The sequence below is a fragment of the Carassius auratus genome, chromosome 20 (genome assembly GCF_003368295.1).
Source record: "Carassius auratus strain Wakin chromosome 20, ASM336829v1, whole genome shotgun sequence".
In the NCBI taxonomy this organism is placed as follows: Eukaryota; Metazoa; Chordata; class Actinopteri; order Cypriniformes; family Cyprinidae; genus Carassius; species Carassius auratus.
This window is the reverse complement of record NC_039262.1, coordinates 15,855,572-15,927,660: the sequence shown is the minus strand read 5'-3', so window position 1 is coordinate 15,927,660 and position 72,089 is coordinate 15,855,572. Positions and strand designations below refer to the sequence as shown.

At 36.0% G+C, this 72,089-nt stretch overlaps 2 protein-coding genes across 3 annotated transcripts; one reads left to right on the top strand and one right to left on the bottom strand.

Annotated features, from left to right (window-relative positions):
- Positions 1-27,623: 27,623 nt before the first annotated feature.
- On the bottom strand, positions 27,624-34,391 carry ppm1ab (protein phosphatase, Mg2+/Mn2+ dependent, 1Ab). The gene is made up of 3 exons (XM_026291239.1): positions 33,953-34,391; positions 32,630-33,502; positions 27,624-31,933 (listed from the first exon to the last, which is right to left on the bottom strand). Exons 2-3 carry the CDS (start codon positions 33,485-33,487, stop codon positions 31,790-31,792), a joined length of 1,002 nt encoding a protein of 333 aa, XP_026147024.1. The 5' UTR covers positions 33,488-33,502; positions 33,953-34,391; the 3' UTR covers positions 27,624-31,789.
- A 5,206-nt stretch (positions 34,392-39,597) lies between these two features.
- rtn1b (reticulon 1b) lies at positions 39,598-67,694 on the top strand. Of its 2 annotated transcripts, XM_026291237.1 has the most exons (9): positions 39,598-39,808; positions 49,923-50,648; positions 51,161-51,958; positions 65,347-65,554; positions 65,628-65,766; positions 66,491-66,560; positions 66,707-66,753; positions 66,854-66,912; positions 67,161-67,694. In XM_026291237.1, exons 1-9 carry the CDS (start codon positions 39,598-39,600, stop codon positions 67,201-67,203), a joined length of 2,301 nt encoding a protein of 766 aa, XP_026147022.1. In that variant the 3' UTR covers positions 67,204-67,694. The 2 variants fall into 2 exon arrangements, with proteins under 2 accessions (XP_026147022.1, XP_026147023.1); XM_026291238.1 differs by lacking the exons at positions 39,598-39,808; positions 49,923-50,648; positions 51,161-51,958 and adding an exon at positions 57,285-57,500 and having other exon boundaries at positions 67,161-67,293.
- Positions 67,695-72,089: the final 4,395 nt, after the last annotated feature.

The following is a 72,089-nucleotide window of genomic DNA, read 5'->3' as shown; positions in this document are numbered from 1 at the left end:
TGTTTAATTTATGATGATTATGATTGAGTATAATTTTGTCATAACCATAACGATTACTTTTTTTTAAAATATGTTACAATTGATCATTATTGTTATTTTTAAATTTTGCTCTGATTTTAAATCCCAAAAGTTTAATAAAAAAAAAGAGACAGACTCTTATTCTATCTCTTAAACCTTTTTCTTGTGAGACAGTTAAAGTCATCCATTGTGGACCACAGATTCCCACGGTGTGGGGTCACAGCATGCCCCACAGCAAAAAAAAAAAAAAAAAAAAAAAAAAAAAATGATTAGAGAGAAGGAGTTAGAGAGCAGGAATAGTGGGTGAGGGGCCATTAGATGCCCCAGATTCCTCTGGATGTGCTGAGCATGCTGCTGTCATCTCTCTCTCTCTCTCTCTCCACCTCTGTTTCCCTCTTCCTTAATCCATCCTAAGCAAACACTTACACCATCCTGGCTTTACACACCTCCAGCAAGTGTCACAGTATCATGCTTTTGTTGTTCATATGGCCTTGAGTATGTACAGTATGTCTGAATTTATTTAGCCAAACTAAGGATTATCATTCATCAAATATGTTGGATCAGTGACCATTAGATTGTGAATTTTGAAATATCCATAAGGGAGCAGATTAAGCAAATGCAGGCCTAATTTTGTCATGGCACCACCCGATTTTCAGAAAGCATGGCTACAATCTCAGAGGCCAGAGAGCAATTGTTCCGGCTGGATTATATTGTAATTAAGGTATCATGCCAGCAGTCAACCCCTCTGGTGGTCTAAATATGCAATGGTTAAGCCGTAAATGGGCATTTAGAGTGACAGGGATCCCAGGATCATTTGGACAGTTGAGGATAATGTAGTGGATAAATCTGCTGCTCTGGATCATTAGAAGAGCTGACTTCTGTCTTTTTATAAACCATAATCTACGAATATACAGTAACAGAGTATATCCATAGCACAGCAGATACATAATCAGATAAAAAAAACATACACAACCACACACAGGCTAAAAAATTTTTCAAGGTCATCCTGCATGCCCAGTAGCCTTCTTTTTATAGGCTACTTTTGTTTTGTACAAAAATATGTAAAAAATATGTTATTTTGATTCAGTTGTCAAAATCAATATGAAGAAATCAGCATGAAAATAAAAAAAGCCCTAATCGAAAATATTAGACCCTTTTGGCTGTTTATGACAAGACAAGGTTGTAAAATATCATGTGGTATAACTCATAAAGAAAATAAACATTTTTGAATTACTCATTGTTTGAATTAGTAAATGTTTGTGGGAATATATATATATACATATATTGTCCCTTTAAAACATAAATATAGCCTGTTTTTTTCTTTTCTTTTCTTTTTAAAATAACAATTAAGGTGACCCGGACTAAACATTTTGGGGTCATTAAATTAAAATGGTTTTTGGAAATATTATAAAATCAAAATAAATAAAGTGTTTTAAACTATTTTTTATATATATATATATATATATTTTATTTCAGTCTGGCATCCTGACGCAATGGTGAACGCAGTAGTAGGTTTATTTTATGATAATGATAATAAAATCGTTTAATTTGAGTTGTACATGACTAAATAAAAGCATAATAGAAGTGGGCTAATTCATTTACCTCATACTGAAGATAAGCGGGAAAAAAAAACAATATGTAAGCTACATAAACATGTCTATTCCAATAAAAAAAACTCTGTCAGTCACTAAATATATTTTTTAATAGTGTTAATGGTTTATTTGTAATACCTTGACATCCTATGTTGCGAGAGCAGTGGATTTACGAAGAGCCCGCCCACACGCTATTACGATTGGTTGTGATTTGATTGACATTGTTGTGTATCGTGTGGTCAGACAATTTACTCGTCTCTCGAATCTTATCGCTTTAGTTGGTATAAGTTTTGACGTCAATAATTTATAAACAGTATCAGCTGTCGGCTTAGAATCTATTTTAACTTGGAAATAGATACATTTCGGAATTAATTACAAAGAAGCGGCAAGTAGCCTACCACAATTGAATTAAATGTGAAATTTTGACGTAAAAAGAGTGAAATAGTAAACGTAGCTACTCCACCAATCTTTGTTTTGTTCGCATCTAATTTCTTTACAGAACTATAGATTAATAGCCACATAACCTATATATTTAACATGAAATACAACCATTTTAAGCATTCCATGTCCCATAAACTTGGAGTAGCTTTATGTAGAGAGGTGGTTGTGTTGTCTTGGTTTAAATGCTGCTGCTAAAATTACTGTAAGTTTTGGCATCATGCATAAATCTTTCCACATGAACACGCTGTTGTATATAACCTTTTCTGTATGCACACATACAAACAAACAGCCCAAGGTGAGAGTGAGTGCACTTTCAGTCTGTTGAGTAGCAGGCCTTATTAGGAGGAGCCCAGAGGGTGGGAGGAAGGTGGGTGAGGAAGACGGGAGTTCCCAGCAGTCTGTGCATGATGACTAAACCATGTTTAACGTTATGATACAAGACACAAGAGAGCGGAAAGCTTCCTCTGGCTAATCGGCTTATTGGGAACAAATGTAAATCGGCTCAGAAGGCGCAGTTGTAAATATGACTTGTTTGGCTGGGGGGGTCAAGCTGTCTTTCTGTGTGAGAGAGATTTTGCGTTTCTCCTGTAGAGGTTCTGAAGAAGTGATGATCGGATTAGTTGGGACCAGGAAGGATGTTCTTTCCCATAAGGCTGACTTATGGTTTGGTGTTATGTGAAATTCTTCTGGTTTTGCAATCTGTTCTTTCCTCTGCTTGTATTTATTGCTCTCTTTCTGATGATTCATTTTTGGATTGTCACACAAGAATTGCCCGTGTGTTAGTCAATTCAATGAAGTGGTTTTGATGTGCAAGGCTACTGCATGACCTGCTTTTTTTGTTGCCTTAGATACATGTGTATTACAGACCACTCAAATAGTGGAAAATTACATGTTGAACCTTTAAAACTGAAGTTGCCATGTCTTTGCATTATTTTGCTAATAATGCATATTAAGAGTAGAACATTTCTTAATTAGCAAATTGCAAATTGTTACTGTTCAATATTATGCACCACACACACACACACACACACACACACACACACACACATATATAGAACTTTCACCATTATTTATAGGACAGAGTGTAGATAGCAAAGTAAGGGTGACAGCGAGGGCATGAGATCAGGTCTGACTCAAACCTCTGTGCTTGGAGCCAACTGCAAGAGCAGTGCCACAGCTCTGGCATATTTTGCATTTATATTATGTTATTAGAATTTATGAATATTAAGTAAAAAGCCAATTTTTTAGAGTTTAGTAGTTGTACTGTCCAGAGCACCTCAAACTGTCCTAATCACACTGAAAAACGACGTGCTAAGCCACAATTTTTCTTTCATTACACCCCAGTGAATCCAACCTCATTGCTCACAGATCAGCACTTAAGTGATGTTGTAGTTGTAAAAGTCTAATACACTCAAGCTGTACAAGCCTGCCCTCAAGATTAATGACACACTCGCTTGACCTTGAGCCCAGGACCTTTACAGACCACTATTCACACCCACGCAAACAGCTCAGTGGCCGCACACAGCCCGCTCATCCAATTGGAGCCTTGAGTGTCCTGAGAGTCTGAAAGGTGTTCATCAAAGTAGATCATGCTCTATTTTAAACTCCTAAGGTGCATGCTCTAAAGATGGCCCAATCTGGCAACTAAAGAAGTGACATCTATTAAATGCAACAAGCAGACGAGATTAGGGTTATAAATATACATGGGGATTCCAAGAACGATGATAGGTGCTATAAATTATGCTTGGAAACAGTTTGTTGTGCTCGACCACAAATATCGCCACAATTTAAATTTAGAAAGGATTATTATAGCAGATAACATTTTCTATACACACTTATTCTTTTAATGTTCATTTAAAATTGATTTCAAACATTCAAATTGGATATTTAGCTTGTTTTGTTAATCTTTTGTTATTAAGCAAGCTTTTAAATGGCAGAACAGAATTATTTATCAGTGTTTTTGTATTGTAGGTGAACAGCATGAATTATAAATTAAACAGAAAATAGTAGAATAGCACTGCTTCTATAAACGGAACAGTCCAATTTCCAAGTATAGGTCAGGAATTAAGAGCCTCAACTAGTAGGATTAAAGTCATCTATTTTAGGACTTGCACGCTACAATTAATCATGGGACATTTTTGTACCACCACATAACACTTTAAAACAACAGAGGATATCCTCACACTGCATTAACATTGATTTGTGGCATTATAGAATAAATAGAAATGTAACTGGTGTCTTATTATGGACATTTCTATATGTTCAAATAAATCTTCACAACAGATATCAGATGTCCTTTTTCTCAGGATCATCTCATGCAGTGATCTGGTGTGCATGTTTAATAGTAAGGAGAAAGTGCAGTCACCGAGGTGCCTTGTGTGGATATGAAGCTGTTGAATAATGAAGAGGGGCAATGGCACCCATGCAACTTTCATGATGCCTGCTCTCCATGTCCGTGCACAGGGAGCTTCGAGAGCATCTCACGGGTGTCAGCTTGTCAGATCGAGAGGACAAGCGAACTTTCATTTCCACCTCAGTGAGCAAAACTCTCTGTCTCTTTCTGCCCCCACAGAATCTTTCTTTCTCCTACACACACACACCACTTGACTACACTCTCTACCTGTTTCCACATTATATATGTACTTGGTTGTCTTAATGAGCTCAGACTTATGAATTTAGAAGTAAGTGCATCACCTGGATCTTTAGGCAAAAATATGAAAACACAAGCTTGTGTTGCATTTGCGTAGACAGAGGATGCACATAATGACTGAGATATTAATATTGCTTTATCAGTGATAAGGATAGTAAAGATGCTAGAACAGCAAATATAGAGAAGACAAAAATTCTAGAAAGATCTATATATGTGTAATTTCCCCCAAAATGGCAATACATTTAAAAAATGTCATTTGTTACATTGCTCATTAATAGTTCAAGCTTTTTCATGCATTAATGTTAACAAGCAAAGCATTTTTACTACATTAAATGGATGCAGGCTATACATACATAGGCTCATTTTATATAATATAATTTTAGAAAATTGCTCATTTCAAATAATTGTTAATTTCAGACAATATTACATAATGTTACATTTGTGTTAGAATATTTTTTCCCCCATCAACATAAGTAAAATACATACGCACACAATCACAAATACAGACTACAACACATTAAAGAATACTGATCTTTTCCCAGTGTCCCCTTGTCAGGTTGTTTTAACTTTGTTTTACTTAGATGAGTAATCTGCTGTTGATCTGCGTAATCTGTACTGTACACCCAGTGTTTTAGGAGTAGGTGTAGTCTCTCAGGGAATAGATATATACAATATCTGTGTTCATGCAAATAGCCATCACATGTTTGACCTCTGACTGAACCTGCAACATTCTGGTGTGTCAGTATGTGAAAAGCTGAGACCATGAATGCTCCTAAGAGAAAAAAGTGGCATCACAAAGATGTTAAATGCATATGTGCATGACACCTGCATTCAGTCAAGAACTAGTAGTGGTATTATTACTATTATTATGTGCTTAAATTCCTTTTGTACATTTTCAATTTTTATTTTCTAAAACATTTTTGGGGGAATAGAATCTGCGATGGATAAAATAAAATAAAATCACCACTGCTGTTGCAGAGGCCTAGCAAGTGTTTAATCAGTTGTTTTGGGTGGCTGGCTGTCCTTCTGTTACCACTGCACAGATTGACCTCATGTGTGACACATGTCCAGGCGGCCTACAGTAATGCCATCTTAGTGCTGCTGAGCCTCTTATAAACTCATAAAGTTCAGGCCAGGGGGAGATGGGAATCAGAAAGGGACCTGTAATCCACACCAGCTAAAATGATCGTTTGTAAATATGGGGGAAACCCTGGATACGGTCATTCCTTCCTATATATAGTTCTATAAATAAATAGAAAATAAATGAATAACAAATAAAAAAATGTAACAAAATCTGCACATTAAAGGAAAAAAACAGTGATTTATATGGTGGGCTGTCATCTTTGAGCATTAGGATAGAAGCTTAAATGGCTTGAATCCACAAAATTAATTCCATTTCTCCAGCTTGAACTGGAAACTATCACTTTACTATGGTGTGTACATGGGAGCATGGCTTAAAGATGGATTGTAAGGAGGAAGTGTGGACTTTGCTTGCTAATATGATCAGTGGATCTTAAGCAGATGCACGAGTGGCTCGGGGCATAAGCCCATAAACGGGGCATTATTGCCTAATCACTTCTGCAGATACCTGGGTAAGGAGGCTATGAGTAAGCCATACACAACTTCAAGATAAAAGTGCTAGTAGTGTAAGAGGATTTTTATTTTTTACAAAAAAAACTGACTAACACATACACTATTTTCTTGTAAAACATTCCAATAATCTTTGGTTTATTTACAACTTTGATCATTTATCTATGCATTTATTATTATTATTATTATTTAACAGTGTACCTAGTTTACTCTTAATAATAAATGTTCTCTATTGGTATATACCATAATATATTGGCATATTGGCATAATTATGGGAAATTGTCAGTTCATAAAAGGTTCTTTAAAAAAATTATTCACACTAAGAAAGAATTGTTATTTTAACTGTTGACTGAAACAATCCCAAAAATCTGTGGCATAACACACTCTTTTGAAACCCTGGAGTTTAAATGCTATTTAATTAATTTATTTCAAATAAATGAATGTATTTTGTATTTTTTTTAATTTACTTTTAAATTTACTTTTTTTTATTTGTACTGTAAATTTCTTGAGACTGTTGAGATTAAACCAAAAAGCTATTGAACAACCTTTTATTTATTTAAATTAATTAATTAATATTTTATTTTCTTTTATTCAACTATTCACTGCATGCTGTCATTGTCAGATGTGCCAAGGAGGTCATGATGACGAACTGTGTAAGATTTCAAAAGATTAACAGCGAAAGAAAATGCTGAAATATGTGTTAAATGCCTCTAACGGTAGGCAGGGATTTTCTGGCCATGGCAAGGACAGATATCACTGCGGCCTGCATCATATCAGGTCACTTATAAGCACTGGTCCAGTTTTGTGTTGCTGGCTGGCACGTCAAGGTTGATTTAGCTGGTCAGATGCTTGCTGTCATCAGACCGAGCGGAGGAGCTTAGAGTCCCTCTGGAATCTGTCTCAACATGCCTGTGTAACAGAAAGTGGAGCCAGTGGCAAGCACTGCTGTCCACATGCAAATAAGGAGGCTCGTAGACAGTGATATGCAAGACCTAAGGGGGGGTAAAAAATCTTCCTGACCTCTGTGATCATCAGTAACCCCACACAAAATAATTTTCGTATCCCCAGGATGTTACATCATATTGAACATTATAGTGTGATCTGTCTGAAAGTGATGTCTGATTTATGCATTGTGTGGACTGGGCAGAACTGATGCTCTGTATATGACAGTGGTGCTCTGAGACCTCAAACAATGCAAGCCTTAAGATTGTGATATCATGCCATGAGCTCGGCGACAGCTCCACACTGAAGAACGTGATGTCATCCACCTAGCGACAACAGAAGCTGTTTATTTTTCTTTATTTTTTTTTTCAGGATAAGAAGAGATGACTTAGAATCAGATGTCAAAAATCACGTTCAACCAAATATGCTGGGAAATGAGAGCTGGCAATAGCTTTAAAGCATATGATCTTTAATCAAAACTCAATGACACATTTGCAATTAAAGCATGCAAAAGAAAAGCATTCATAATGAATGAATGTATAAACATTATGGAAACATGAACCCTGGTTTAATTTGACAGTAATAAACCTTGACAATTCTTAACAGTCTTTACAATTCTAAAGAATCATCGGATTCTTAAGATACACACTTATATGCAAAACCACATTTCTATAATACAGCTGAACTATTTTTAAAATGTAATGTAATGTAATGTAATCATAGTAAAATAATGATACAAATGAACAAGAAAATGACCTCTGAATCATGTGGTCAAAAGAAAGAAAGAAAGAAAGAAAATTTGGGACAAAAACAAACTACAATTTGTCAAAAATAGACAAAGCATTACAGAAATTTTTTATTTGTTTGATTGTTTGTTTATTCATTTTTTTGACCATGATTCATGCGTACATTTCACTCTCACTTTTGATAAACACCTGAATAACTGAATAAATAAATGAATGAATGTATATTATGTTAGAAAAACTAGTAAACGGACAAAACAATTTAATAAATATAACACAAAGTAAAATGCCTGATATTATTATATAAAAAAAAATCTGTTTATTTTACAGATAAACAGCAGATACACAGTATTGTGCAGCAGTCAGTGTTTCGGTTCATTTAACTGTGAAACTGTACTAAATGTTCCAAATGCAAACAAACATATTTAAAAAATTTAAAATGAAGAACATGAGTTTATAAAGTTAATATGGTGTGCAAAGTGATAGAATATAGCGAATATAAAAATGACAACCTTGGATAGCATTAAACGCACAGTTACGGCAAGCATTTGGTGCCTCATTGTGCTGAAATATTGTGTTCTATTAGTTAGCTGTATAGACAGAGTTTTCCTTCAATAGCCTTCCGAGAATCACTCTATAGGGCACAAATAGCGCAAGACAATTTTTTCCCTCTCTGGGAACTCTTTATTTCAGAGTAAGTGGACAGGATACGGTGAGGACAAGAAAAAAAAAATAGCAATGTGACTATCTGGGAGCAGAACGGAGAATTGAACAGCGCATAAAGGAGAAGAAAAAGACGGACACGCAGTGGTTGTTAGTCACCTAGCAACAAGTCTTCCATCAACACCCCCCTCGTTCCCTCAGTCTCTCATCCAAAGTCTTCCCACTGTGCTCCTTAATTCAGCAAATGTGCTACGGATGTACTCCACCTCCTCCCCTCGCCCCCTGCTTCCCCTTACCCCGACAAAGCACGTTCCGAGGTGCGCTGAAGGACGCGAGCCTCCACCTCACACACATCCACTCAGCCACCCCATTGACCGCTGAGGCCTTTCTCCCGGAGCACAAAGGGGCAAGGCACAAAGCCCTGAAAAGAGGGGCAGGCCCAACAGGGAAAACATTTGCTTCTAATTGTGATTGACTGCATAATTAAAATGATGTTCTTTTTTTGTGGGGGGGCTCTAAATGCCGAGGAGGGGCAGAAGGATGCTTGTTAAAGCCAGCACTTTGTCACCAAGTAATGAGGAGAAAGCATTCCTGCTGGGTAGAGTGGGCAAATATTGAGATTGCGCCTGGAACAACTCAGAGCGCCTCTTCAAGTGTCTGCACAATGAGGACAGAAAAGCACTGGGGTCTCACACATGTGCGCACTATTAGACCCTTATTTAAGCAGCCAGTGGCATAGAAATATGAATGTAGGCATAGAAAACTCAAGAGATAAACAATACATTAGCCCTGCTCTCTTAAAAGTATCTGTAAGCTGTGTTTCCGTGAAGAACCTTTAACTTCCATTATGCCTTTCCATTGCACAAAACGTTCTTTATAGTAGAAAAAGGTTCTTGTTCCTCACACTACAAAAACATGAATCTTCTAAGAATTGTTCAGTGAAAGGTTCTATGAGGAACCTGAGATTTGTCTTCTATAGCATCACACCCTTAAAGGGATAGTTCACCCAAAAAACTTTGGTTCAACTGTAATTTTATGGAGCTATGAAAATTTTTGCGCAAAGAAAACAAAAATAATTACTTTTGAACTATTTTTGGCTCCCAAAGGAACCTTTCAGTAAACAGATCCTAAAAGAACCATTTTAAAGAACTGTTTAAAAATCTAAGGAAAATGATTCAGCTACAGTATAAATAACTTTTCTGCCTTTGAAAGGTTCCATGGATGTTCAAGTTTCTTAATGGAACCACTGATGCCAATAAACAACCTTTATTTTAAGAGTGTTCTGTGGCACCATTGCGAAAACCTCCTTTGTGGACCTTTAGTTTTACGAAGAAGTAGCCGAAAGCATCACTCATTTGTGGATCCTGAATGTGTAGTATGTAGTACGTTGTTAACACATTGAATACAAGATGGTTTCTGTCATCAGAAAGGCCACATTTCTATTGCAGACAACTAAACAGGCAAATTGGAGGGCATTTGCCATCAGAGGTCCCACCCGGGGTGCCACAATAGACACATTCAAACACCCCCCCAAAGGTCAACTTGTTTCATTGCTTTTGAATTTCAGAATCACCTTGGTGACCATTCTCCCCTCACCTCCATCAGTGGATTGCCTGTGCTGTCTCTTCCCTTTGTCTCCTGCCTCAGCGGGTATATGCTGGGTCATGTGCTGTAAAAAGAAACAGACAGGAGAGTAGCAATCATGTGGGAGTCAAATAGGGAATCGTTCAGCAAATGCACAGTAAAGCATATAGATACTGTATGTATTGGGCTCCTGGGTTTTCTTTTGTATGTTTGTACAAAGAATGATATATTTAACAAGGTTGCAAATCTCTTTAGATTACACAGCTGTAGTTGTATGTCTATACTAATAAAATCTGAATGAAGAGAGCATTAAGGACTGTTTATTCGGTCTAGTTTTTCTCAAACCCTGTATGTCCTGATCATACAGAGATTGAAATAGTTGCTTCTTTTGGCAGTGCTTTTCAAGTACATATGAATGAATCCACATGTGAGCCACTGGTTATAACTAACAATACATAAAATACATATTTATATGTTACATATATTAATGGTTTCATCAAAGGTTCCATTTAGAAGTGTAATAGTAAATAAATTCCATGGCAGGTAGGACTCAGGAGTCAAGGAAGGGGTCAATATCGAAGTCATTCTCAGTAGTTGGTGGTGGCATATGTGTCTGAATAGTTTAATTTAAAAAGGTTAACACTGAACTGCAAATCATTTCCTCACTGAAAAAAAAAGAAGAAAAAAAGGTTGCACCAAACCTCATTTACATAAAAAATTAAGTGTGTTTTTTCTGCCAAGGACATTTTGAAAAATTACTTTTTTCCCCTAAAACCACATCATTCGACCAAGGAAATATTAGTGTAATCATAATAAAATACAAATAAGGACCATAAAAAATTTACCTTTGTTCTTCACTTAAATACAATTAAACATAATTTTAAAGGGACACAATGAAAAAAAAAAAGAAAAAAAAAAACATGAAATTGTTATTTCTATAAAGTAAAAAAATATTGTAATTTTGTAAATAATCTACTAACTTTAGAATTATAGAATTCCAATTGTATATATAATACATTAAAATGTAATCATAATACTAAACAACAAACATTTAAAAATACAAATCACATTTCTTTCTTTATTTCTTTTTGTATATATATGTATACATTGTGACGGATTCAGAGTAAAAATAAGAACCCGATCTCACCTTGATACCTTTTTTTGTTGAAACAAATGTTGATTTGTTGTCTTTTTTCCTTTTTATCCCTATTGTTGAAAAGCATCTAAATTATTTTATTATGATTTATAATTATTCAGAGTTAAACTAAATGAACAATAATTTATTATATTCTTTTACCCTTCAGCACTAAAGGGTAAATCTCTGAAATAAAGTCAATAAACTGCAGTGCCATGTTAATATGTATATAGTTGTAAGTCATGGAGATAAAGACGGTACACTGTTTCATCAGAATGTCTCTCCTACTGCAATATTAAAATCAGACTTTGTCTGAGGACCATTCTTACAGTAGCAAAAATCAGACAAAATAATTTAACAATATGTTATGCAGTTCATCATATCATATCATATCATACCATACCAAAAAGGAAAATTGTTTTTTATATCATTGCACAGACATTTTAGTACCTTTGAAGTGCTTCATGAGTTTATTTCAGGATTGTAGCCCATTTGTGTCTGTAAATGGTCTATCTTGAAATAATAAGCTTGAGTATGACTGTGTTTTCCAACACAGCATGGAGGTGAGTCCCAGACAACAATCTAGTTTGAGGCCCTCATGTCACCTTTAATTTTTCAATGATCTGAAGATGAACAGGGACTCATTATCCAAGGCAAATACAAGAAAGTAAGGCCCAGTCCCGTATGCCCTCTTTGCATAGCAAAAGTGGTTTGAAAAAAGGTCAAAAAGACTGGCTGTCCTCCCAGAGCTCCTCGATGTGTCTCTCGGCTGCAGAGACTCTAAGCTGACACCAATTAAAGAGATTACATCTCAGTTTACAAGGAAAGCTGAAGTCCTCCATGCTGGTGATCTTATCTGACAAGGTTACCAGATGCCAGGCAGGGAGGGCATGACCTCCAAGGCTTTCAAGTGGCCTCTTAAGAGTGTTTTCACCACTCAAAACGTCAGTACCCACAGGCCAGTGTCTGAATTACTGTACGTTTAAGACAGAAAACTTTGCATGTGTCAATGTCGCTTGTGGTGGTGTACATTTATTTACTGTCACATGAAACCAACATCAAAATAAGTTTGATGAAACGAACTAATATAATTACCAGAAATCTAGAAAAAATTCTAGACATCAAAGGGCTTTTGCAAAAGTATTCAGACCCTTAATCAATCCTTTCTTTGGAAAATGTGGCCATTTGAATTTGGTATAAGAAAAATTGCTGAAATATACTATTTACATTGGCATGATGTGAGTATGACCCTCCCATACATTGATTCACCTTTATTCTGAGCCAGTGAACTCTAGGCTCCTTCTGAGTGATCTTTCACCTAACTGAGGCCTTACTCGGGCCCCTTGAGAGAGTTTTGAGGGACCTGCTTCAGTAGGAAGTGTCAGGTGGTGTTCTGAAGCTAATACTTCATGTTTGCTGTTCAACATGTCGTTCCAATATTACATTTTCTTTAACGAAACAAAGAGAGAACATAAATTCTGTTGCCTTATAAATAGCCTTGTACAACATCAACATAACTTTCACACTGGATAACCCATAGTTCATCTCCAATTTCCATTTCCCCCCTCATTCATTCCTTTCAATGAAATACATCACAAGATTTCATGCAGAATGTTCAAACCTCAAAAACTCAGAATAATGTTAAATATTTTTGTGCTAAATTTTCATTAGTTCATGTTAAAGTTGTTTTAATGTTGTGCAAGGCCAATTGTGAGGCAACTGAATTTTTATTTGTATAGCAGTTGGTTTGAGTTTAAAGGACTGGGGCTAGCTGTCACACCTTTTAAAGAAATTATTGCTGCCAGTTTTTATCATCATTATTATTATTGCACGCTTTATAATTCAGTTCTGAGAGAAGTCGATTGCCACATATAAAAAAAATGGATAATTTTTGCTTTCAGATTTTTTTTATTGCTTTTTTGTTGTGGTTCATTTAATTTTAAATGATCATTATAACTAGTTTTTATAGTTTTTTTTATTATTCTGATAAAGGTCCATGTGTCTCTCTCTTTCTTCTAATATTCCATAGTTCTGTTAGATTCATAACTGATGTTATGTCACCAACTTAAAAACCACGGAAGAGACTAGTAACTGTTTTTACGGTAAGGGTTTTTGTCAGAGGACTGTATACACCTTTTTCATGATATAAAAAAAAGGAAGTCAGGAATTTCCTAACATCAGGAACCAATGTGAATAAAACGTTCTGTGAAAGCTTGATGCTTTAGTTGAAAAGGCAGAGAGACTTCCAGTCTGTATTGTTTTACATGAGAATTCAGAGGATGCTGTTGATTTGTTTGGCTGTTTGAGGCAGCTCAGCTCTTTGTCTGTCTTCCTGGCCTTCACTGAAGAGTAACTGACCAGCTGCAGACGTCAAGCCCACCCACCAACCCCTTTACCCCGATCATAGAGTGAAGAGTTTTTCTGCTTTACCACCGGAATCATCACGATGCCCAGATCACATGAGAAGCAGGTGCAGATAAGGTTTGTTTGTGTGGGTGTGTGTGTGTGTGTGTGTGTGTGCGTGTGTGCATGTGTGTGTGGAACAGGTGCAGAGGAACTCGTGGTGGGGGGGCTTTGCTTTCACAGAAGCCCACTGACTTTTGATGTCTCTGTCTATATGAAAAATTTCAAAAGTTACCTATTTTATAAAAGCTGAATTTGTGCAGGCTAAAAATATGGCTTTGTTTGTGTGAAAATTATTAAGTCTAATTTTTCAAAGGAAATTGGATTGCAAAACTAGCTCAAATGAAACTGGTGGAGATATGTGTGGGTATTCAATAGACCGTCATTTCTTTTGCCATTACAGGCTGAAGTAGGCCTTTTCCAATATCTGCAGTGTTTGAAAAATAAGCAACTGACAGTCATTGCTTTAAACAGACTCGGAGATTTCATTGCATTGACTTTTAAGACTAATTAAAATATAATAAACATAGCTAACAGATTTTTCATGGGGAATATTAAATACAGCAGTCAACGTGAGGAAAATACAGCACAGGCTGTGGAGGTCTTTACATTCAACCTAGCAAGAATTAGTGTCTATTAAATAAGATCATGGTAATTTTGTTCATGTATTCATCCAAGGTCAAAGAATGTGTTAGAATCACAGCTGGGATAAATATCTGAGTCTCTCCAGCATATGGTGCAGAAAAAAATAAGAATCATTGCTGACCTTGTTGTACCAACATGAAAGGAATCGCATCCCGTTAATTTGGTTACTTTTTAATAATCACCAATGAAAAGGGATCGGAAAAATGTTAATGTTCATATTTTATTTTTTTAAAGTCATCTCATTAATGCTTTTAGTAACCTTTGCCAAAATAGCAGTGCTTTTCCATAAAAACTGCAAGAGTCTGTCCAATCAGGCAGTCACTTTAACTCCCATTGTGGATTAAAATGGAACATTCACAGTGGCTTTGCTTCCAAACACTATGGTTTTTCAGAATAAAGCTGAATGGGAACACACTCTTGCACAGCTGTGTCCTGGTCTGTCAGTGTACGCGCCTGAGTCGGTGAGTTGGTGCGTGTCTTTATAAAAGGTTTAATCTAGTTCATTCAACCCTAAAGAAGAATCATTAAAAAAAATTATGAAAAAAAATCATAAACATCCACAAAAACAAAATACAGCACTTCATTTCAGTATATATCTTTGGCACATGTGTAGGCCGACCTTTGAAATATGGTCAATGATGCAACAGATATTCAAATAAATCACAAAATCAGATATCCCATAGCCCATTTTGTTGACTTATATGAGAAATATATCTGAAAATAGTAAAATCGATCTTTGTTCACTGATAAGGAGGATTAATTTAAAAACTCTGAAGCCACAGATTAGGACCTTGAGAGAAAAGGTACCTCTGTTGAACCAGAACTCAATACAACCACAAAACTAAGACTTTGTACTTACAGTACAGATATATATATATATATATATATATATATATATATATATATATATATATATATATATATATATATATATATGAGGGTTAGAGAAGGGGAAAAGTCAGCTTTTAAAAAACAAACACCAGTGGAATGGCAGGGACAAATCTAATTGTTGAAAAACATTGATTGCAAAGTAAAAGCCAGATTCCAGAAATCAATAGTGCTGTATGATACATAAAGAAAAGAGAGTATGAAATGGAGTGGCAGCAAATTTTCATTTCAGAGACAAGGACACCATTCAAATGCAACCAAAAGAATCCGGTGAGAGATGGCCCATTCAAGGACAATGTACATTTATCATGTATTTGTTGTTGATTGAAACAAAGCAGCAACATTCATTTGTAATACAATGATTGCATGACATGAGATTTATTTGAGGCAATAATGCAGGGATGTATTTTGCGAAAAACATTGTCTCAAATTTTCCCTCCTTATTACACAACTAAACATACATAAAAAACATAAATGAGGACATAATACATTTTATTTGGGTTTAAATAATTATTTTAAAGCTTTTGCTATGTAAAAATAGCCTTACAGTATAATTATACTGAAGTCGATACGTGAGAAGAAAGATGGGGCCAGTGACTCCACAGTGTGGTGCTCATGACAATGATGAATTTCTTGTGTGCCGCATTTGACACTCACAAAAAAAAGGGTTTTAGAAAGAAGTGTGATAATTAAAGAGTAAAGGTTTGTGTAACAATCGCAAGCAGATATTTTAAATAACACTTTGTTTCAATATATCCTTGTTACAGTGTAATTATACATTTAAGTACTGAGTAATATTAATTACCTACATGTGTATGGTTAGGGTAAGTATTAGGGTTTGGCTTAGGAAAGCTTGCATGTAATTGTGCATAATTTGTTGTTATTATAATAGTAAGTATATGTAACATGTAACAAGGACATCTTAAAATAAAGTGTTAGCTTATTTATTTTCCTAAATGATTCATTCAGAGACCACTTGGAATCATTAAAACATAAATTTGAGTTTGCTTATGTACACTGAGAGGTTAAGGAAATTTTTAAACAATATACCAAAATCTATATAATGTTGGCATAGTCTGAGGAGCACCAACAGTGTGAACTCAATGAATCAGTTAAATCTGTCTAGTGGAACTATGTGCAAATTCTACAGCGCTATGAATGAATCGGTCCGGTGTTCTTCATTTACTGTTTGGTACAGCTCTGCTACTCAGAGGGACACGTTTAGGCTTCAGAGGAGTGAGAATGACAGAACGCATTATTGACGGATCTTCCATCCCTTCAAGATCTGCACTCGTCACGGGTTAAGAAACAGGCTCAGAGGATTGTCCGTGATCCTTTACATCCTGCATTCAATCTTTTCAGACTTTTACCTTCTAGAAGACATTAAAGTTTGGTTTAAAATGAGAACTACCAGATTTCAGAATAGCTTTTTTCCCAGGAGCCTTAAATTCTACAATGTAATTGTGTAATATCTCTTTGTGTGTGTGTGTGGTGGTGGTGGTTGAGTGGGTGGGAGTGGAGCGTTGCCTCATACCGGCAATTTTTTTTTTTTATTATATGTTATGCATACCTGGCCAATAAATGTTGTTGTTGTTGTTTTTGTTGTGAAACTAGGGCTCTCTGCACTTTTAAATGAGTTTGCATTTTTTTAAAGTTAAAATATTTGTTCCATTTCAACTTTACATACGCATCTCTGTGGAAGTCACTTTCATTCAAACAGTTCTTCTACAGAGCAGAGCTGTACTTGTATAACAAAACATTATAAGTATTTTGCAAATATCAAGGCCACTATTCCTTGTTCAGATTTTCATTATTATTATTTTATTTATTTTTTTTTGAAAACTTTCTTTTTCCCCTTTTTTTTTGTTTGCGAGTGGTTAGCTTGGACAGACATGAATAGAGATTGTCTTTTTGTGTGGTGTGAGGACTATTCAGACTGTGCATTTAACTGGAATCAATCAGTATTGAGTTCATGCCTGAATGGTGGAAAGCAGGAGCAGGAAACACACCAGAGCAATGCTTAATGCAGCATTGCTGTAACATTGGGGGTCAATATTTTGCCCTCTGCAGGAGGAGCATGAAAAATTAATTCTGCACTTTTAACATAATATTAATGTTAGAGGTGACAGTGATATATAAATTCAGAGATATATAAAAGATGGTGAAAGAGAAGGCAGTGACTTCACTGAATGTGATTTGGCAACCTATCTCCCCTATTCTGTTTCATTTCTTAAATTAGTATTCATAAATTATTATTAATTTCTTCATATGTTAAATGTATATGTGATAAATTATCTGATATTTTAAGAGACATGTTCATGAGGGTCTTCACAGGTCTGTCCACATGACTTTTATTTTGCAGACAAAAGCTTTTTTAAATATTAATATTTTAACAAAACTGCTGCAGTGCTTGTCATTTGTTTAGTTTAGTTTTTTTAAGAAAAAAAATGGCAATTTACTTAAAAGGGTTTTCGTTTTAATAATTTAATCTTTCAATTAGGCTAGTTTCTTCATTATGATATCAATACAGCTAACATTTTTTTTTACTTTATGCCCCCAAACAATATCAAAACGAATTTTAATGCAGAAATTAAAAATATGCTCATAATACAAAAGATGTATTGAAGTCACTGAATTGCATTTTTCATTCACTTTGTAATAAATACATGGATTCAGACAAAAAAGATTGAGTCATAAACCTTTAAAGAATGTGAACGCTATTTTTTTCTCATATATGTTACTCAGCATGACCTGCAGCCAACAGTAATATTGTTGCTCATCTCCCGCTCATCAGCGTGCTCAATAAGGCGGCCTTTAACCCTTCTGTGGCCTGTCAGTCACATCCAGGCTCAAGCGGGCTCATGCGGGCAGAGCAGACAATGCCAGCCCAGTTCCAGATGGACCGCAGCTGTGGTTCAGTGGAGCGTGGACAAACTGCCCTCGTCAGCTGCCTGCATTGCAGCTCTGCCGCATGTTACGCAAGCCGCTCGTTCGCGCTCTCTCCCTCTGTCTCATGCATGAGGAGGAGGGCTCTTAATGGCACCCCAGTGACTCGGGGGGAAACATAGAGCAAGCTCTTTTACCCAGCAAGCACTGTAACAGATTCCTCCGTTACCATCAGAGCACGCGAGAGGCTCGAAAGCACCTCAATCTTTTCCTCTCTGACACAATGTGCAAAAGTCACGTCCCTGTCAGGATTATTTCATCACATTCGTTCACAGGAAAACTAGAAAGAGACATAGAATTGAAGTCAAAGTGGAAACAATGTGCTTGACTTCATTCAGACACGTGTAACATGGGCCATCATCCGGAACAATAGCTGTTGCTAGCCTACAGTCAAATAGTAAAGAGAGAAATAAAAGGCGGAGGAAGCCGAAGTGAATTTAAACGATCAGAGCGAAGACCCTTAGAAATGCAGCCTATGTTTCTGCTAAGCAAAATGAGGTCAACTGATATTAAATATGAACTGGGCAATTTAAACAGTCTGGGTGAAGCTGCAGGCGGGGATGTAGCAGTTGCATAAAAATGGCTATAAAAGAAAAAACATTAGCAGAACTAGATATAGAGGAAGCAATCCCCGCCAGCTACTGAAGGTGTTTCATGGATATATAGAGCAAGTTGAAAGTCAGTGGGTCACCACCATGTGAAAGGTCATATCTGGGTGCAATCATTTTCATTGTTGACCTTGAATTAGACATTGATAATGTTTGGCTTGGAGTCAGGGTGCCAGCTGACTGGCAATCAATAGGCATACAAGCACAATAAATACATAGGCAAAATACACTGTAAACGAGGCACTCACATACACATTCATCCCATTCTCCATTAAAATGATATAATGTATCCCAAGACTGGAAGTAAACTGCAGGAGAGAGGGCTGACATCAGATCCCTGGGCCTCAGGGTGGTGCAGGCTAACTGCTGCATGGCCGCGTTAGTCACACTTAATGGCCTCAGTGAGATAAACAGAGCATGATGACATGGGCTAAATAACACATGCAGCCCTAGCAAGGGCCAACACACTGCTGATACGGCTGGTTTTAAAGAGTGCGGTGCAGGGGAGGATCACCCCACCAAACTTTGACTTTTCCAAGCAGAAGTGCTGCCATGGCACAAGGGTTTGTTGATGTTTAATTGAAGAGAAAATGTATTCAGATTTCTTCTAATGGAATGAAATGAATGATGAGATCTAAAGAAGTCAGTGCCTGTTAATCTCTGCAGAATATGAAAAGAACTGCTCTGGAGCACCTTTAATATGTAAAGGTGCTTTATTTGTAAGTGAAGAGTTTTTTTTTTTTTGCCGGCATGCCAAAACAATAGTCATCTAAGAGTCAATGGATTCAAATTAATCCTTTATTGTGATTACTTACAAACAAAGCTTTTTTAAATATATAATGATAAATTCAGAATTTCTGTTGTTGTTTGTCATTTTATAAGTAATAAAATATTATAGGCCTATACCTCAGGCCTTACTGTCTGATGAAGTTACTAGGACTAAATTCACACTTCAATCAACACATTACAGTTGTCAGTTCTGTTTCAGACTCTTTAATGTGGTTAGGTTCACACACATTTCGGTTATAAACAAGAGTAACAATAAACCGAATTGATGCTGCAAACTCACAGCAGATAAATTCAATCATCTTAGTCAGCCTACCTTAAACCTGTGTTGCGTTTAGAAACTAATTTGAACATGGAACATCAAACTTTACTCTTATTCCTGTCAGTGTCGAGATAACTATTGTTTCAGAAGCATCAGTTTTAATGCATAAACAAAACATGGTGCCTCTGTCGAAAGCAGACTAAAGACTGACGGGTGAATACATCTCCTTTGTTGAGTCAAATTTTACATTTCCATGGAAGTCTGGCTTATTGGTATTGCAAATAACAAATAGAGCTGTGAAATGAGGCGTTCATAATAAAAATAAATTATAATAACCTACTTAAAAGTATGATTAAGTCAAATACAATAAAATCTGAAAAAATGCAAAATAAAATATAAATTAAAATGAAATGAAATGAAATGAAATAAACAATGCATTCAATGAAATGAAATGAAATAAACAATGGGCATTCAGTTTAAAAATTTGGTTACATTTAAATTAAAAAAAAAAACATTTAAAAGGAATAGGTATATTAATTGGAAAAAAAAATTGATTAAGACAAAGATTAAGGAATGAGCATGTTTAGTGATGAATCACAATTTCAGGAGAAATTTATATTTTAGTTCTAAATGTCTAAGGATTTGTATATATTATGAAGAGCTTTAAAAAAGAGTGTAATGTGGTTATATTTTTGTATACAGACATTTAAAAGGGTAAACCAATAGATATGAATGCAGTTAGTACAACCCATTGCAGTAGGGGAAAGTGAATCCAATGGTGAAGATATTCCAACTTCCATTTAACCAAAATGCACTGCAGCTAATGAAGGACCTATGTGGCCTGTATATAAAGGCAACAGTCTAGAGTAAACATCAATTATAATGTATTAGCCTCTCTCGCCCACTCTCTTAAACAGCAGTTCAGCATAATGAGAATGCTAGCCTTAATCTAATTTTTGTCTCCCCCTCTCACTCCCAATGTTACCTCCGCAGTAACGTAATATCTTGATATGCATTTTTTTTCAATCTATTCTTTACGTGAAATGTAAATTGAACATGCTTTTATTGACTTCACCTTGTCTCAGTGTAAAGCTTACAGTCAATCTAAATCTTGTGAAATATTTGTATAGAAGGCACTGAGGCGTTATAGTAACAGTCTTCAATAGTGCGCCTTTTAGGTTAAACAAGGCTGAACATATCTATACAAGCACATAAAACCCACCTATATTGAATCACACCAAGCCATGGAATTACTTAAAAGGAGGGCCATCTCATTTATGCAGAAAAGTAAATGAAAGAGAGAAGGGGAAAGCATGGTTTTGTTCTCAGTGGTAGGCTACTCCATAAAGAATCGTTAAATAAAACACTTTCACATGTCAAGGAGAAAGTAAAATAAATCGGAGTAGCGACACAAAAAGAGGCAAATATCCATTTAACAAGTCAGAGGAGAGGTGAAAAGATAAAGACAGCCCAAGGATGAGAAAAACTCTGGCGCCCTCTAGCCACAGGAGATGGTAGCGCTGTCTGACGGTTCCCGAGACATGTGGGAGGAGTAATATGGCTTTAATAAATGGAAAAATTAATACAATATGAACGGTTTCTGAATGGAATACATTCACTCTCAAATATTCAATTGATTTTATTCCATCAGTCATATTTTGCATTGCGGAAGTAAACTGTTTCCTTTGAATGTGCGAGACTTCCGCTTCATTAGTTAGGCTATGTAGGCTATATGAAGGTAAAAACTATTGGCGCTACGAACCTTTGTGTTTATGATTATGATACTGAATTAATTTTTTTTATAACAAATACCAATTTGCAATATTAAGCAGCATAAGGACTGTAGGCTACAGCTAACATATTTGGAGTCAAATCACAGTCAAAATGGTCGCACCTAGACTCCAGGTCAGAATAAGGTGGATACAAGTAATGTATAAAATAAAAAAAAAAATGTATTTCTGTTTTGATCCAAGTTTGTTTGCACTGTTATGCTCTCTCTCTCTCTCTCTCTCTCTCTCTCTCTCTCTCTCTCTCTCTCTCTCCGATCGCTCCAGGGGGAGTGTCAAGTCAAGCTAACCACCCCTCACTAGGCCGCCATATGGCTGCCTGGAGCTCCAGATAGCACAGCGTATCATGCATGAGTGATCGGTGAAGCTGCTAATGCTGTAATTAGACAGGCACGTCCAGGTCAGCTGATCCGCGAGGCTGAGACTCCTGATGATCTTATCCTCATTAGTGATACTGAAAACAAAGGGGTCCTCAGAGAACCGCAGCACCACACATATATTATCCCAGGGGCCCCATTTACATTCTCTAGAGAGCAAATTGTGAATAATGGAAGGTCATCAATGTCAATTTAACTAACAGTTACATTTTTGTTTGGTGTCCAGTTGGCTTTGTGCTGAAAGTAGGAAACCAAACAATGCATCAGCTCTGATATTCAATTAGTCAGGTGTTATTATTGCACATGAAATTACAGAAGAATAGCTGATATTGGTAAAAAAAAAAATATGGACAAACAAAATATGAAGTTAATAACAAACATTTTAGCATCAAAAAATAAAGTGATAAGTTCTAATGCTGATTAAATAAAATATACAATTTATTGCATTTTAAATAATGTTGTTTATATATAGAGAGAGAGAGAGAATTTGAAGATTCACTATTCACATAACAGAACTTGATTAGGCTCGATGAGTTCGGCACATACTGTTCAAAGGTTTGGGGTCAGTAAAATTTGAAAAGTTTTAAAGTTACACTTACCACAGCTGCATTTATTTAAATTAAAACAGTAATATTGTGAACTATCATTACAGGTTCAAATAACTTCTGTTTTAATACATTTAAAAAGCATTTTTTGTGTGAGTGTAATTTATTTGTATTTAATTTTCATATGTTATAACATAACATCCATTCAGGATAAAACAAGGAAAAAACAACAACAGACATCTAATCAAGTTACATATTCTAATAAGAGAAAGAAAAAAATATTATTTTATACAATCCAGTATAAAATAAATAAATAATAATAATTAATTAAAATAGTGCTGGGTTTGGCCCTGTTAATCCATGCCATTGTATTCATAGGCCACTACCCCAAGAATAATTTCTAATTCATTTATTTATTTTGATGGCAAAGAAATATCAGGATATCCTTTGAAGAAGAGGAGGGGTGTAACCCTGGCATCCCATTGGCCTTTGACCATCATGGCCTCCTAACCATCCCCAAATACAGATTAGTTTCATCACTCTTTCTCCTCTCCACTGGTGTATGGTGGGTGTTCTGGCAAACTATGGCTGTCGACGCATCATTCGGTTATTATTCAGTAATTATTATATGAATATGACAGAAAACCATCCACAATATGATTTACTCATAATTCCCTAAATTAATTGGTTAGTTTGTTTTTCAGCGGTGCTACCCCTTATGATAACTCTTTTGTTAAGTAAATAAATGAAAAAAATTAAATAAAAGAGATGTCAACATATGATGTTTCAAACTACTATTTCAATGAAAATCAATGAATTTTTTTTTTATATAACATGCAATATGTTATATATAAATATAACATGGCATTGCATGCGATATTGAAAATGTGTTTCTCAGATAAAACTATTTTTTTCAAGGACACAGCTGATAGACTAAACTTGCTCCCCAGTGTCAAGCCCTGTTCACAACGACAGTGACTTTTTCGCTGCTTGTAGAGGTCACTAGTTACCTCCGTAGCAGTCCACTACAGCAGATGAATCATGTGCTCTCCACTGACTTCACTCCCATTGGTTGTTGCTCGCGAAATTCGCCCCACATTCCTTCGCCAACGGTCAGTCGCTCATCAGTCGCCAGCTCTCCCTGAAAAGGAATGGGATTTAGTTGCTCTGTCGCTCAGGGTCACTGGCGGTGTGAATGGGGCTTCAGCTCTAAACCAGAGCCTTGCTGTGTGTCTGTGTGCTCTTCTGATGGATCCTAAAAAAAGGCCCTATGCATGCCAAAACAGTTTTTTTCAATTTACCTGTACAAGCTAATTCATAACAAATAACAGTTTTAACATAAATATTAATGATTTTCATGCATATATTACAAATGTTTATTAGAATTTATATCATTGCTTATATTATTAAAAATCATTTTAACCAACAGGTGCATACAGTATTAAGCCTCAAAACAGACATCACCAGCACACATTCAAAGCAAAGCTGTTTCTATTTTATGCTCTCTGTACCAGGGACCCTTCCTTTGATCCTCAAAGCAAAAGGGTCAGCAAACAGATGCAGGATGATTCCTATGACGCTCTGAACTGACCAGCACTCAATATATCTGAAGAGGCAGACAACAGTTACTGTTCAATGTTAACACAACAGAGAAAGCAAACAATAGGAAGAGTTTTGTTGAAGTAAAACAAACATTTTTGATTTTATAGAAATACCTTTTTATACTCTTGCATAGAGCATAAGTCATAGACCAATTGTAATATAATATAATATCATATCATATAATAACAATAATAAAAATAAAAAAATTCAGAATAGAATGCAAAGATAGAGATAAAAATAATAATAATAATAATGTCCTATGTATGTGACTGCTTGTAAATTCCCCATTACAAGCAAAAACAACAAAAACATTGCACACATGCACTATGGGTTTGGTTAAAACTCACCAGAACTTCACACAGTAAAACATTCATACACAGGTTTATAAAGACCATCCATTACTTCACACTGAGACTGGTAATGAATACCTGTGAAGTGGGAATGAATTAATGTGTCTTGGAATCAGAATTTTTACCTTAACATTCATGCAGCACACAAAAAACTTATTCAGAATGTCTGAGATACTATATTGATCCATCAGGAAGACTAAGACTCTGAGGATGTTGTGGCTATAGATTAATATCCCCATGTTTATATAAGAGGGTCAAAGTTTAAATGATTCAGCCGGTTACACAGTGCTTCATTATTAACCAACAAATGCTGCCAGAGGTTGCAGATCTCTGGTTATAAATCACTGCATAATTGGTCTTTGGAAGGTCAAACAAGAAGAGCAAGGCCAGGAGTCTGTCTTTGGATTTGTTTCTCTACTGCTTTTGTCTTTCTCTCAACACAAACAGCCCTGAATAGAGATCTTCTACTTTATTTATGAAAAAAGGGCATTTAACAGCTTTAAATTATTTACATTTTTATGCATCTCAAGGTGCTGAATTCAGGTTTGAGTAGTGAATACAATTTGATAATACAAAAAGAAAAAAAGGATCTACATTGCATTTGGCCAAATCACCAAGTGTCAGTACAGTTAGAGTAAAGGCATCTCTGGTTTGCTGGAGATTGTTACTAATGGTATGCAAGCTTGATGATTTGTTTTAGTTCCAAAGCCTTATGTAACCATGTGCCAGAAATAATGCTTGACCTCATGTCACATGGCAGTGAGCATGTCACATTGAAGTTGTGAAGTGGTTGTAAAGAGGTGGTTGTAAAGATTTTTTGCTTTATATTATTAATAAATATTTGCCTCAAGCTGATGCAAAAATCAATAGCTAAACAATCATTATGGCACAGTAATTTTTAAATACTGAAAATAACCTAACAACACTTTAATAAAAGAATCCTGGTTATACATAAGAATTGTTACAAGGAATATAAAACTCACCTCACTATGAAGACTCCTTGATCTTGACCTTTTCAGCAAATAGTGAGTTATGACTCATAGCAAGCTGAGCCATCCTCAATGTTAGCATTATTTCATGGCTGATTGGGAGAGAACATGAAAGAATATACACACTGCCATTTAAGGTTTATATTTAAAAATAAATAGATAAGTATCTTAGGGAAGATTGTTAAAAATTTCAATTATAAACAGTAATATTATGAAATATTAAAACTGAAATTAAAAACTATTTTAAAAAACTATTTTAAAACTATTTTTAAAAACTTGAAATGTAGGTAATTTATACCTGTTCCCAAATTTTGAGCAGCCATTCCTTCAGTCTTCAGTTTCATTTGATCCATTTGAAATCATGCTGATTTGATGACATTTATCAATATTTATAATACACATTAACAATAATATTAAAATTGTTATCAATGTCAAAATCAATTGTGGAAAACACAATAGATTTTCCAGGATTCTTTGATGAAAAGAAAGTTCAAAGGAACAGCATTTATTTGAAATCTTACCAACGTAAAAGACTTCACTTGATCGATTCAATGCAAATGGGTTAGGGCAAAAAGTCTTCGTTCATTTCACCAGAAATGAAAATGCCACCAGATATTTTCATGCCAACTCATAAATTCTTAGTTAATATTCGCCTTAACCTTGTAAGGACTATTGTTCTGTTAACATCATTTTTAGCTCCACTAAAACAAACCTTTATTTGTTTTAGCCTCTAAGATCACATTTACCCAACTAGTAGAACCTATTATTAAGTCCTGCAATATTTTTGGGTGGTATATTTTGTAAATAGGTCTGTTTACCTGGCCACAACCTTACACAACCTGCACACTTGCTTCTAGGGATATGGATAAACCAACATGCATATAAGCATGATGCCTATATATATATATATATATATATATATATATATATATATATATATATATATATAGATCATGCAGATATTAATGCACTTTATGTAACACATAAATAGTAAATTGTTTTTCAGTTTTTAATAATAATCATTAAAAAAAAATTGTCTGAAACAGGCATCTAGAAAAAAGGCATTATGGAAAATGTCAATCCCCTCAGTGAATTGTATAAACAGTGATAACAGAGCCTCCATCTCAAAATTTTAGTCAGGTCAGTATTTAAAGGGGAAAAGAGAAGTATGGAGAGGCAATGAAAAAGTAAGATAAAGAAATGCAGCAAGATTTTCTATTACAAGAGGAAAAAATCTAATGGCGGAGTTAGAGGCCACACACAAAAGAAGACCTGTAACCCAAACAGTCCTTCACCTGAGAGATTTCTGTGTTTAAAGCAGTTCACTCATTAATTGCAGTACTCTTATCACACTACAGGCATTATTTCAGCACTTACACTGGAACACATTTAACAAAACTAAGTAAGCTGGAAAAGATACTGACATGCTGAAGAGTGCCAAAATCAACAGCCGCCAATATGTGAGTCACTGCTTCTCCACTGCAGGAAGCCTATTAAACATCCACCATGACTCATTCTCTATGCCAAAAATAAAGCATATTTTCATTCAGATTTTGTTGGTCTTTAAAACTGACTTGAAAATGTAATTTTAATGGTAAAAGACTAAAAAAAAGACTTGTTAACTGGTTAACGGTAAGTTCCTTCAATATAGCTACATGTTGAAAATCTGATCGAATGACATTTAATGTAATTTTACTGAAAAATGTTGTTAAATGTAGTTTTTAGAAGTGAAAAATAAAAATGATTCAAAACATAATTGACAAACATTTGATGTCACCTATGTTGTATTCTGAATAAAATATTGAAATTCGAAACTTCTACATCATTGCATTCTATTTTTATTCACAATTTCATTGCATTCTATTTTTATTCACAATTTGTACAGAGTCCCAACTTTTTTGGAATTTTGTAAATTGGTAAATCTTAAAATGTTGTTATATTGTTGTTTAAGGTAAAAATCTGGCAACCACGGATTTTTAAATCTGTTTCCCATACATTCATTTTCAATTTAACTGAATATCTTTCTCTGAATAAAAAATAAATAAATAAATAAATAAAAAAACACCTCACAAATTCAGCTTTTCCATAAATAATTTTATTTGAATCATCTTTGACAGCCAATAATGACAAGATCACAGTTTGTCTACATTGCTAATACCTGGGTGCTAATGTACAAAAATAAAAACTAAAGAAAGAAAATATTGGGTGCTCACCCTCTAATACTGAAATACTTTTCTATGAAATTGTAGTTGAAAAAATCTTTCAAAATGAGCTTTATAAAACTGTTACCTTCTGAGAGGTAAAATTGAACAAACACAGACACAAACAGTCTGCTGGGTTAAGAAAGGACCGATCATAGATTGTAACCCCTTACACATCATCAACCTTGGACCGATCTACTCTGACAGAATAGTGAAAAGCGTGAACAGCATGTGAAGAAACTACTTTTTGTAGAGGAACCCAAGACATGATGCATTTGAGCTCACATAGCTATCAGTTTAAACAGACTATTTATGACACAGATCTACTGTATAACAAAAAATACAAGGAGAAAAGAACATACGATTTTCATTGCATTAGTAGTGCTTATTTGGCTAAAGAAAATGGAATGCATGGACAGTTTCAATCAAAAAAGATAAAATACTACAGTATAAAGACAATAAATAATTCAAATAAATAGTGTCCTCTGTTGCTTGTCAGTTTGGACCTGAGAGGTAAAGACAGAAGTGACACACAGGGACCAACAGCACAACACAGTGCAAGTATATGACAGTAAATGGGCTATGTTTGCCCTTTTGATTCATACTGCAGAAGATTTTTTTTTTCTTTTAAGTTATCCAATGTGTCACAAAGATGTGTTTTATTTGCAGTTGGTTGCTTTACTCGAAATCCAATGAACTTTGTAGAAGGACAGACTTGAGGTTGACATTTTCTTTCCCTGTACATCTCAGTTTGATGGTGCTACAGTGCTAGAAATCAAGGCAATCTCCTACAATACTATATGGCCCATTTAATGCCTGTTAAATTTTTCTGTAAGGCAATATTTCCACCCCATACTTGACTCATTAGGGGTTTGGGTTGTGCTTTGTGCAGCTATAGTCTCAAGTGAATGGTTTAAAATCACTTGCATGGCACTTGCTGTTAAGGGGTCAAATGTGCTACTGAATGCACAAGCTAAAATTATGCTTGAGTAGAATAATGTTACAAAACAAACAAAATCACTTTATGTGAATTTGAAAGTTAATTTGAATGCTACAACTGGCCATAGACTCACTGGCAGGCACAAATAAAGGCTCTCCCAGAAGAACCTTGTCACTCTTTGTAGGTATACAAACATGCCTCATCAAAACGAAAATAATTAAGGCTAATTTAATAAACAGTGGATTATCAAGCTATGTCAAACAGTGAGGAGCTACAATAACAAACCCAAGCAAAATGAAACCGATATGGCACAGGAATGACCTACAATCAAGTTCTCTCTTAGAGCAGGCACACTTTTTCATTCAGTTAAACACATCTTAAAGCTAAAATATATCTCTTGGTAATACAAAGACATGTGAAGAATGTGTGGGATCTTTGTGTTGTAAGGGACATTTTGCTAAACCGAGATCCCCATGGTTAACTAATGTAGGCAAAAAATAAGTTACTGTAACAAGGTGCAATTTTGTTGGTAATGTCATTTCTTTTTCTGTTGTGGTGCACTGGTAGACCTGTCCACAGCTCCACACTGAAAACTGACTAGATTTAAAGGGATAATACACCCAAGAATGTGTATTACCCAATGATTTACTCACCCTCAAGCCATCCTAGCTGTATTTGACTTTGTTCTTTCAGACAAATAAAGCCATTTATTAAAAATAGTTATATTAAAAACATATCCAACCTCTTCCCAAATTTAAAATGGAAGTGAATGGGGGTTGAGATTTTGAATTTTTGCATTCATCCATTATAAAAAAAGTGCTTCACATAGCTCCAGAGTGGGTTTATAAAGGCCCTGAAGCATATGCAAGAAAAATTTCCATATTTAAAACTCTAAACCATAATCTCTAGTTTGCACTAACTGTCATACGTGGTCATGGATACACGAGAGAGTGGCATTCCAGTGCAAGACTTAGGACATAGGCATAATGTGAGCTCCAGGGAGAACATGCTAGTCCTGCAAAAACCCCCAGGAGCCATGTGAAGCACTTTTTATGATGGATGGACACACATTATTGGACTTACATTGGCCCATTCTCTGCCATTATAAAGCTTGAAAGGGCTAGGATATTTTTTAATATAACTCTGATTTTGTCTGAAAGAAGAAAGTCACATACACTTAGAGTAGCATGACATGAGGCTGAGTAAATCAAGGGGTAATTTTCATTTTTTGGTGAGCTATCCCTTTAAGTACTGCTCAAGTATATCAACTTCATATCTACTAAACTTAAAACATGGACTAGGCAGAACAAATTCACATATTCTGAAACAGTGGGAGCTGATCTGATTAGCCAGGTTTTGTGATAGATTGCATGCCTCATTTAAAAGGGATAGTTCTCCCAAAAATTTTAACTGTCATTTACTCCAAACCTCAAAGTGATGTTTTAAATGTTCTTCTACATAAAAAAAAAAAAAAAAGTGCCAGGTGTTTTTGTCCACATTATGAAAGTTAATGAGATCCAAAGTTTTCAATTGGTTTCTATAAGTTTGGACCGTAATTGATTAAAATGATTGAAAAACATTAGACAAATTGCTTGTCGTTAAAATCCTGTTGAGTCACGCCATGTAAGGACAAGTCTAAAGGGTTAAAAAATTGAATGAAAGGCTTCCAAAATCTTAGGTACAGAAGGACAAAAAGCCAATTCCAGTTGGGTTTTACAGACACAAAAGCGGAGTACCTTTTACTATAAATGTTCAATCAATGTACCAACAAGGATCTATATCTCAAAAAGTGCAGGCAGGCTGAATACTACTCTCTGCACTAAGAATTTCCTAACTAAATTAGTTTTTCTTAATAGTTACAAACAAACCAAAAATTTTACAAAGTGTCTGTTTGAGGCAACACGTAGTAAACAACTTTTGTAATACATTGACACAACCTTTCAAATTCTGTGTTCAATTCACTTGAAAGCTGTTTTTAAGGGGTTACAAATGTATACTGTACAAAGTTTAAAACTTATGTCAGACCAACTTAATTTGAAATAAGATCTATCCCTGTTTTTTTCTTAATGTAGCGTACATGCAGGAGGTGTACACAACTTATCGTGCTATTGGTACAGTGCATGCTTTCAGTACCATGTGTCCAATGGATTTAATTTTACTCATCCAAGCGGTTGAGGTTGGATGCCAAGTGCTAACCTATCGATTCTAATCAAGGTAGTTACTGTAAATTAGGACTAAGGCAACAATGTTCCATATTACAGAACAGGAATCATGCAGATTAAAATGCTCACGGCCACTGCTGTAGGCAAAACTGCACCATCAGGCCACATACAGTAGAGTCAGCTACAATTTCAGGTAATCAGCAGTAGAGGCCTGACATTCACTCTCATTTAGATTGACTTTTCAGAAAGATGCAAACGAAACGGGTGCCAGACTTAAACACATGCTTGTACAAGTGGATGAAAACAACTATCTGAAGAACCCACAGTCACAAACAGAACGCAAAACTACACTCTGTATTAATTCTGTTCGAACCCCCCCCCCCCACATTGTATTCTAACTGAGATCTCAAATTTGGTTACTCTCTTATTAATAGAAGATGCCTTTAAGTTTAGCAGCGTTTAATGAAAAAGTGCAGAGCCAAATGTTGGGTTTTCATCATTCCTTTTTCCTAATCTACAATTGCACTTACTCACCATCACTCAGTAGCTAATAATAGACTAAGTTACATGTGCTGGAGTAGAGGATTCTCGGATGCACTACAATAAAACCTCTGGTAAAGCTACAGGTTACCTCTAAATTGTGTAAGTGCTTTTCAATACTGGCAATAAATAATTAAAGGCCTCTAGATATCAATATAAGCTCAAATAAATTCACAATGTGGTACTTCTCTCTGGTTAAATTTGTTCCCGAATAGGCCTAACTGTGCTAATACAGTACCAATGAGTCTTTCCTCTCCAATATGGGGATTCGTTAATTGGACATTTTTCGTTAACTGTAACGTATACTTCATTGGCAAGTGTAAACTGCCATCTAAGAAACTCTCCTAATTAAGTAAAATGCTCACCTTCTATAACTCTCTCTTAGCCTTAATAATATATTTTATTTACTTGTCTTTTTACATGCTCCGCCCTCTCTGTTCTGCAGGTACTTATCTAACTCCACCTCTCGCTTCACGGCTTCTGGGTTGATTTTTGGGGCACCAGGAAAACATATCAGCACCACACTCATGTTGTCTCGACTACCCTGTTGAGAAACAAATAAACACAGAAAGCATGCTCAAGTTAGATTAATAATAGATTACAATGTTGGAACCTCTAAAATGTCATAACCATCAAGTAAAAAGTACACATTTCTATAACATTTTATGATATTACAAATTAAACAATACTATTTACAAATGATCAATTACTTAATATCTCATCACATTTTTAGAGTCACACCACATGACATTTAACAATGTGAACAATGTTTGTCTTGACATAAACAGATCAATGTTTCTGAAATTTTTAAAGAAACACAATCATGAGAATCAACAGGGGTCTGATATGATTTCCTTTTTGTTGTTTTTTTTCCCCTCTATATGCTCCTGCATGTTAGCTGCACCACATGACTTTGTTTTGGTGGACAAAAGTCTTTCAAATATTAATAAGCAGTGAAGCAGGATTTTTTCCTTGAGAAATGATAATAAAAAATGACGCCCAACAACGTAAAATTTTCTTTTCAATTTTTTTTTTTTTTTAAATAAAGAGACTTTTCCCTCTCTATTTTAAAATCAGAGACCATTGTATTCAATTAATACCTCTTTTTCTAAAATTAATTTAAATTTAGAAATTAAAAACACTACCATAATAATGGTAATTTTATGTATGAATAGCATTTTAATGCATTTTTGATCGAATTAAATGCAAGTAAAAACGACCCATTAGCAATTGACCTTACCTTGTACAAACATGTATCCACGATCTCATTACACACTCTCTCCAGGTCCTCTGTCACTTCTAAGCGTGAACGCACAAAATCACACAGTTCTTCGTTGGCCATGACGTCCCAAATGCCATCACAGGCCAGCACCACAAATTCATCCTCAGCCTCAGAGCGTTCGATCTCATACACTTCTGGCTCCGGGGACACCAGCTGCTCAGTGGGGCCTTTCCCATGAACGCACTTGTAGTCGAAGTCGCCAAGAGCACGGGAGACAGCGAGGGAGCCATTGACCCTCTGGATCATAACAGAACCACCTGCGTTCTGGATTCTCTCCTTTTCTAGGGGGTTACTGGGCTTGTGGTCCTGTGTGAAGAAGTGAACGCGACCCTTGCGGCTCAGCAAGGCTCTGGAATCCCCACAATTGATGAAATAGAAATGATGAGGGGAAATCATCACACCCACCGCCGTGGATCCACTGCGGTCCGCCCCGTGCTTGCGCTCGGACATGGCCCGCATGTGCTCGTCGATCTGCAGGAAGCCTGTGCGGATTCCACATTTCACACTCTCCACGGAGGGCTCAGAATTAATTGAGTCCACACCCCCTGAGCAGCCTGCCCTGAAGTCCGGGTTGCTGGTGATGTGTTCCAGCAGATGCTCACAGCAGTAACGAGCAACCTGAGAACCTGCATGTCCATCGTAGACGGCAAAGAATGACCACAGGCTGAGGCTGTAAGGCAGCCCTATCACAGCTGTGTGTGCGTCCTCCATCTCCACACGCCAGCCCTGCATGCTGCTGAGTCCGTAGCGCAGGCCGTTTCCCTCCCCGTGAGCATTGTGCTTCTCCATCTTTGGCTTGTCTAAGAACGCACCCATTCTTCTTATTTTGCTCTGACACAAACACAACCACAAAACAAAGTGAGTAGAGGTGCTCCATCATGACATACGTGACTCTCATTCACTCAACACTGACAAAATGACAACATATTGACACATCTGTTGGATATGTTATGACGATTTATACTATAAGCCACAGGTGCAGCAGGCTTCCAGTAGCAAGTAAACTGTTTAGATAAATGTTTATGTTATTACGTCAACGAAGTAAACATGCTTGCCTACAAACCTACTTTTGTTTAGATTTTAGCTTCACTTAAAAAAAAATGACTTTTAGACGCTAATGCAGCAAAATGAACAAACCGATATGACGTTTAAGCAACAGCGATGTGTTTACTAATGAAGCCACTGCCCATATCAGCATATGCGAAATGCTGCACAGCCAGATAGCATTTAGAGGCTAGCTCCTACATTTAATGTACGTCAGACTGACATAATATCACTTACCCAGCTTCTTCGTGGTCTTTGCTGGAGGAAGAAACTCAGAGGCACCAAAGCCGCGGTTAAGAGTCTTAACTGGGCCAGATAGCAAATACTATAAACCAGCGTCCACAGTCAAAACACCCATCAATCGATGGCTAGTCAATTAGCAAGCAAACTAACATCAAAACTGCCAGAAATCGATTACGAAAAATATATATATAAACATATGAAATACATCACATGAGCCCGTTAAAGCAGTCCGCAGCTGAGCTGTGGAGCACTTCTGGCTCCGTTTTTTTGTTGTTTTCCCGAGGGGGGGCCGGGCTACCGGAGCCTCGCGCTCAAAACAACTCGCTCTCTCCGTGCGGATGGAGGTTTGGACCCGGATGCCGCAGCGAATAGTGCGCGTTACATCATCACTGCCACGCAACTGAGGGCTGGAAATAGATCCATTGATAAGAATGAGGGACCATTATGTTACAGACAGCAGAAACGCTAGCCGTTCATTCGACTGTGCTTATAAGTTTTTCTGCAGATGTTTAAATGGCGTATAATCTTCATATGTTTATGTATAAAATACATTTAAACATGATTTTTGAAAACGTGACGTATGATCTTCAAAACGCCCAGAGCACTGAATTAACATAGCAATCACCATAACCTCGATCATTAGTTAAGTGACTGACCAGTCGTTACCATAGACCTTAAAATAATAATAATATAATAAAATAAAATAAATAAATAAAAAGAAACAGTAAAGTGAATGTTTTAGGCAATGTTACCATGCCATTTGACCACCCATGAACACAGAATGTATAGTGTCTGTAAGTGTCACAATGCTTTTGTATCATGATATAGGCCTATACAAGGATGCACTTACTGTAATGCCAATAACCGGAGGTTAATCATTAATGTAAGTCCATATTAAAAGCTTCTTATACATTAAATATATGCTGTCTGCAGGGTGACTTAAGTGTGTTGCTCATAATGTGATGTGCACTTAGGGTAAGTAGTTTCTTGCTCTAAATGTCAAAAGCATTATAGACCTGAATGAGGTAACCTCCCATTAGATTGCTATTGTGATTTCCAAGATATACTGAAACAAATATTTCCCTAAAGCTATAACAGACTTTTTTTAATGCTGATTTTTTTTATGGCTAGAAATAATGCAGTGGTTCTTAACTGGTTTTGCTTCAGGACAGTATTTTACATTGGACATCAACACAGCAAAATTGTTTACAATACCAAAAATGAAACAAAATGCACTTTCATAGTATCATAGTAATCATAGTAGTTCCTTTGACCATAACTTGTGTAATCCCAACAATATTCAAAATTATTAATATGATATAGGCTAAACAGTAAAAGTGGGGAAAAATTTTTTTTCTAAACATCCATTGAATTCCTAAATGTTTCTTGCTCTTTGCAGCCAATAATTCACTGCACAAAAATATTTGTGTTGCTATCTTAATTAGCTGCATTTTATCAGAACAGACCTGCTGCAACACATTTTTCGGTTGCAGCCGACCAGTAAAGATCCACTGGAATATGCTATAAAAATGCCACTCTTCTTGATTCTCTGACCATGTGAAGCATGTCAGATATGAAACAATTATGAAAGTAGAATAATTTGGATGAATGACTCAGAAACAGATATGTGAACACCTACCACTGAATTGTCAGACTGCCTACCAAATTGCCAACCACAGGTGAAGTATCCAGAACAATGTGCCACAGCAATGATGACTCTTTCCAAATTCCAGACAGTGTATTTGGACTCTGTTGTCTAAAGCAATAACAACAACAGCTGCAGTGAAAGTGGCAATGTGTGAGGCTAAGCAAATGAGTCACAGTTTACTGTCATCACTCTTTAAATACATCTCCTGTCTCAGGAGATCATACAAACAGGGTAACACCTGAAGAAACTGATATACAAACATTGGCCTAGAAAAAAACAAATGGACACTACAATATAATATTAATACTGAAGTCCTTGGAGGTCATTTACAGTACAGTCAATATTTCTCTTTAGTTAATATACACATTTTATTTGTCTGTTGAGTCTTGTTCTTCCAAGCTCCCAAGCTTTTCATTGAGATCATGAAAACTGCACCTGTGTTGGGCTGTTGCCTTGTTCTTTGCCAAGCAGTAATTGAAATGTTGTTGCCAATCTCTCCCTTTCATATTTTCTCCTCTCCACCTTTTCTCAAGGACAAAGGAGCCACATTGCTATCCGTTTATGCCTTGAAAAGCTTTCAATAAAGAAAGAGTTATTTTTTGTGAGACAAAAATGACACACTTTCTATGTCTCATGACCATGTTTTTGCAGTGTCTTATTATTATTTATTATTAAAGTGTCTGTCTTTTTGCTCCTCATGAATTCACAATAAACAAATGTTCGGCCTGTATTTAGGCCCAGCATGTAATAAGATGATTTATTTTATTAAAGATACAAAAATCCATGATCGGTGATTTAAAAAACAAAACAAAAAACAATTATTTTTAAGTGTTTTGCCATTGCAAAACTACCATTAAGATTAGAGATTAATGTTCCATATTCAATCTTCACATGACCCCTCACTATTGCTCCACAATGCCTGCCGTTTAAACAACAAAAGGAGACACCTAAGCTCTTTTTGTTGTTGAACCCTGACGAGACCGACCAACTGGAAATCACCCAAATGAACAGCTACAATATTAGATCTAGTAGACTTAATGACATAAGATCATTTTTGGTCTTATTCCTGTGTAAAAGTCATTTCCAGTGTCCTTAATTCCAGCAAGGGATTACAATCTAAAGACACAGTGGATTATCGATACCAACTGAGCTCTGCTGTAATACAGGCCAAGAGAAATGGCACACACAAATCCATGGCCTAATTTTTACACTTGCTTATTTGCTGTAATTCTAATCTGTAACAAAGTTCAGATGGTTTGTGCATTGAGCAGTACAGCTGACCTTGCTGTTGACAGCAGCTGAATTTATTTCTATATGAAGATGATAACAACAAAACAATAAATTATTTGGATTAACTCCCTTTGTTCTTCTCTGACAATATCTTAAATTGGGTTTCTTTTTCTGGTGGACAGTACTATGTTTGCAAAAGTATCTGTCAGGTTTGCAAAAGTTTCTGTCATGAACCACTCACAAATTTTAATGTGTACATTTTAATGTAAAATTACATTTTACTTATAATTACATTTATTTACTATTTATGACAGGAATTCTCACTTTAACATCAAGAGCCGTGTGTATGTTTTGTTTTTGTTTTTCTCATAAAAAGATTTTTTTTTTTATGATTGTAAGTAGATCAGTGAGTAGATCAGAATTTTACCAAATAAATATTTTTGCTAATAACTACTAACACACCATATTGTAATCTTATTGCAAAGTTATAGTGGAAAACAAACACATTAAAATGTCCTCTATACTCTATCACAGCAATAAAGTCAATTAACAAACTGAACTAACTCAATTAGCTAACTTTCCTTTTTTAATGTTTCTTCTTTATACATAATATATGTAATGTACACAAATATTCCATTAAACTGAATAGCTCATTATTCATGCACAGGAGGGAAGTGAGAGAAAACTAACTATTTTAATTTATTTACTATTTTTAGTAATTATTATTTTGATTTCTCTGATCATGAGCGCCTTATAACGATCATTTTTCAAAAGGTAGCTGATGCCACCTAGTGACAATGTGGCGGTAACTACTAAGTGCAATAAACAGTATTATTTAACAATTGAAGTGATTATTAATTAATACATATAATAATTATCATTATAATAATTAATTATGTGGAATGCATGATATCTAAATGTAATAAATAATTATACAAACAAACAAAAAAATTAAACAGACAAAAAAATGTTTTTATATGAAATATAAATACACCTATAAAATAAATAAAAGTAAAATATGAATTAATTATTTTATGCTTTATATGAAATAAGTTTTTACATGTTATTTTTTTTTCTTTTTGGACTAATATTGAATTAAATAACTCTTCTAATAATAATGATTTAGAAACAGATTTTTTTTTTATAGTGAATAATTATGAATAAATATATAACAATACCACCCAATATGAAATGCCACATCATTAAATGCTCTAGTTTTAATAATAGTTTAGTCAGATACAAAGGATCGTCATTTCTTTTCTCCATAATTTTAATTTTATGTTGAGTGGTCAAATGAAACACAATGCAAAAATAAATAAATAATTGAATTCATCAGTGAAAGAGCAGTTATAATGAATAGTTTAGTTTAAATAGGGGCATTTAATGGCATGAAACAAGTGAAAAAAGCCATAATGGTCCAAGGGCAGAGTAATACACCATCCACTTATGATTTGCTCAGAAGCGATGGAGAGGAAGGTCACTGCATGCTAGCTAGACTAAGTGCAGATCATTCTATTGCTGCTGTCATTTCTTCTATCATGGTTTTCCATTCATTTGTGACCAAGCTACAGTAGCTTTCATTTCTTTTCTTCAGATTTCAGACATCTTTCATAAGTGAAATCTGCACTGTACTAATAATAGAAAAAACAAGAGCCATCAACTATGACTATAGCTGTCTGTAAAATTTAACAATGAAGAACTATATTTACATGATAACAAAAATTAAGAAAAATGTAAATTTCTCTGAAAAGCAATAGATAATTTCCAATGAGGAGAAATGACATCTGAGTATAACCACATATTTCACTACACAATCATTTGAGATTTGTCTCTATAGAAGACAGAGCGTTTTTCTAATTAAATAATATCTAATTAAGCTATAATATCATTTAAATTAGGCAGGGATTGGTTGTATTCCAACAGCACAGTAAATGAAATGCTTTCTGTATGTAATATATATAACAGAAAATGGATATGGATTATGGATTATGTATGGAAACAGTATGGATTATGGTGAACCCACTGTTTGTATTGTGGACTAAGCAACTAGATGGCAATGAAAGACACAAACTGAATAAAAGAAGAGTAAATAAAAATTATCCGAGTTTCTCTATTGTAAGTATCCATTTAAGTTATTTAGTTAAGACTATAAAACTCGGTTGCATATAATATAGGTATAGAGTGTTTTCTTTATAGCCTACCATACAAAGAGGATTTTTTAAACCACAAAATCTGAAAAGTAGTTACCTCTGAAACCACAAGGTGACACCATTTCCTAAAAAACTAATAATAAGACCCATGACCACGCACTAATAGCGAGTGAAACTTTCAGGATAAATGCTCAGATCCACCCAGTAAATTCAGTCGTGTTTGATTTAGCTACAGTAGGTAGCTAGGCTACTAAGAATATATATTTTTATTATTATTATTATTTAAGCTGAATCCAATCCATAGAGTAAGTTTATTCGCTCAAACGATTGTAACAATTCATTTATTATCCGAAAGCCTTATTTTATGGCCAGCTCCAGCTCTGTGCGTTTAAATGCTGCGTGCCACTGTGAGCTCGAGACACGGTGACGTCATCGTCGAAACGCTGAACTAAACAAGCCGTTTCCAGCAGCTCGAGTCTCCACCGGAACACCGGGCCTGCCCAAACTACTTCTGATAGTTCCCCAGCGTCTGAACGGTGCTTTGCCTGCTTGTCTTCAGTCAGTGACCGCGTCTCTCTGAAGAGCATCGCACACAGACAGAAGGAGCAAACATGTCAGAGAAGCCAGAGGCAGACTCGGAGAGCAGCTGGTATGGGGACGATTTTAAGAAGATCGACCGCTTCGAGAGCACCTCCGCCGCCCGGCGGGATGACTTGGGAGAGGAGCGGCAGATGAGAGACTGGGAGGACGGAACAAGTGAAGAGAAACAGTTTTCCAGCGACCGGCAGCCGCTCCCTGTTGTCATGGAGACTGCTTCCACCGGTAAAGTGATTCTAATGTACATCGTCTCATATGAAACACTTTGAAATCCCTCGATGCTTAACTTGTCTGTCGACCGGGGCCTGGTTATCAGCTTACCTTGGCTTGCTGGCTCGCTCTGTCTGTAGTGCAAGCTTTATTGAATTTCCGAATCTGATTCGGAAACGAATCTTATTCCGTTTCCGAATCTGACATGACTAAAGTAGGCTGATAATTTGTGGTTCACAAAGTAAGTCTATTAATTTAGAGACTGATCCAGCTGAATCAAAGGTGTTTTTGATTCTAAAAGTTGCTATGTGACAGTTAAGTGTGTTATTGAATCAATAATAATTCAGTCAAATTATTAATCGAAGTAAACACCACATGTATATTTTTAATATAATAATAATTTGTATTCTACTCATGAAATGTATTAATGTATTAACTGCTAAATATATTCATCCAATATCACAAAAATAAGCAATCTATTTGTTCTCCATAAATGTAGTTTTTAAATTTATGTCTGAGACCTATTGATGAAACTACTCTTTATAGTGTTATGCATACCAAAAAAAACTGCAAATGCAAAATACAGTGTTGTATAACTTGCTGTTTCCCCTTCAGTTGCTGGATATTTATCTTTGTCATTTTATCATTGTGCCTCAGCTGCTTTTCAAACCAGACACTTTACAGTAACCTTTACAGCATAGAGATCAATACTTGACATTGTCATTTGAACACTCATGGGCTTGGATCGAAAACCTGTTATATGGCATTATGCTACTAGAGAAACCTGAAGGACAGACAGAGCTGTTTAGACTAGTCTTTTTTCATGTGGTCTGTTTTTTTTCACTTAGTGAAATGACATTGTAGCTCCATTTCTATAAAACACCAGTCCAAAATTAGCCTTTACAACCAGACAGAAATCTAAGAGATAAGTAATGCTAATACTATATGAAATAGGAAACTTTTTCAGGTTTGCACGTCTCTTAAAATGATTTTGTTTTTCAGTTAGAAAAGCCTGCTTTTTTGTGTTTGATGCATCTTATTGCTGCAGACTGTTAAGTGAAAGTGCTATTATGTAATTGTCTTTCATATGGGTATCAGAAAGATGGAGAGGTTATCATTGGATAACAAAAAAATAACCTCATTATGAGCAATAAAACAGCAAGCCTATGTGGGAATGGTTTTAGGTGATAAGGGGGATTTAAAAAAAAGCAATAAAAGTGCTTCAAGAGCAGTCAAAGCTTTTGCTTTTAATTAACCAAACAAGGACATGTGGAACATTTTCTACAGTTTTCTTTCCTATGCATGTCAACACTAAAGCACTGATATAAATGAGCTCGAATTAGTATCTTTAACATATTTCTCATTATAGCGGCATCTTGAGTCACACAAGATTTGTAGAAGTTGTTTTGTGTGTATCTGAGTCACCAGACTGACATTGACAAGTGAATTCAATTAAGATTCCTGTAGTAAAACCCTCTAATCAGACTGGATCTCTCTCTGAATGACAGCCTATCCTATGATCTCTTAGAGGAAGTGCTACTTGGCCTTTTAGATCACATTGTTAAACACATTCTTGGTGTTGATATTAACATGAATTGAGCTTGATTCATTAGGTGAGACCACATAGTAACTATTACTCATTTGACTTATGATAATACAATTTTAGATTAAAGTTTAGCAATACCATTTGTACATGATTAATTTAATGGACAGACATAAAAAAACCTCTGACAGAATGCATTTAATGTGAATACATCATCTTTTTGATAACATATAAGTCAGAGCAAGAGCAAACATTACTGCAACTACTTGTTGCAATGTGCTCGCTTGCAATGTAGTTATTCTTATGTCTTTCACTATATAAAAACTTGATCATTTCCTCCTGATTTCATAAAACAAACAGTTCACCAGTATCTTTGCATGGTTTCTTTGGCTTACTGGCAATATTATTTGATTTAAGGCATATAATGATATATGATGTGTAGGTTGTGTACTGGAGAGACCCACTGTGTTGTCTTCAATCAGAAATCAGAAAGCCTTCTGAGTTGTATACAGACAGGCCGTTCATTATTTTAATATCTTCGCTTCAGTGAACCGTGATTCATTAGGAACACTGGAATGCAAGTTCACTTTCTTCTTTACACACATACAGAAAGTGTTGCTGGTTGCAGAATATCACATGGGCATCAGAAATTTCTAAGAACCATAACAAGATTAAAAGAATCTATTTCCCCTTGCGGGAACACATTCGCCTCATTAGCACTGATTCAGCACTTGCTGTCATGATTTTAAAATGCTTGTATAGTTCAGAAACTGCTTTTTATATACTGATGATCTACAATAAATTGATTAAACAACATTGTATAATTTTAGTTTAAAACTACTGCTCCAGACTGTTCACATTCATTTTATGTGAACATTTCTCTTGTTTTCTAGTACTTTGAGAAGCAAATGGCATCATATTATGCTTAAAACAAGAAAGAAAAACATTGCCAGTGGAGTTTTTCTTCTTCATATAAAAGTACTGACATGAGAAAATAAAAAAGGCAATTAAAAAGGTAAATTATACTTAATTGTATAAAATTATACTTAATACTTAATTGGGTCTAAGAAAAAAAGAGACCCCAACCTCCAAAATTTAATGTGTTTAAATATAAACCATTGCTTGTTTACATATTCTTTACTTTTGTTTCTATCCTTTACTAAGCATTGTGGAATATTTTCAACATGTATAGGAAACATACTAAAAACAAGCTTAAAGGGTTACTTCACCCAAAAATGAAAATTAGGCCATAAATTACTCACTCTCAGGCATCCTAGGTGTATATGACTTTGTTCTTTCAGACAAATCCATTCGGAGTTAAATAAAAAGTTGTCTGTGATCTTTCATAAAAGCGCCCATCCATTAAAAAAATAGTGTCTCACATGGCTCCAGGGGGTGAACAAAGGCCTCCTGTAGCGAATCGATGTGTTTTTGTAATAAAAATAACCATATTTAAAACATAAAAATCAGTTTAAGCTTGTGCTCACTGTTGTAAATGGAAACAATTCCGGGGTAGATGACGAACAAGGTCATGACGTATGATGAAAAAAAGAAAGAAAATGAAAATGAAAATGAAAATGGCTCTCCATCTGCATCTGTTCTCATGATGAAGTAAATCCAGTGAATTCATACACATACACAATAGAGTAACCATGTGAAAGAGTGCCTGTATTGATTTGAAGTTGGCATGGGCTCCTCCTTATGTGCCACAAACCTGTCAGTGGCATCTTGATCTTCCCTTCAACTTTATGTGTCAGTCAGACATACTGCTCTGCAGAGATATGAGCTGGTGGCACAGCAGAGATGAGTGTCTAAAAGGAAGCCCATCTCAGTGACTTAGAGGGCTTAAAAAAAAAGAAATTGTGGGATATAATTATGCTGCTTTGAAACATAACTCCTGTCATATTTTCCCTCCCAGTCCCTTTTTATCACTCTTGTTTGTTAAGGAAAGTGCAGTGTCGCTTCATCAGTGTCTTCCTGTGAAGATTGGCCTGGCGCTGACCAGAAATAACACAGACTAGAGGAAGGAAGTCCTTACAATGTACTGATCTTTCTAAGCTTAGTTAAAACAGTCAGAGCTACTCAGCTCAGGAAAGAGAAATTCACAGTTAGTCAGGATGGTAGCTCTGCCTACATTTTCACTGGCTTTAGCATAGTTTTTGAAGTGCTATGCTAACTGAAACTGAATACTCATCTAACCGTTATAGGATGCCCTTGTGAAAAAGAAAATCATTTTAAAAGGAGACTTTATTCTTATTATATAAATAATATTCTTAAATGCACTTACGAGTCCTTATTTGACCCACTTTAGCAAGATGTAATTACATATTTCTATGTAATTAGGGGCCAAGCACCGAAGGTGCGATGACACCTATTGTATCCGTTGGCGTTCTTTTTCTTCTTCCGTTTCTTCTTCCCTCTTGATTCTATGGCAGCCCATAGAACTGCTTGCGGGAAAGTTGGGAAATTTGGCAAACTGATAGAGCACCATTTCAACATTAACCACAGCAAGTTTGGAGTCTCTAACTCAAACTCTCTCTACTCAAACTCCACCACTTGTACAAAGTTTCACTCATGTTTATGCTAATAACTTTTGACTGTAAGGTACATACAACAAAAACTAGTTTTTCGCTATTTTTAATAGTTAATAAAACCTACTTTTTCAAACTTGTCCTAGACGGGTGTTCTTATTTTCTCCAAAATTGGCTCAAATCATCTTCAGACAATGCTGGGAAAAAGTTAAGGATTTTGTGGACAGACATTTTTTGTTAATAAAATGGATAGACGTTTTTGTAAAGCGCCACTACAAAATTGAGGCATAATGCCAAAATGACTCTGAGGCTGTATCTCTGCAAAGCCTTGACATATTGACACCAAATTTGTTGTTGTCATCTCACACAGAACACATCACATTTATTTGATAACAGTGCTACCTATTGGTCAAAAGTGATAGGCCAATAAATCATTGCTGCAGTTGGTCTGATGCTTGCTTCTGTAGTGCTTGGCCGCTTGCTGCTGTATTTTCATAATTACTTCTATTGTCTATGTGTATTGCCAGACGAGCTGATTATAGTCAATTGTAAATTGTATATAATGGTAAACTAAAATTCTTTTGAAACTTCTATTACAATATTATAACTTTCAACTTGTATAATAAGCTGAAATTTAGTATGTTCTAAAATGTGATGTTGAATGACACATTACAGTTAAAATTATAAAACTTCCGAGACGAGGGTGCATGCGCGTGTGTGTGTGTGAAGGGCTTCTTTTTTTAGGCTATACTCTCTTGCAATTGAACATGAATACGTTTACTACTTAAAGGGACACTGAGTAGGAATTACTCCCATCTAGTGGTGAAATTGTATTTTGCATTCAAACTAATTTTTCAAATGCGCGTTGCATCTACGGTAGGCGATATGTACCAAAAAGCTTTGACAGGATGTCTTCTAATAGCACTTCGTCGAGTTTTCCTTCAGGTGAACAGGTGTGTTATTTCAAACAAACTGCAACATGACAACTAACAAACGAATGTTACAGTATGAATTACTGACTGTGGAAAACATGAAATATTGTAATTAGTAGTTATGTCTAATTTATATGTTATATTTTCTGAATTATATGCATTGTTAGATTTAAAAAAAAATATTATAATATAGACTGTAACACTGACTTACCTGTCGAGAAGAAAACTGGCCACTTCAGCGTCTCTTTTGAAATCTTTATCAAGCATTAGCTCTTTCCACCTAGAAAAAGCTTCCCCGACATTAACTCTTGTTTTCTGTAATCTACGGTCACGTTTCCTTTTACGTTCTATTTTTGACTGTTTTGGCGACGATGTTTTCTTCTCCTGTGGCGCGGCATATGTATGGTCCATAATAAGAATGCAATCCAGACTTTTAAACTTGCCGGTGCAGTTTCAAGCGCCTCTCACTGCTCTGCACCTGCGTTTCTGGCTCTGACCGAAAACGCGCTGTGGAAACGCGTTGGCTTAGTACTTTTTGTCCCTCTCTGCTATTATAGTTTTGCAAGATGGCGGAACTACATGGAAGCCTCCGTCAACCTACCCGTCCCATGTATATAAAGATAATAAATTCTTCATTTACAAGGATTAGTTTAAACATTGGCATAGGTATTTGTACACCATTGAGGGCATATTTATGAATAAAAATATTGATTTTAGATAATAAAATACTTAAAAAGTTACTTATTGTCCCTTTAAAAACATCAAAGCTAAACATCATATCTAGTCAAACCGCATCACGACATCGTTACGAATACAGTATGGGACTAAAATCAGTGAACATCAATGTATAGGCTTAGGCTACATTACCTTGTTTCAGCGAAGCTTGGTGAAACAGCATGGAGTCGATATTTTCGGTTCAGATGCTGAATCATTGAAGTCGTACTGCTGTGGAATGTCAAGTCTATTTGCAGTAGATACATTGCACCTTGTTCTCGTCTTTTTTAAGAATGTAATGATTCCAAACTTTAGACATTCTCTGCCGTTTATGGACATCTTTACTCCCCGCCATTGCGCCAACTAAATTAAAATTGTATCACGTGCTATGGTGTGCTTCCTGAACATTGAACAACGATGTGAATCAGATCCCTGTGCGTAAAGTGCGCGTCATAGGAATTTAACAAGGCTTCGAGGCAGAGTTTTTGCCTGGAGGAATTTTTGTAATCGAGTTAATCGAGTAACTCAATTAATCATTTCAGCCCTAGTACTCTCTAAGTACTTAAGTGGTCTTATTTAATTAACCTTATAGTGTCTGCAAGTACAGTTTAATAAAAAAATACTTTGAAAATGTGAAGTACATTGCACATGCACATTCAACACAAAAGCACACTTCTTTTTCATTAGGTGGCCTAAAGTATCTAACTCTTGTAAATTAGCATTAGCTAACTTGATACACATATGTATTTTTCCCAAGAGTCTTTTACAACAAGATATTATGTCTCAATTCTGAGATATAGATCTGCCACCATATGTCAGTATCCCTGCATTTATTGACCTGTTAGCTGACTCTTCTTTCTTCCTTTTACTTAGTTAATCCATTAGCTACATGCAACACTAGGCATGTTATATTTGAGCAACCGTGACAAGTCTGAAGTTGTATAGTGTTGTAAGTCTCAGATCTAATGATTAACTGATACTGTGGATCCTGCTAATTCTCCTCTGAGTTCTTTAGGTTTAAGCAGAGGAGTGATTAGCTTTAATAAAAACTTCACCAAATAAATTAAAGTTAATTGAAAGTTTTTTATTTATAATAAAGTTTGCTTTTTTAGCAAAAGCTGATAATCTTTGTAATCTCCTCAGACGACTGTTGATGTAGACATGTCAACAAACAGCTTAGATGGCTACAGAAAATGAACAAGGACATTTAAAACATAACTCTGCAGTGACTGAATGATATGAGAAAGACAAATATCATATGAAGAGTTCATTTGCAAAAACCAATAAACACCTCCAATTAAAAAAAAAAAAAAAAAAAAAAAAAACTGACCGCTGTGCATTATTATCCACATATAGTGGTATACAGTGAAGCTGAAGACATGGTTTTCCACATCATCCATATTGTGTACTGGAATGCTTGCTTTGCTACTCAAATGTATGTCTTGCTGCCCTTGGCTTAGTAAATACCCAATTTCAATGGCTGGAATTCAGGCTTATTTTCTTTGTCGACATATTTCCTTTTGAAACTGAAAGTTGACTTTACAATGGCAACTTTATTTTTCATAATGTAAGTTTGTGGGTGAGTATGATTTTTTTATTAGATATTTTTATTCAGCAAGGTTGCTCTACATTTATGAAAAGTGACTGTGAAGGCTTGTACATTTTTACAAGTTATTTAAATTTTGAATAAATGCTGTTTTATTATACTTTGAATTCATCAAATAATTCTGAGAAGAAATGGTTTTCACAAAAAAATATTTAGCAGCACAATTGGTTTCAATATTGATAATAATAAGAAATGTTTTTACTAAAAACCTTTACTCAAAAACGTTTGAACAGTATTTTTAAAATTTTTAATCTTATAATTAACTTTTAGGAGTACACTATCATATAGACGTCCAAGCTATCAGAAAGGGCAAATGACACAAAACTTCAATTTTGATTTCATGGAGTCTTTAAAAGTATAAAATTATTGTCAGAGGATTACATTGAAAACACTGTAGTAGTTTAGAACATAAAGAAAACAACTGCTTCAGTTAAGCAGTTGGAGAATTTAGAGAATTACCAGTGTAATAGTGTTTGGCCGAAGCAACTAACTAAATGTGTCAGTTTTTGAAAAATCTAAGCACTCTGTCTTTGTGAAAGACATTTTTTTAGTAACAGGTACTCTAAATAAAGGTTCAGTACTTAAGGCCACCATGTATTCTCACTATTACTGTGTTATTGAGAGGATGAGTCATAGCTTGCACACTGCTTAAATGTTGAGGGTGAGAGGTGTGGGCTGGAGATTGTGTGGTGCGAACTCATGCAGGATTGTCCGTCACATACTGAGACATTCCAGTGACAGTCACGGAGATGATCTTATTGCTATGAGGTTGCAGGTACTTATGGTTACAATATCAGTTAACCTTAGCAATGTGATAAAGAAGGTTGTGAGTTGATGGGGTTTTTGTTTTTGAAGTATCAGTGGCTGTCTTCGCTCTTTGCACTTTTTTCATAGATCCTCACATTTTTTAGCTACTGATGGTTATAAATAGAGCCCCAGTGGAGTCGGTTTACCCAGTGAATGTAGGGCAGTACAGAGACAGAGGCACAGGCTCCCTGATGGAGTGGGGTCACGTATGGTGATTTACACGAGTCATGCAATTATCCACAGTTACACATTTGTAATACTGAAGTCAACAACAGAGAGAGCAAAAAACTAAGATTAGCCTAGTGAAACTCATTTTCAAAACGAACAAGTGCATTAAAATGAACTGAAATGAGACTGATATTGAAAACAAAATCATAAAACAAAATATTACACACTTACTCGCTCATCCATCCGTCTCCTAACCTCTCTCCTCCTCTCCATCTGTTCATTCACCCAGCATGATCAGAAGCAGTGAAGCTATGAAAAAACATTAAGCTACCTCTAGGTATAACATCAAATTATTTTTAACAAATTAAAAATTAAATTAACCTGTGAGCAAACTTTTAAAGTGATATATATGATATATAGTGATATATAGTTGTTGTTGTTTTTTTTACATTTAATGCTGCATTTTAATATGTACAAAATGACACTCCGCAATTAGGGAAAGATTAAGATCCTCCAGTTTTAACATTAATTATCACTGTATGTTTTCTTGTTTTGTAGACTGAGGCAGGGAGATACTCTGGTGTCACCGCCAATGCTCAGTTTCTGATCCCTGTTGTGTGTGTGTGTGTGTGTGTGTGTGTTTGTGATTCTCGAGCCCTTTTGTGACACCATTGCCGTCGACCTTCGGATAAACATTGAACTGGAAAACTGTCATCTGCCACAAATAGCCGCAGTAATATAGAGAAGGACAGAGAGACATATAGGAGTGGCCAATGTGATGGGAAGGACTTAGAGACAAGGAGAATTGATGTGGAGGGTGTGTGGTGGTGCCCTCACTAACTGCTGATGAGAGCTGTCACTGCCACACATCAATAAAGCCCTCTTTAATATTTCCACCTTAATTACACACACAAACTTATTCTCTTTTTAGCATCCGAATTTCACGAACAACACATGCCCAGAGTCGAATTCACCTCAAGGTCACTTGATCTAAGAAGCTTTGTGAGGCACAGCATGTCATTACAGATCAGGTCAAACTGCTGCTCTGGTGTGCAGCTCTCGTCTAGAATGCTGTATTTATTATATAACAAAATAATACAGCTGCAACAAAACAGTACAGTGATGTATAATCATATTAGTTGAAACAAAATATGGCTTATGAAAGTATGCAAACAAATAAAAATCTGAAAAAAAAAATCCATTGTATTTGAGACCAGTACTTTAGTGGTAAGTTTAACTAAAAAGACAATTAAATTTAATATTAACCGAGTTTAACAAATAAAGCTTCATGGTCATGGAAAAATATGAGATGGGAGGAAAAATTATATTTTATTGCTTTTGTGTTTCTTCTCAAAAGTTTGACATTTTCCATGAAAATCTTTGTGTTCCTTTTGCAAAACATTTTCTTTCTGAAAAATATTCCATTCCCAGAGAGGCTATGCATTTGTTTATATTTTTGTTTCCAGTTGTTCTCCAGTTTTGTGAGTGAATGCAAAAGTTTTTGTTAGTGAACCCAAAAGTATTGCATGTGAACATAAAATGTTTGCAAGAGAACACTAATCGCTTGCAAGAGAATGTGAAACACTTTATTTTTTTTGGTATAATGTAACAGTTTTTTGCTATAATCTACATTTTTCCCATCACCATGTCCCTTTATGGGCTCCATAGTGTCATATAAGAAAACGGTGTAAAGGGTGTATACGTTTTTTTTTTGTTTGTTTTGTTTTTGGCTAGATTTGAGCAAGAATAACAACACAATTTTTTTTTTATAATCATTGTTAATCATTATCACACTATGTTAAAATATGTTATATCTCCTCTCATGCAGATAAATCAGATTTAATCTTCCAGAAGAAGTCCACTGATGACAGGGATGACCCGTACACCTCCCTCTTGTCCAGTCAAAGCTATGCTTCACATGAAGACACCTCCTACTTTTCTGGCAGCATGGGCAGATCTGGTGACAAAAATACATCCAGCACAGAAGACTTCTCCTCTGGTTCCCATTTCCAGTTGACCTTGGACTCTGGCATCAAGAACCCCAGTGCAGGACAAACTGACAGCTCTCCCAAGATGCATGACTCTGAGAAAGCTTTTGACTCTTCTTACAACTATATGGACATCAGTCGTAAAGAGGACTCCTGCAGTTCACAACGCCCCCTTGAGGACTGGAGGATGAGCGGCCTCTCAGAGCCCACCCACTACACAAAACTAGAGAAGAGCCCATCACCGGTAGAAGTGGATGTGGAAGACATTGGCTCTGCAGCAATTCTGGACTCCCAGACCTTCCCATATGTGGAGGAACCATCTGATGAAGAGCTGTCTGACTACCAGCCCTATCGGTCACCAGGTACCGGCAGCAGTGCCAGCCCAGTAAAATTCACCCTGACAGAAATGCCACCTACATCTGTATCGCCCACCAATGTCCAACACAGCCCCACAGTTACAGTATCAGAGAAGGAGAGCATTCTGAGTCTGGGGCTGGAGGGAGTGCCAACTGTCACTCTCTCAGAGCCTGAGGATGAAAGCCCTGAGTCATCTACACCTCCTACAGGTGGGCATCACCATCCCACACAAGCACTTCACTGTAATGTATTCATTAAACCTCCTTTAATTCCTCTGCTAGCTGACCCTTTGCTTCTGTGTAGGTGTATTTGTCAGTCTGTAAACTTTCAGACATTTAAATGTCTTCATTTGATTTGCTTTTATCTAAAGAGAATGAAAAATGAGCAGGTCTATGATGTAGTCATGATTTTTTATAATTTTTCCAAAAATCTAATATTTCTGTACAGTAATGTTGCTCCAGCATCAACAAAAGATGGTGATCCAGGAATTTGTCTGACTTGGCAAGTTGATCTTCTAGAAATCCAAACGGTCAAAAATGCCCATAGATGAGGAAGCAACCAATTTTTAAGAGCAGTGGCTCATGACTATTATTGGCTGTACATACACAGTAATATAATAACACACACATGCGTACACTGTGGGATACCTTGGCAGACCAGATGGCCACTAGACACCTCACCTTACTACATGTCCTTTATCTCTCCTTCTCTTTCTTAATAGAAGAGTCTGATTCTCCTTTGGATCCAAAATTCCAGGCTGATGAAACTAAAATAATGAGTTCCACCCAAGACAAGACTCAAACATCTCCCATCTCACCCTCTCCACCTACTTCCAAGCAGGAGAGTTCACCAGTAGAGATGAAGTCTTCCCCACCAAAACCCACTTTGCCTCCTTCCCCCCAGGATGTTGAGGGTAGCAGTGCTGAATCTGGAGACTCTGAGATTGAGCTGGTGTCTGAAGAGCCTAGTCCACGAGCTCCCAACACTGGCTACATGAGCTTCACTAAGAGTCCCAGCATCACTTCATCAACCACAGTACCTTCCACAGTGCCCGCCGCGTCTTCTACCCTTGCATTTGCCCCGAGCCCTGCAATGCAGTACAGCATCTTGAGGGAGGAACGTGAAGCAGAGCTGGACAGTGAACTGGCTCTGGAGTCCTGCGGTGAGGAAAGTCCCAAAAGATTGACCCATGACTCCACAAAGGGTTTCAAGGAGAGCCCACAGCCAGTGAAAAAACCCACAACCCTGACTTTGGCAACTAAAGCACCAGTCATGACTCCCACTGCACCTGCGCCTGTTTCGGCCCCAGCCAGTGCTCCTAAAGAGAAGACATCCACCATGGAAGAGAAGCCCAAACCCAGCAGCAGAACCCCCAGTCCGGGCCTGCCAGAGCTGAAGGTGGAGCATCCTGCTGGGGAGGTGCACCAGAGAGAAAGAAGACGGTCCAGTCAAGCCCGCAGGGGCTCTGAGAGAACGACTGCACCACCCGTCGTCTTCCAGGGTCTAACCAGGGAGAAAGGTAAAACTACTTTCCCCAGTAACTTATAGTCACCTCAAAACACAAGGGGATTAGGGGTGTGCCCAAACGAAGCGTGACAAAAAAAACATGTTCTACGGAATCACTAATGGGTTAGCCGCTTGCTATCGGTTGCCTGTTGTATTACAGTACATGAAAGTTTACTTACCACATCTAATCTTGTCAAATGTGTGGTAAGTACTGCCACTCCATAGTATACAGTCCTTGTGAATGTGAATCTCAAAAGTGAAAGTGAAATTAGAATGTGCAATCTAAAGCGGTTTTAAATCTCCCTGATTCCCACGATTCATACACAACCCAATGATATAATTGCGAGAAAAAGTATTGAAATATATGGGGGGTTTTTTATCCTCCCATCTCGTAGGCTAGTTATTCCCTTTAGGGTTTCCGTATTACCCTTCATTTCCTTTCCAAACACGGAAATGGGATGTGGCAGATTGCGGGAGAGGGGGTGGGGGGTGGGTTGGTATCACAATGTCAGCTTAACATTGTGATGTCTGTCAGCCAATTGCGATGGACGATGACATCATCTATCAGCCCAACACTATTTTATATAACAATTCTTCCCCTCTGCATCACCCTAGCGCTGTTTTGGAGAGTACCACAACCCTTTCCTCTAAATGTAAACACGGCGCAGCCGGTTATATGTCAGCTGTTTGATTGCATGAAAACCATGCACATGTATTGTAATACTCTCCAAAATGGCGCTAGGATGAGGCAGAGGAGAAGAATTGTTGAATAAAGTAGTTAATTTTGTTTGCTTTGTGCACAAAAAGTATTTTTGTAGCTTCATAAAATTACGGTTGAACCACTGACGTAACCTGGACCAATTTAATGATGTCCACATTTCCGTGCCTTGATCATGGTAGTACCCTTGCATCTATGGAGGGTCAGAGAGCTCTCGGAATTCAACAAAAATATCTGAATTTGTGTTCCAAAGATAAACAAAGGTCTTATGGGTTTGGAATGACATGAGGTTGAGAAATTAATGACAGAATTTAAATTTCTGGGTGAACTATCCCTTTAATGCATGAACAGTATATGTATGAAAGTGTATCAGTGCTTTTATGGCCCCAGTAAAACTACTATTTAATTAAACCTGAATCATTCTTTCTTAGTAATTCAGGTCTCACTATCAGTAAATCATTTTCTTAAAGGAACAGTTCCCACAAAATAGTTCTGTCATCATTTACTCATCCTCATGTCATTCCAAACATGTTTGGTATTCTTTTTCTTTGAAACCTAAAAGGTGATGTTCTGAATTGTTTATAACAGATTAGTTGAACAGTGATCAAAACAACGAGACATTTCTCAAAATATCATGTATTATGTTTTACTAAAGAAAGTCATACAGTTTTGGATCAACAGAGTAGGTTAGAGTAGACATTACTTTATTTATTTATTTGTATTTATTTATTTATAACTATCCCTTTAAAAGACCTGTAATAGCTGCAATTAAAAATAAAAAATGACTCAGGCTTGTTGGCCTCGCCCTGGAAACTCCCTTTGGCTTTAACAGCAGGAAAAAAGCACATTTCAATGCATCAGTCCCTTAAGAATCAGTCATTACTGGGCATGCACAAGCTAGCTTATGTAATATTTTCCTAATATTATAAAAGGCAGGATAATTGTTCATGTGGAATTTAATACAATTTATCTTAGATATCAGTGAGTTTGCAAGCTAAAAGAAGGTGATGAGATTTCATTGATCCATTTCCTGCTTAACTGTTCACTGCACATGTGTCATTGCGTTTCTTCATCACCCAACAGAAGTGGTCCAGAGAAATACAACACAATGTTAGATGACATTTCTAATCATCCCCAGAGCTCAAGGTCATGCACAGGAAATATGAATTTTACAAGACACATTTCTCTCCCTTAAGATGGGTTGCTTATGATTTAGGTTTTTTTTTTTCACACCTGACTGCTCCCTGCATCTGTTGTTTGTGTCTTCAGGATTCAGCAGAGCTCAGTGGAAATATCATGTGTGAAACTGTGAAAAATTATTATGGAAGATGTGGCTGACCTACAGCAGTTTGTGCTTTATAAAACCTTATGGTTTATTGAAAACATTTTAATCCCTTCAGTGATGGGAACAAATCCAAGTAATGATGAGTAAGAGATATAAATAATGAAAAGTGGATGGCTATGTTTCTATATTTATATGATCCTAATCACTATCTATAAAAAAAAAAAAAGTATATATATATATAAAACAATTCAAAACTTTTTTTATATTTTTTCAATTATTATTTTGACTTCATTGTGTATTAGTAGATGAGTACATCATTTGTTTATGTCTGTTGAAGGCAGTCGCCATCTTTTATTAATGCTCTGGCTTTGAGCTGGACTGTTGTTTGAAGATTTCATAACAGATATCACCCTGTGGTTCAGGTCAGTTTCTGTCTGCTACATTTGTGACCTGCGAGTGCTGCCGTCTTGTGATTACATAGCCACAACGCAACATGGGAGGAGGAAAAATCGTATAATTATCTTATAATCAATTAATTTGTAATGCAATCACTGTTTTATATGATGCTTGTCAGTCAATATATTAATCTTTACAGCACTTTGAACCATGAATCCGTGTTTATAGAAAGAGATCAGCTTAACTGTTGTCGCTAGTTTACCATTATACGTGTGTGTGTGTCTGTGGCGTTTTGCAGATTAGGTATGGTGCCACAGTCTGTCTGGCTGCACCCTCTCTCCCTCCTCCTTTCTTGAGCTCAGTGTCTCACCGAAGCCTCTAGAAATGAGATGGCATTTGTATCAGCATTGACACATACTGAGGACGGGTATCAAGAAAAATTCAATTTTCTTCCAGCAGAGGGCTCAGTTTACCACTTGCTTTCCTTGTTTTGCTGTCAGACCATAGACTGGAGAGAAGGGTTGTAATGCATTATTTATTATCAGTATACGTGTCTTTGCATAAAATAGAGATTTTTGACCGAATTTTAAAGGGCAACAACTGTTTTCTTGTGTGTATTTGTTCCTGTGTTAGTTAATTATGTTTATACTAATGCTTTCAAGTTTGAGGTTAGTATATATAGTATATAGTATAAAATGTAATTTATTCTTGTAATGGCAAAGCTGATTTTTTTTTTTTTACTGCCATTATTAGTCATTACTAGTTGATGCGAGCATGATTCTTCAGAAATGATTATGTTCTGTTTGATATTTTTGTGTAAACCTACAAATAAAAAACCAACAGCGTTTAGAATTTTGAAATAGATTTCAAGCAGGACTTTTTTTCATGAAATGATATCATTATCAGCAGTTTCCCTTAAATTGTTTAACAAATATTTGATTTTAATGTATGCAATGTGTTAAGGAGTTTGGGTTTATTATTGGGTTCTGAATCCACTCTAAAACAATGATTGTAGGGTCTATAGCAGGGTCATTTCACTTTCTTGGTGAGGTTAAACCAACCATTAATCATTAAATTGTCATTCTCTATTTCTATTCTGCTTCATACTTTCTCTATTAATCATTTATCTTCTAAAATTTTCCTGTGTCATGAGTTCACTGAAAGCTTAGGCAAAGACATTATGCTAATTGCTATTGTTTGGATGTGAATCCCCCCCCCCCCCCCCCCCCATTTTTTAAGGATATTATTATTATTCTTTTTTTTTTTTTTTTGTATACATAAGTTTAAATCTATACAAAGTTATGCCAAATGTCTAAGATAATGCATCATTCTCTTTTGTTTGATAAACTGATGCAGTTACTGTTATCTCTGACAGTACATGACATATGGGATCATGGCGGAGGTTCTCTGTGCACTGAAGTGTCTCAGAACAGTCTGCCATCCTGCCATGACTAGAACCAGAGGCAGTTATTAGGCGATGTCTGATACACTGTAGTATGAGATTTTAAAATAACATGTAGATAATATTACAAAATATTTATATAATAACTAATATCATATTTTTGTGGGGCAGATCCTTAATAATTTGTAGAAGTGTGTGTACATTTGTATCTGAATTGTTTTTTACTACAGTAAGTTAATTGTGCTGTACTACCATTTAATTGTTTGTGTCTGTATTGGGTCAATACTTTTGTTCAGCAAGGATACGCTGTTCAAAAGAGATTTTTTGATTTATTAAAGAAACTTTCTTTTAGTCAAAGAAACAATTTTTTTTTACTGATGCTAATAAGAAATGTTTCTTGAGCAACACATCAGCATATTATAATGATATCTGAAGGATCATGTGACACTGAAGACTGGAGTAATGACTGCTGAAAACCTTTGTCATCACAGTAATAAATTACTTTTTAAAATACATTCATTTAATAATAATAATTTAATAATTAAATATAATTTAATAATTTAATAATAATATTTCTCATTATTATGCTTTTCAGTAGGCTACTTAAATCCAATAAATAAGTACTTCTTTCAAAAACATTACAAAATGTTATTAAACTATAGTGTGTGTGTGTGTGTGTGTGTGTGTGTATACATATGATAATGGACAGGCCTGATGATATTGTAACTTTATATCTTTAAATTAGTAACGTTTACTTTTTATGTAGATTTAGTTTTGCAGCATCCCCACAAGTAGGCCTCGTCAGAAAAAGTCCCACTGACGTTCATATGGCCAGTCCATTTCTGACCACTGGACAGGACTGTGAGCCTGTGAGCTCATCCTATTTCTTTTAACCGAGAGCGCTGAGTCATTCTCTATATCTCATGAGGCTTGCCTCATGATGTCTCCTTCCTCACACACACATATACGCACACTCATACTCACTGTTCTAACAGTCTAGAGCGAAATTTGTCAGAGATGATGCTTCAAGTACAGAATGAGCCTTTGCACTGAACAGGCAAAATGCGTCTGCAACAATGTTTACCACCAGATCTGAACCTCCTCAAAAGGATTATTAAGGATTAGTCTCCCATCTAAAATGAAAAAGGAAAGCAAATATTTCATCCCCCCACTTTAGTCTATCTGCAGGGTTTTAAAGAGACTGTTAACCCCCCTAAAAATAAAATCTTTTTTTTATTTTTTTTCCCCGTAAAACACAAAAAGAGATGTTTAGCAGTATGTTGCCACTGCTCTTTTCCATACCATGAAAATGAATGGACTGTCAAACTCGAAAAATGTAAAAACTGGGTGTATTTTATTCAGCATCCTTTTTAATTTCTTTTTTAAGTTGTTAGTCATGATTCTTTGCCCCTCCCCCACACATCTGCCTTTAACAAAATCGATTCTCAATTCCTCCACCAGTAGGCAGCACTATCGCCACATCTAGTCCTCCTCTCCTCCATCCCTGCCTCCCCTCCCTTATCTGTCTCCTCCTATGGGTCATTCATGCACTGGTGTGAACCGGTGAGCGAGAGAGAAAGAGAGAGAGGGAAAACGACAGATACGGCGCAAGGAGCGGAGAGGCTGTAGCAGTAGCGTTAGCAGAAAGCGATTCACAGTCCTTCCTGTCACCCAGCCTAGCATGCAGGCCAGCACCATGGCAGCCGCAGATTCAACCAAGATGGAAGGTTTCTGGAGCAACTGGAAGTGCAAGGGTAGGAGGAAGGGGGTCCTGGGGTACAGGGGATGCAACATGGGGGTGAATGTCGTGGGACAGAGAGGATGCATGTCTGGGGTTTATTATTTATTTATTTATTTGAGGCTGCTGGAATTTTTAGGAGAGGTGCATGTGGGATTCTGGAAGATGCTCAGACACGCCCGCATATTTTTTTATTTTATTTTTTGCATCGAGGTCGCCGCCATCATGGGCATATGAGAGCCAGACTGGGGGGTTTGAGACAGCTGGGCACACCCTTTCTCTCCTACCTCCTCATTGTACTTAGGGGGTCCATCCTGAATTCATAGACTCTGGGTATGTTTGATTAGAATTAATAGGTATTGGTGTGCATGACTGCCTCATTTTCAGTTCAGATGCGCAATTGGATGCGGATAGTTCCATAAAGAGCTGTCGAATGGCTTTTCATGTGTCTTCATGTTTGGCTTGAATGTGTTAATCATAAAGGCCTTCAGGCTGCATTGGGAGCAGAAAGCGACAGAAGACAAGATGAAAGAGGGATGTGTGGGGTGTGGCTACCTGACTCTACCGTCAGCTCTAGTGTTGTCTGTGACAATTGTTTATTCTGTTAAAGAATGGATGTGGATACATATGCATGTGTGTTTATGTTCATAATAATAGTGAGTTTAATTTAATATCCACTGAAAGACAACTGTACATTCATCCTTTTAATAAATCCAATACCTAGACTATCACATTAGAGTACAATACCTAGATCACATTAGAGGGACTCGTGCGGGAGGAAGAAAACTAGAACGATTTAAGAGGGAGGGTTTTTGGTAGTAGCTATTTATATATTTAGCATTTAACATGTGTGACAGTTCCAGGGCTTATAAACACAAATAGATCCACATCAATGAATGGTGTGCTTCTTTATGTTATTGTATTTAAATATTTAAGGTGTTCAGTCTTTGTTCCTTTCATGTTTATAATTTCTGGGAACATTTTACAATAAGGTTCAGTTATTTAACATTGGATATCATTAACTAACAATGAACAATATTTTAAAGCATTTAGGATCACGTTAATTAAAAAATTAGTTATTGTTCCTTATTTTTATCTATCTATCTATCTATCTATCTATCTATCTATCTATCTATCTATCTATCTATCTATCTATCTATCTATCTATCTATCTATCTATCTATCTATCTATCTATCTATCTATCTATCAGTGTCATTGTATTTTATCATTTCATTACTTATTGTCATTAATGCATACTTTTTAGGCCTTTCAGCTATGATTAATTTGGTATTTATTGCCTCCTTTTAGTGAAGAAGACCCCTGTGTGCATTTTCTGTTAAAGTGTTCTGTTGGCACTGCAACACTAAGCCATTACAAAAATTAAAATAGAAATTAAGATGATAAAAACAAAGCTTTCTCACTTTTTAATGCAATAAATGCCAAATATGTTGTACTGTTTGATGAGGATGTGCCTGTGTCAGCACAGGGTTGTGTATTCTTCATTTAGTCATGCCTGTTGGCTCAGGTTTTGCTAATATCTGTTCTTTATATATTGATTCGATGCTATAAAGTCAAACCACAGCAAAGGTGCTTTCTTTTCTTAAGTAAGCAGTTTCTGTTTCTCCTCACAGACTTCTCTCACAAGTGTGTGGTTTAATCAAAACTGTGACGTGAATCGCCACATTGGCTGTTATGGTCTTGATAGTAATTTGGTACCAGGCCAAATCTCTGCCAGTTCTTCCATTAACTGCAAATTATAAAACAGATTTGATGTCCTCACTCTGACAAATGTGTTAGTCAGTTAAGGCGCAATTCTTAATAATAAAAACTGGGAACCAATTGGATTAGATACGAATGGAATGATTCAACTTAAATCCCCAACTCATACAAACCTATGCTGGAAATATTGAACCTAGAATTCAAGATGTGGTAAACACTAATGGTTATTCAATAGATGATAAGAGGCATTTGACAGCACAGTGTCATATGATCTCACATGATCAGAGCAGGATGTTGCAGAGCATCCTATTTAGTAGCCATTTTTGTTAGGTGTCACTACAACAGTGTTATGTAGGTCGAAGGTCTATTTTTGAGTGGTTATCCCCTTTTAACCCAATTTAAACTTTCACTTTTTCTAGACTTTCACTGAATGGGGTCAAAAATGTCACTTTTTTTATTACACAAAAAGACATACTTCAAAATATGAACCAGTTCATATCATGCATTCACATCCCAAATGACATGTGGTCTTATTGTCTTGGTAGCTTAGTGTCTATGTTAAAGTGTACAAGACTGCAAAGCATCCCATTCGACATTTTAGGATTTAGAAAGAGCTCAGGATTGCCCCCTTTGTGCCCTTAATGCATACTTTCTGATGCAGGCTCTGCTGCATAATAGTCTATACACGATAACGTCAGCAAAGTGGATTCTAAGGGGGACTGTTTTGGGATAGGAATGATCCTATGCGGCAGAGTTTTATCATGCTAGTCAGCGGTTGCTCAAGCAAGAGTTAGATTTGAAATATTAGGCAAATTTAGGAATGTAATATATACATTCCTAAATTTGCCTAATATTTCAAATCTAACTTGTTTAATAATTATAAGAGTATACATGTATGCCCTATAGACTTATACTGTCCCATATAGGGCAATATGATGAACCAGTCTAGAGACTGATTAAACACAGCCATTAATTACTGCTGACTTTTGAATCTATTTCTGTCCCAGTGTGGCATTCATAATGTTTTCTTCACTGTTTTTCCAGGCCCATTTCTGTATGTTTATCTGGGGGCTGTTTGGGATGTCACAGCATGTGACACTTCTTTGAAAGAGCTTTTATTATTGCTAGAAGAGAAATGTTATTTGCCTACTGTCGTTCTGGAGCTCCTTGTCCCATGCCAAGATTGTTGTCATCCAGATTAGTGTGTAGTGTGTAAGAATGTTAGTCATAGGCTGTCTGAAGTGATCTCTTTGTTTTAGGAGTATGATCCACTGATGTCAGGAGTGGGCTATGTGTCTACAATGGAGCATGACCTTAATAGAACTATAAAATCTGCATTCAGGCTTGTAGTATATACACATATATTGTTTATGTTTATATAAATAAATTGTTTATGCCTCTCTGTAAGTATCCTTAACTGGTACGGTAGGAACTGTAATTATACAGCATGCTCTGCTGTGTAGTGATTAAAATAGGTTCTTCACAGCGATGCCATTGAAGAACCATTCATTCAAAGGTTCTTTAAAGAACAATCTCTTGTTGTGAAACAGAAAGGTTCTTCAGATATTGAAGGTTCTTTATGGAACCATTTAGACAAAAAGTTTCTTCTGTGGCATAAAATAAAGGTGCTTCTTTGAAAGAGCTTTTATTATTGTCTCTTCTAGCAATAATAAAAGCAATAATAGAAGCACCTTTATTTTTAAGAGTGTATTTTTGAGAAGTTATATCACTCTCAGAATAAAAGATACAAAAGCTTTCACTGGGGTGGTACCTATTCAAAGGGGTCCATATTGGTACCTTAAAGGGATGTATCAATACCTAAAGCATACATATTAATACCTAAAAATGTACAAACATTTACTTTTTGAGAAGGTACTGCCCCAGCGACAGCTATCATACCTTTTTTTCTGAGAGTGAAGTTAAGGCTACATGGGTGTTATTTAAATCCCAATCAGTTAGATTTAGATCAATGTCCTGCTACATCTCAAACTTAATTTTAGGGGATCATGGTGACGTTTCTTATGAAGTTGCTGTTCCTGTTTTCGGCCTAGTATTTGCGAGCATCCATCTTTTTTACTGCCACACTGCAGAAAATAAAATGGTATTTCAAATATTTATTTTTCTTATAAAAATATTTATATCATGACAACTCTTGGAGAGTTTAGCATGCTAATGAACATGTCAATGTGTTTGGTCTTAGCAGAATGGATCTGCTATGCTGCTACTGCAGATCTATACAGGTGGAGCTAGGGAAGGTGGAGGGTTTCTGAAGTGTGTTACAACTGTTACAGCAAGCACTAGCCAAGTATTTGAATGTTGACCAGCAAGCTCATTGGCTGTTGATACAAAAAGAACCAATCAGCTGCACCATGTGTTAATAATGTAATTTTGTCAGATGAGTTTGCCCTATCGGACTGTGCCATCTAGAGTTTCATGACAGAACTTTTATTTTTTTGTCAGTAAAATACCAAATACCAAAATTGGGTAAGATATTAAATGTATTTAATTGATCTATTACACTGCAAATAAATAATAATAATAATAATCAGTATTTTGTCTTTTTTCCAGTAAAAATAAGCATCCTTGAAATTAGAAAAAAAACTGAGTCAGATTTGAGTACGAGTTTTTTTAAGCACAACGCTGATCAAATTAACTAGAAACAAAATTCCAGTTTGCCAGTACAGTATGTCATTGGTTCCCAACCTCATTCCTGGAGGCCCCCCGACACTGCAGGTGTGTTTGATTAAGGAGACATGAAAAACTCTGCAGTGTTGGGGGCCTCCAGGAATGTGGTTGGGAACTACTGCAGTATGCAACATAAACAGAATTTTTGATATATTCTGTAAAAACAAGTCTTAACATCTCCCACAATTTTACTTCTCTCACGTATATACTGGAAAACAAGGCAAACATTTTTCAAGGAAATGATTTGCAGTGCAGTCACACAGCGATAGCTATTTTTAGCCATTCTTGCCCCCAAGGACTGGACGGTTGTTAGCGGTTGTTCTTTAGCTGGATAAAAAGGAGGTCCTGCATGAACGAGGAGCATGTTGTAGCCAGCAGTGGAGTGTTTTAGCAAGAGGGTCTTTGCTTGTGTGTCTGTCATAGCAATGTTACCTCCTGTTCCCCTCCCCCATCATTTCATCAGCATCTTATTACTCTGTCTGGCAGGCAGCGCTCGGTGGGGGGTTGGGGGGTTTGGGTGGCTCCATCACTATGGCAACTGCATCACTGCTCACTCCACTGCACCCATCTCTTCAGTTTCCGTGGCGACCACGCTCCCTCCATCTCAAAGCTCAACTGCCAACTTCACGCCGACACATTTTATGCAAAGCTCACCGTAATGACCCCATAAACAAGCCTTAGTGTCAGTGCATGCTGGGAAAGAGTGGGCGCAATGAGCAAGTCTCCTATTGTGTGTCGATTTCCACCTAAAAAAATAAATAGAGATATGCTTGTTAGCCCACTCTGATGCATAGAAAACGACTGAATATTGATCATTGGTTATAATGAGCTGTTGAATTATGATGCATGAAGCTTTGCATATAGCATAAAGGACATGACACAAACAAAGAATCCCACCGAGTTGTTGGGATCCATAGGAAAAACGAAAACAATGCTTTAGTTTTCAGGCAGTGAGTATGACAGGACTCTGTCCAGACCATGAAGCTCCGCTTAGATACTACATACCTGTGATTACAGGGACATGCTGCTGTCAGATTATAATTATGAGCTAGATAAGCTGCTTAATTTTTATCCTTTTGAGTTCAGTCACTATGTTGCATCATCTTAAATTGTCTGGGAAATAAAGAGCAGATGAAAGGGGTCTGGAATGGGTGTGGTGAAACAGTGGATTGATGTTATGCGACTACAACAGAATCCTTGGCCCCATTGTCTGTTGGCATGTCGGTTAGATATTGCAAATCAATTAAAATCACATGTATGTATATAGCTGTGAGAATATGTATTACAATACAGTAATGATGCTCACAAAAGTCCTGGCAATGCTGGGAAATTTTAGTTTGAGATTTTAAGGCTTTCAGGTTTTTAATACTGGTAAACGATGGTTAGTAGACAACATTTTCATTTTTTAGGGTGTACTTTGTCTTTAGTCCTGTTTGTTGTAAGACTGAAATTATACCGGGTTATTGGCCTGCATTAAAACCATTCAGTACCTCATACACAATTATAGCATTACTGTCACATTTGGTCTGGCAGATTAAGGATGGACATCACATTATATAACATTTAAAAAGAGGCACCAGGCACTGACAGATCTGTGCACCTGGTTCCAGTCTGTTGCCATGGCCACCATGCTGTCATTTGGCCAGAATTTATTTAATGTTTGCAAGAATTTGTGCAGAAAGAACGCAGAGACAGACAGGCATCGCTCTGACAGTAGATGATGAAAACCTACTATTTTCTACTTATGACTCCTACTCCTATGACTGCTTTCATAATGAATTTAAAATACGTTTGAAATACAATTATTGTTAAATAAAAAAAAGATTAAAAGGAAAGAAGTTATGTTGAATCAACAATATTGAAGCATTCTGAATTTTTTTGTACAAAAAAGCAACAATAGTGGTACTTGAAAAAAAAGTCCAGAAATGTGAATCTTAGAGTCAGGTCTAATATCAGCTTGTACCAACAAACCCTATTTTGGCATGTTGTCAGGATTTACTACACACACATACAGAGACAAATTAGATGAAAAGATGTGGACAGTTATTTTTGTGGCCAACCCTACTGCATAGGCATTTGTTGGCGTGTCCCTTTCAGATACAACATTTCTGGGAGGAGAGTATTTAAATGTTGTTAGTAGATTGCACACACCTGATTATGATCAGCTCTGCTTGTTTGTAATGTTAATTTGCGCTGCTCCTAGTAGATTGTTGTGCCGTCATAGTGGAAATGCAGAACTTTGCACTCCCATCACACTTTTATGGGATTTCAGTTTTACACTAATTTGCCATGTTTAGTAAATCTGGATTAAATTGTAAAGTTGTTCTGATAAATGATATATAACAAAGTCTGCATTTAGTCACATCAGAGGTGTTCAGCTGGGATTAGGACTTGCCTTTTAGCAGACCAGTCAAATTTCACACTTCCACACTGACTGAATCAGTGTTTTCATTTTGAACCACAAACATTGTCAGAATAGAAAAGGTTCCTGTCCAAACTGTTGCTATAAAATTAGAAGCACACAATTCCCCAGAATATCATTATATGCTTTAAGATTTGTACTCAACACAAACACATATATTAAAAGTCATTATTAATTTTTGAGGTAATCAACAATAAACAAGTACATCTTCGCCACAAGGAATAATTTTGTAAATAAAAAATAAAAAATATGGTCACACTTTATTTTAGGGTCCAATTCTCACTATTAACTAACCATTAACTATGACTTTTGCCTCAATTAACCCCTTATTTGCTGCTTATTAAAAGTTTATAAGGTAGTTGTTAAGTTTAGGGTATTGGGTAGGATTATGGATGTCATGCATTATATGTACTTTATAAGCACTAATAAACAGCAAATATGTTAGTAATAGACATGCTAATAAGCAACTAGTTATTATTGTGAATTGGACCCTATACTAAAGTGTTACCAAAAATATTATTTTAGGTTCCACAGAAGAAATAAACTAATATCAGAATGACATGCGGGTGATCTATCCCTATAATCTCCTCTGCTTCCATAGTCTTATGGCAAGTATTCACGGGTTTACACTTCAGAATCTGAAGCAGATATTATATTTTTTCCTGTTCTGTCACAAATATAGAGTATTCAGACATTTTTTTTTTTTGCATGTGAAGCCGAGACATACACATATTTGGACATAGGCCTTCTGTCTTATTCTGCCGTCTGAATCCAGGCATATTTTTCAGTGCACTCTCATCTGTTTATGTAATCATTTCTAATTGTGTTATCTCTGACTCAGCACTGATTCAGAGTGATTCACTACTCGTTACATCATCATAGGTCATGCCATTCAGTGGATGCTGTATTGTGGATCCTAAAACAATCAATGCCAAACAGATTTATGCCTATTGTAAACCGCTACCACACATCCTATCTCATATCTGCATGGTTTTGACCCCACCTGATCTTCTTTCTCTCTCTCTGTTCATCCAGCGATGGAGCTGCTGTACTGGAGGAACCTGAAGCAGAGTGGGCTTGTGTTTGGCAGTTTACTGCTGCTGCTCTTCTCTCTGACACAGTTCAGTGTGGTCAGCGTGGTGGCCTATCTGGCCCTGGCCACCCTTTCTGCAACCATCAGCTTCAGAGTCTACAAGTCTGTGCTGCAGGCTGTGCAGAAAACAGACGAGGGACATCCCTTCAAGTAAGCCTGCTGTGTGTGCACAGACTGTGTGTGTCACTCAATCGTTACTAACATTGTTTTATTATGGATGTAGAGCTTATCTGGAGGTGGAGATGTCACTGTCCCATGATCAGATGCAGAAGTACGCAGAAAACACCCAGTATTATATCAACAGCACACTGAAAGAACTGCGCAGGCTGTTTCTGGTGCAGGATCTGGTGGACTCACTAAAGGTGATCCTATGTTCAATTTAACTTACACTGGAGTTATTCATCTGAAGATTTTTCCTTAAAATGATACTTAAAAGAAAAGTATAGAAATGATGGGAGATCATTAAGGAATAATAATAAATTGTAATTGGATTTGAATAGATTTCTCATACATAGATACAGCATGCATGACAAAGCATTTGCACTACATTCCTGCTGTACACTAATGTTCAAAAGTTTGGGGTTGGTAAGATATAAAAAAAATGTAAAATAATAATAATAAAAAAAAAATAAAAAAAAAAATATATATATATATACTTTTTTTTAAACAATCACCCAGTCTGCATTTATTTGATTAGAAATACAGTAAAACCAGTAATATTATCTGTGTAATTTATAATTATTTTTGTGATTACAAAGCTGAATTATCAGAATCGTTACTCCAGTCTTCAGTGTCACATGATCCTTCAGAAATCACTCTACTATGATGACTTGGTGCTGAAGTAACATTTATTTTTATTTTTTTAGTTGCTTAGTTTTATTATTTTGTGGAAAAGTCTTTTTTTTATTATTCATTTTTTTAATCAAAAAAATATTTAAATTTTAACACTTTATGAACTTCTACAATCCTTTAGTTTAGTTTAGTTTAGTTTAGTTTAGTGTGTCAGTACTGGCACAGAAAAGCATCATAAATCATATCCCGGCATACAGTATTTGTGTGTATGAACTGCTGTTTGTTTGACTCAAGTTTGCAGTGCTGATGTGGTTGCTGACCTATCTGGGAGCCCTCTTCAATGGACTCACTCTTCTTATTATGGGTGAGCACCTTTTTTTTATTATTCCATATGTGCCTGTAATTTGAATTATTAATGAATGTATGCTTTTTAAATTGCAGGCTACGAAAGTTAATGATTATGTACTCTTTTGTCCCATTTTTTAACATTTGCGTTGCATCTTGCTTCAGTGGTGGTGTCCATGTTCTCGATGCCTGTGGTCTATGAGAAATACCAGGTCAGAGTGGCACCATAGTTACCATGACTACAGAATCATGTATAATTCATAAGCACTATAACTACAATGACTCACTTTTTAAATCTTTCTCTGTCTCTAGGCACAGATTGATCAGTATCTGGGCCTAATAAGAACCCAAGTCAACTCTGTGGTAGTAAAGTAAGTACTCCCTTTAAGCATATAATATAATATAATATCTTATATTTTTTTAGATAATGTATGTTTTAAAAATGCAGTAAAATTGTGAAATATTATTACAGTTTAATAGAAATTTTTCTATTTTAATTTCTTTTAAAATGTAATTTACTCCTATGATGGCAAAGCTGAATTTTCAGCATCATTACTAACAATATAATATACATTTATTTTATAATATAATATAGTATGAATGTGTGTTTTTAATTCAGGATCCAGGAGAAGATTCCTGGGGCCAAACGAAAGGCTGAATAGGCCCCACAGGGCCCCCTGTAGGATGTTGTGAGCCTCTGAATGCCCCATTATTGGGAGAGCTGAAAGATGATCAAGGGTTCCACTTTGTACATACACACACACACACACTCACACACACACACACACACACACACACACAGAGAAATCAGACACAAATAGATCACTGGAACATAGTTCTACTTTGTACACTTTGTGGCGTCTAGAGCAAAGGCTGAGCTGTGCAGGAGAAGTCCCATCCTCACCTTGTAATCATAGAAAAAAAAAATAAAGAAAAAAAGTGAAGCGTGCTTTCTCTCAAATCAGGATCTAGTCAAAGTACAACTATAATGAATTGTAAAAGTAACCTTGAAACATATAATTCAAATCTGGCAAAAAGACTAGATGTGATTTTTTTTTTTTTTGTATGTGTTGCTCATAAAGTGCATGAAGTCAAGAGTCTTAAGTGCTGATGAATTCTCTTTTTATCTTTTAAGTTCATGTGCTTTCTCAGCTGTGCTGAAAATCTCTGTAGTACGTGAAGGATCTCTCCAGCTTTATTGCTCTCCAGTGACACTCTCTTCTTGGGAAAAAAAAGAAGCTTTTTTGTGACTTGAGTGTTAGGTGGGGCTTTTCCTCTTCTATCAGTATATCTGTGAACATAAGTAACAACCGTCATTGTCAACTAGACGCATGGGTCTGCTGAGGTTCATTATATCTGGGCACAAACGCAACTATTTAGCAATGTTCTGATTAGATATGGTCAGCTTACTCGTAACACTACAGTATGTTTCTTTTTCGTAGGACTACGCTACAGAGATTAATGTTTTTAGGTGCTGTTATTGTTCTTTATGTGGGTGTGTGTGTGTGTATGTATGTATGTATGTATATATATATATATATATATATATATATATATATATATATATATATATATATATATATATATATATATATATATATATTACTAAACAAAAGAGAAGGAGGAGAAGGAAGATTCAGTGAGTAATTGCCAGCTAGAATCTGTCAATATTTGTACTATGTTAAGTGTTGTTCATTCTTTTAGCCATTGACTCTTAACTATTTGCACTTAAGATGTACTCAATACTGAATGCGAAAATAAATGTTCTTAAATGTATTTCTTTATGGCTCATTTTTCATCTTTTAATATTGTAGTAACCAATAATGCTGCTTTGACTGTGAATTCGTAAATAATATTTAATAGCATCTGTTTATTAAGTGCAGGCCAGAATTAATATTATCGATCCAAATACTGATACAAATATGAAAAAAACAAATTATCAAACTTTTAAGGATAAAATACCATTGCATATATTTAAAAGTTAGAATTTAGACTGCAAAAAACTGCAAATTATCAAACTTAAATTGTTTTTGTTAAGTCATGTATTAATAACAATTAGCCAACATCAAAAATTCACAGAACACAGATCAAACGTTTACTTTAAATATGATTACAACAATCAAAATAAATCCATTATAATAAGCATCCCATTTAGATTTGCCTTTATTTAGTGTAAAATAATTCCATATAAATAAATATATATACTGTATTTAACTTTATATGACTGGGAAAGGTTTAGAGGAGAATATATAACTCTTAAGGAAGTTGTGAAAGAAAGCATTACTGCAGCTTCAAGAATTTAATATGTAGCCTACCTGTCAGTGATGTTTGTGTTACTGTATGATTATTAATTAGATCATTAATTAGGATGCTGCCCATCTGTCAGCGGGCATTATGGAGTGTGCCCAGTGTACCTGTCTATTGTCCAAATGCAGTATCTTCGCCCCAGGAACAGGTGGGACGGACTTGGACAACAGTGCTGTTTCCGCTCGCAGGCATGACTTGCAACACACACACACACGTTTGTTTGACATCCCATAGGCGTAATGGTTTTTATACTGTACAAATATATGTATATTCTATGGCCCTTCACCAACCCTACACCTAACCCTCACAGGAAACTTTGTGCATTTTTACTTTCTCAAAAAAAAAAACTCATTCTGTATGATTTATAAGCGTTTTGAAAAATAGGGGGTTATGTCCTCATAAGTCACCCTCTCCTTGTAATACCCGTGTCATAACCCATGCCATTATACAGAGTTGTGTCCTGATATGTCACAAAAACATGCACATACACACACACACACACGCACACACACACACGTCTGCTTAGGCATCTAACTGGAGACACTGCATAGACTCCTGTTGTTTTTACAAGGTAGTTACAAATACAGTAAGCTAACCCGAGCAGAAAAGTTTCTCCATTTTTACAAAAAAAAAAAAGATTACTCTGGAGAACAATAACGGCTTATGGAGAATAGATGACGATGAGGATTTTAGCGCGCGTCTCTGATGAGCTCGCCTCGTCCTCTGCTGGTGAGACAGAGAACTGCGCCTCGTAGAAGATGTCTCTCTCCAAAATACAGACGGAACGGGACGGAGGGAGGGAGGAAGGGAGAGTGGGGTAGAACCATTGTGAAGGGACAATAAGAAATTTGCTGACAGTGGGTGCGGTGCTCAGCATCCGAAGGGCTGGAAGTCACCAGTGATCATCAAAACAGGAAATTATTACCCAACTTTGTTCTTTGTTCAAATTTGATTAAAAAAAAAAACTACCAATGTATTGTTTTACTAGTGATTATGTATATTTAAATGTATGAAACCTAAAATAAACATTATGTGGTTGAAAACACTGCATATTAATTGTGATATATGACAAGCGCTGAGCGCGTCCTTCTCTGGCTCACATAAATAAGAATCCAATACATGGTGCAATAATACTAAAAATGTTAAAATGTAATTTACATTTTAAATTATTTTTGTTAAAATATATCTGCCGACGTTTGGACTGCCAACCAATCAGCAAACAGCAGCTGACTGTGACCCCAGCAGTCTATGATACAAACAGATAATTTCTGATTGCACATTGCTAGCTAGCAATATGTCGCAGAGCTCCTTTCTTAATTTTTTTTTAGCAAAAAACCTTGGCTTGATGAAAAACCGGACACAAGGCCTTAACATTACACCTGAATGAGGATGTTTCTCTCTCCCCAACATCAACAGACAGTGTTGCCAGATTGGAAATGTCCAAGTATCGTACCAGAAGTTCAAAATTATCGTATTTGGAAGAAAATTATTACATTTAACAATTAACTACATTTTGATACGACCTGCAAATTACCACTAGGAGTATGGTTGGACGGAAGCAGTGCAACAAAAATACTATCCCATAATTTTGCACAGTAATCTGACAATAAATGTGGCACACCCAGATTTTCATATGCACACCCAGAGTCTCTTTTCTGGCTACGCTACTGCTGTCAAGCCATTTTTATTTTCAAGCAAATGTCTAGCCTATTTAAGAACGTTAAGATATTGGAACTGAAAAAACAGAAAAGGTTATTTTGTAGCGCTGGTTTAATTTCTGAGCAAACTAGCCTACTTTAACATGCATTCAGTAAGTAAGCGGTCTTCTCATTTAAGCTCTTGGAGACAAACAGCAGTCCTGTCCCACATTAGTAGGCCACAGCACTCTTTGATGTGAAATATGGATCTCATCAGTACTAGTAAAAGCATGTCAGGAGTCATTTATAACCACCAACTCAGTGCTGCCCCAAATGCCTCTAGAGCTCATTCATTTGAGAAGCATTGAAGCCACAAGATGTTATAGGTCCGATATGAACACAACTGAGAAGTTAAAAGGCTTATCTGAGCAAGGGATGCCCTCTGCTGCCAAATATGTGATATTAATATTTATTTCTTAATAATGAACATTTCTAAATCATTTCAAAATGCAGTTTGGTGAAAAGGTCTGTTTCTCACAATATATTCAACTACCTGCTTTCTGAGAGTTGCAAATTATTTAAAAAAAACGTTTTATTATAAAATATTTTATTCTCTTATGTTCACCCATTTATTTGATCACATAAACACAGTAAAATAGTAATATTTTTAAGAATTGTTGCAATTACACATTTTTTTTCTATTTTAATGCATTTTAAAATTGTATATATTCCTGAAATTGCAAATCTAATTTTTCAACAGCCTTTACTCTCTTCAATGTCACATGATCGTTCAGAAATCATTCTAATGTGATTAATTTCTGCTCAAAAACATTACTTATTAAACTAAAAGTATTAATAAAAAACAGACCCCAAACTGTTGAATGGTAGTGTATATCAATAAATTATCAATAAATTGCTTTAATTAACATCTTCTATTATCTTGTCATAATGCAGTTTGGTCAAAAGGTTTATTTTTATAATGCATTCAACAACATGCTTTCAAAGAATTAACCAAATGTCAATTCGACAAATAAAAGGTCAAATTCCATGTGGCCTTTGGAGTTACTCTATTTGTTAAGTGAATTAATAAATAAATTATTCATATTTATTTTACTTCTATGTCTCTGAAATCTCAAGACCTTTCTCTCACCTTGCTGACATTCAGTGATGTTCAGCAAGATGGCCTTGAGGTGCCTGCTGTACGTCAGGAACTCACTCAAAGATCAACTGTACCCTCACAAACACAAACTGCCAAAAGCACAACATGAATGACCAATGTCTCCTTGTCAAATACACCTCAAGACAGGGTGAAAAAGCCAACAGTGCCCAAAACTATTTTAAAATCTAGCAGAGTCAGAGTACAGTATTTAACATTGTTTCCATCTGTGAAAACCCTCACAGATGACTGTGCCAATACCACATGATCAGAACAAAAACTATACTTTGGTTGGTTGGTTAGTTTTTAAATGGCTAGAGAAAGATAGAAATTAAGGGCTGTTCAAAAAACTTTGAAGTGAAATAGACTTTTGAAGAATGTTGGGCATAATGGTTAGTAATCATAAAAGAGCCAGCAGAGATGTCAGAGATAAAACTCTTAATGCACG

What these genes read in the sequence shown, in the direction of transcription:
- ppm1ab (XM_026291239.1), bottom strand. Translation starts at nt 33,487, where the DNA reads ATGGGTGCGTTCTTAGACAAGCCAAAGATGGAGAAGCACAATGCTCAC. An exon ending in TGGATACATGTTTGTACAAG is followed by an intron (nt 31,934 to 32,629) that starts GTAAGGTCAATT and finishes GTTTCTCAACAG; the next exon opens with GGTAGTCGAGACAACATGAG.
- rtn1b (XM_026291237.1), top strand. Translation starts at nt 39,598, where the DNA reads ATGTCAGAGAAGCCAGAGGCAGACTCGGAGAGCAGCTGGTATGGGGAC. An exon ending in GGGTCTAACCAGGGAGAAAG is followed by an intron (nt 51,959 to 65,346) that starts GTAAAACTACTT and finishes CTGTTCATCCAG; the next exon opens with CGATGGAGCTGCTGTACTGG. An exon ending in ATCTGGTGGACTCACTAAAG is followed by an intron (nt 65,767 to 66,490) that starts GTGATCCTATGT and finishes GTTTGACTCAAG; the next exon opens with TTTGCAGTGCTGATGTGGTT.